Below are 72,089 nucleotides of genomic sequence, written 5' to 3'. Positions count from 1 at the left end.
TCCCTGTGTGCAGCCTGGGATCAGTCTGGGGTGACTGTGTGCACTGCAGGATTCCTGTGTGCCCTCTGGGGTGACTGCGTTCAATGTCGGATCACTGAGTGCAGTCTGGGATCAGTCTGGGGTGACTGCTTGCACAATCGGCTCCCTGGGTGTAGTCTGGGATCAGTCTGGTGTTAATGCGTGCACTGTTGGATTCCTGGGTGCAGTCTGGGATCAGTCTGGGATGACTGGGTGCAGTCTGGGATTAGTTAGGGGTGAATGCGTGCACATTGGGATACCTGGGTGCAGTCTGGGATCAGTCTGGGGTGACTGCGTGCACTGTACGATCCCTGGGTGCAGTCTGGGATCAGTATGGGGTGACTGCGTGCACTGCAGGATACCAGGGTGCTGTCTGCGAACAGTCCGGCGTGACTGGATGCATTCTGGGATCCCTGGGTGCAGTCTGGTATCAGCCTGGGGTGACTGGGTGCATTGTTGGATCCGTGGGTGCAGTCTGGGATCAGTCTGGGGTGACTGCATGCACTGTGGGATCCCTGGGTGCAGTCCGGGATCAGTCTGGGGTGACTGTGTGCACTGTAGATTCTCTTGGTGCAGTCTGGGATCAGTATGAGGTGACGAGGTGCACTTTAGGATTGCTGGGTGCAGTCTGGGTTCAGTCTGGGGTGACTGCGTGCACTGTAGGATCCCTGGGTGCAGTCTGGGATCAGTCTGGGGTGACTGCGTGCACTGTAGATTTCCTGGGTGCAGTCTGGGATCAGTCTGGGGTGATTGCGTGCACCGTTTAATCCATGGGTGCAGTCTGGGTTCAGTCTGGGGTGACTGCGTGCAATGTGGGATCCCTGGGTGCAGTCCGGGATCAGTCTGGGGTGACTGTGTGCACTGTAGATTCTCTTGGTGCAGTCTGGGATCAGTCTGAGGTGACGAGGTGCACTTTAGGATTGCTGGGTGCAGTCTGGGTTCAGTCTGGGGTGACTGCGTGCACTGTAGGATTCATGGGTGTAGTCTGGGATCAGTCTGGGATGATTGCGTGCACCGTTTAATCCATGGGTGCAGTCTGGGTTCAGTCTGGGGTGACTGCGTGCAATGTCGGATTCCTGGGTGCAGTCTGTGACCAGTCTGGGGTGACTGGGTGCATTTTAGGATCCCTGGGTGCAGTCTGGGATCAGTCTGGGGTTACTGGATGCATTTTAGGATCCCTGGGTGCGTTCTGGGATCAGTTTGGGGTGACTGCGTGCACTGTAGAATTCCTGGGTGCAGTCTGGGATCAGTCTGGCGTGACTGGGAGCACTCTGGGATCCCTGGGTGCAGTCTGGGATCAGTCTGGGTTGTCTGCGTGCACTGCAGGATCTCTGGGTGCAGTCTGGGATCACTCAGAGGTGACTGCGTGCTCTGTAGGATTCCTGGGTGCCGTCTGAGATCAGTCTGGGATGACTGCGTGCTCTGTAGGATTCCTGGGTGCAGTCTGGGATCAGTCGGGGATGACTCCGTGCACTGTAGGATCCCTCGGTGCAGTATGGGATCAGTCGGGGAAGACTGCGTGCACTGTGGGATCACTAGGTGCAGTCCAGGATCAGTCTGGGGTTACTGCGTGCACTGCAGGATTCCTGGGTGCAGTCTGGGGTGACTGCGTGCAATGTCGGATCTCTGGGTGCAGTCTGGGATCAGTCTGGGGTAACTGCGTGCACTGCAGGATTCCTGTGTGCAGTCTGGGATCAGTCTGGGGTGACTGGGTGCATGTCGGATTGCTGGGTGCAGTCTGGGATCAGTCTGGGGTGACTGGGTGCACTGTCGGATCCCTGGGTGCAGTCTGGGATCAGTCTGGGGTGACTGCGTGCAATGCAGGATTCCTTGTTGCAGTCTGGGATCAGTCTGGGGTGACTGCGTGCATTGTAGGCTCACAGGGTGCAGTCTGGGATCAGTCTGGGGTGACTGTGTGCAATTTAGATTTCCTGGGTGCAGTCTGGGATCAGTCTGGGGTGACTGCCTGCACTGCATGATATCTGGGTGCAGTCTGGGATCTGTCTGGGGTGACTGCGTGCACTGTAGGAAAGATGGGTGCAGTCTAGGATCAGTCTGGGTTGACTGCGTGCACTGTAGATTTCCTGGGTGCAGTCTGGGATCAGTCGGGGGTGACTGCGTTCAATGTAGGATCACTGGGTGCAGTCTGGGATCAGTCTGGGGTGACTGCGTTCACTGTCGGCTCCCTGGGTGTCGTCTGGGATCAGTCTGGGGTGACTGCGTGCACTGTAGGATCCCTGGGTGCAGTCTAGGATCAGTCTGGGTTGACTGCGTGCACTGTAGATTTCCTGGGTGCAGTCTGGTATCAGTCGGGGGTGACTGCGTGCACTGAAGAATAATGGGTGCAGTCTGGGATCAGTCTGGGGTGACTGCATGCACTGTCGGATTCCTGGGTGCAGTCTGGGACCAGACTGGGGTGACTGCAATCACTGTCGGATCCCTGGGCGCAGTCTGGGATCTGTCTGGGGTGACTGCATGCACTGTCGGATTCCTGGGTGCAGTCTGCGATCAGTCTGGGGTGACTGCATGCAATTTAGGATCCCTGGGTGCAGTCTGGGATCTGTCTCGGGTGACGGCGTGCACTGTGGGATCCCTGGGTACAGTCTGGGATCAGTCTGGGGTGACTGCGTGCAATGTCGGACTCCTGGCTGCAGTCTGGGATCAGTCTGGGGTGACTGCTTGCACTGTAGGATCCCTGGGTGCAGTCTAGGATCAGTCTGGGTTGACTGCGTGCACTGTAGATTTCCTGGGTGCAGTCTGGAATCAGTCGGGGGTGACTGCGTTCAATGTCAGATCACTGGGTGCAGTCTGGGATCAGTCTGCGGTGACTGCGTGCACTGTCGGCTCCCTGGGTGTCGTCTGGGATCAGTCTTGGGTGACTGCATGCACTGTCGGATTCCTGGGTGCAGTCTGGAACCAGACTATGGTGACTGCATGCACTGTAGGATCCCTGGGTGCTGTCTGGGATCAGTCTGGGGTGACTGCATGCACTGTTAGATTCCTGGGTGCAGTTTGGGATCAGTCTGGGGTGACTGCGTGCAATGGAAGATCCCTAGGTGCAGTCTGGGATCAGTCTGGGGTGACTGCGTGCACTGTCGGATCCCTGGGTGCAGTCTGGGATCAGTCTGGGGTAACTGCGTGCACTGTAGGATCCCTGGGTTGAGTCTGGGATCAGTCTGGGGCGACTGCGTGCACTGTCGGATCCCTGGGTGCAGCCTGGGATCAGTCTGGGGTGATGCGTGCACTGTAGGATCCCTGGGTGCAGCCTGGGATCAGTCTGGGGTGACTGCGTGCACTGCAGGATTCCTGTGTGCAGTCTGGGGTGACTGCGTTCAATGTCGGATCACTGAGTGCAGTCTGGGATCAGTCTGGGGTGACTGCTTGCACTGTCTGCTCCCTGGGTGTAGTCTGGGATCAGTCTGGTATTAATGCGTGCACTGTTGGATTCCTGGGTGCAGTCTGGGATCAGTCTGGGATGACTGGGTGCAGTCTGGGATTAGTTAGGGGTGAATGCGTGCACATTGGGATACCTGGGTGCAGTCTGGGATCAGTCTGGGGTGACTGTGTGCACTGCAGGATCCCAGGGTGCAGTCTGGGATCAGTCTGGGTTGACTGGGTGCAGTCTGGGATTAGTTAGGGGTGAATGCGTGCACATTGGGATACCTGGGTGCAGTCTGGGATCAGTCTGGGGTGACTGTGTGCACTGCAGGATCCCAGGGTGCAGTCTGGGATCAGTCTGGGTTGACTGGGTGCAGTCTGGGATTAGTTAGGGGTGAATGCGTGCACATTGGGATACCTGGGTGCAGTCTGGGATCAGTCTGGGGTGACTGCTTGCACTGTACGATCCCTGGGTGCAGTCTGGGATCAGTCTGGGGTGACTGCGTGCACTGCAGGATGCCAGGGTGCAGTCTGCGAACAGTCCGGGGTGACTGGGTGCATTCTGGGATCCCTGGGTGCAGTCTGGGATCAGTCTGTGGTGACTGCGTGCACTGCAGGATCCCTGGGTGCAGTCTGGGGTCAGTCTGTGGTGATTGCGTGCACTGCAGGATCCCTGGGTGCAGTCTGGGATCAGTCTGGGGTGACTGCGTGCACTGTAAGATTCCTGGTTGCAGTCTGGGATCAGTCTGGGGTGACTGCGTGCACTGTCCAATCCCTGGGTGCAGTCTGGGATCAGTCTGGGGTGACTGCGAGCACTGTCGGATCGTTGGCTGCAATCTGGGATCAGTCTGCGTTGACTGCGCGCACTGCAGGATTCCTGGGTGCAGTCTGGGATCAGTCTGGGGTGACTGCGTGCACTGCAGCCTCCCTGGGTGCAGTGTGGGATCAGTCTGGTGTGACTGTGTGCACTGTAGATTTCCTGGGTGCAGTCTGGAATCAGTCTAGTGTGACTGGCTGCATTGTTGGATACGTGGGTGCAGTCTGGGATCAGTCTGGGGTGACTGGGTGCACTGTATGATTCCTGGGTGCAGTCTGGGATCAGTCTGTGGTGACTGCGTGCAATGTCGGATTCCTGGGTGCAGGCTGGGATCAGTCTGGGGTGACTGCGTGCACTGAAGAATCCTGGGTGCAGTCTGGGATCAGTCTGGGGTGACTGCATGCACTGTCGGATTCCTGGGTGCAGTCTGGGACCAGACTGGGGTGACTGAAATCACTGTCGGATCCCTGGGTGCAGTCTGGGATCTATCTGGGGTGACTGCGTGCCCTGTTGGATTCCTGGGTGCAGTCTGCGATCAGTCTGGGGTGACTGCATGCAATTTCGGATCCCTGGGTGCAGTCTGGGATCTGTCTCGGGTGACGGCGTGCCCCGTTGGATTCCTGGGTGCAGTCTGGGATCAGTGTGGGGTGATTGCGTGCACTGTAGGATCCCTCGCTTCAGTCTGGGATCAGTCTGGGGTGACTGCGTGCACTGTAGATTTCCTGGGTGCAGTCTGGGATCAGTCGGGGGTGACTGCGTTCAATGTAGGATCACTGGGTGCAGTCTGGGATCAGTCTGGGGTGACTGCGTTCACTGTCGGCTCCCTGGGTGTCGTCTGGGATCAGTCTGGGGTGACTGCGTGCACTGTAGGATCCCTGGGTGCAGTCTAGGATCAGTCTGGGTTGACTGCGTGCACTGTAGATTTCCTGGGTGCAGTCTGGTATCAGTCGGGGGTGACTGCGTTCAATGTAGGATCACTGGGTGCAGTCTGGGATCAGTCTGGGTTGACTGCGTTCACTGTCGGCTCCCTGGGTGTCGTCTGGGATCAGTGTGGGGTGACTGCATGCACTGTTAGATTCCTGGGTGCCGTCTGGAATCTGTCAGGGGTGACTGCGTGCACTGTACGATCCCTGGGTGCAGTCTGGGATCAGTCTGGTGTGACTGGGTGCACTCTGGGATCCCTGCGTGCAGTCAGCGATCAGTCTGGGGTGACTGGGTACACTGTAGTATCCCTGGGTGTAGTCTGGGATCAGTCTGGGGTGACTGAGTGAACTGTCGGATCGCTGGGTGCAGTCTGGGATCAGTCTGGGTTGACTGGGTGCACTCTGGGATCCCTGGGTGCAGTCTGCGATCAGTCTGGGGTGACTGCATGCACTGTTAGATTCCTGGGTGCAGTCTGGGATCAGTCTGGGGTGACTGGGTGCACTCTGGGATCCCTTGGTGCAGTCTGCGATCAGTCTGTGATGAATGGGTGCAATGTAGGTTCCCTGGGTGCAGTCTGGGATCAGTCTGGGGTGACTGCTTGCACTGTTGGATTCCTGGGTGCAGTCTGGGATCAGTCTGGGGTGACTGGGTGCATTTTAGGATCCCTGGGTGAAGTCTGGGATCAGTTTGGGGTGACTGCGTGCACTGTACGATCCCTGGGTGCAGTCTGGGATCAGTCTGGGGTGACTGCCTGCACTGTAGAATTCCTGGGTGCAGTCTGGGATCAGTCTGGGGTGACTGCGTGCACTGTAGAATTCCAGGGTGCAATCTGGGATCAGTCTGGCGTGACTGGGAGCACTCTGGGATCCCTGGATCCAGTCTGGGATCAGTCTGGGGTGACTGCGTGCTCTGTAGGATTCCTGGGTGCAGTCTGGGATCAGTCGGGGATGACTGGGTGCAGTCTGGGATTAGTTAGGGGTGAATGCGTGCACATTGGGATACCTGGGTGCAGTCTGGGAACAGTCTGGGGTTACTGCGTGCACTGCAGGATTCCTGGGTGCAGCCTGGGCTGACTGCGTGCTCTGTAGGATCTCTGGGTGCAGTCTGGGATCAGTCTGGGGTGACTGCGTGCACTGTAGGGTTCCTGTGTGCAGTCTGGGATCAGACTGGGGTGACTGGGTGCATGTCGGTTTGCTGGGTGCAGTCTGGGATCAGTCTGAGGTGACTGGGTGCACTGTCGGATCCCTGGGTGCAGTCTGGGATCAGTCTGGGGTGACTGCGTGCACTGCAGGATTCCTTGTTGCAGTCTAGAATCTGTCTGGGGTGACTGCGTGCACTGTAGGCTCACTGGCTGCAGTCTGGGATCAGTCTGGGGTGACTGTGTGGACCAGAGATTACCTGGGTGCAGTCTGGGATCAGTCTGGGGTGACTGCGTGCACTGCAGGATATCTGGGTGCAGTCTGGGATCTGTCTGGGGTTACTGCGTGCACTGTAGGATCCCTGTGTGCAGTCTGGGCTCAGTCTGGGGTGACTGGGTGCACTGTCGTAACCCAGGGTGCAGTCTGGGATCAGTCTGGGGTGACTGCGTGCACTGTGGGATCCCTGGGTACAGTCTGGGATCAGTCTGGGGTGACTGCGTGCAATGTCGGACTCCTGGCTGCAGTCTGGGATCAGTCTGGGGTGACTGCTTGCACTGTAGGATCCCTGGGTGCAGTCTAGGATCAGTCTGGGTTGACTGCGTGCACTGTAGATTTCCTGGGTGCAGTCTGGAATCAGTCGGGGGTGACTGCGTTCAATGTCAGATCACTGGGTGCAGTCTGGGATCAGTCTGCGGTGACTGTGTGCACTGTCGGCTCCCTGGGTGTCGTCTGGGATCAGTCTTGGGTGACTGCATGCACTGTCGGATTCCTGGGTGCAGTCTGGAACCAGACTATGGTGACTGCATGCACTGTAGGATCCCTGGGTGCTGTCTGGGATCAGTCTGAGGTGACTGCATGCACTGTTAGATTCCTGGGTGCAGTTTGGGATCAGTCTGGGGTGACTGCGTGCAATGGAAGATCCCTAGGTGCAGTCTGGGATCAGTCTGGGGTGACTGCGTGCACTGTCGGATCCCTGGGTGCAGTCTGGGATCAGTCTGAGGTAACTGCGTGCACTGTAGGATCCCTGGGTTTAGTCTGGGATCAGTCTGGGGCGACTGCGTGCACTGTCGGATCCCTGGGTGCAGCCTGGGATCAGTCTGGGGTGATGCGTGCACTGTAGGATCCCTGGGTGCAGCCTGGGATCAGTCTGGGGTGACTGCGTGCACTGCAGGATTCCTGTGTGCAGTCTGGGGTGACTGCGTTCAATGTCGGATCACTGAGTGCAGTCTGGGATCAGTCTGGGGTGACTGCTTGCACTGTCTGCTCCCTGGGTGTAGTCTGGGATCAGTCTGGTATTAATGCGTGCACTGTTGGATTCCTGGGTGCAGTCTGGGATCAGTCTGGGATGACTGGGTGCAGTCTGGGATTAGTTAGGGGTGAATGCGTGCACATTGGGATACCTGGGTGCAGTCTGGGATCAGTCTGGGGTGACTGTGTGCACTGCAGGATCCCAGGGTGCAGTCTGGGATCAGTCTGGGTTGACTGGGTGCAGTCTGGGATTAGTTAGGGGTGAATGCGTGCACATTGGGATACCTGGGTGCAGTCTGGGATCAGTCTGGGGTGACTGTGTGCACTGCAGGATCCCAGGGTGCAGTCTGGGATCAGTCTGGGTTGACTGGGTGCAGTCTGGGATTAGTTAGGGGTGAATGCGTGCACATTGGGATACCTGGGTGCAGTCTGGGATCAGTCTGGGGTGACTGCTTGCACTGTACGATCCCTGGGTGCAGTCTGGGATCAGTCTGGGGTGACTGCGTGCACTGCAGGATGCCAGGGTGCAGTCTGCGAACAGTCCGGGGTGACTGGGTGCATTCTGGGATCCCTGGGTGCAGTCTGGGATCAGTCTGTGGTGACTGCGTGCACTGCAGGATCCCTGGGTGCAGTCTGGGGTCAGTCTGTGGTGATTGCGTGCACTGCAGGATCCCTGGGTGCAGTCTGGGATCAGTCTGGGGTGACTGCGTGCACTGTAAGATTCCTGGTTGCAGTCTGGGATCAGTCTGGGGTGACTGCGTGCACTGTCCAATCCCTGGGTGCAGTCTGGGATCAGTCTGGGGTGACTGCGAGCACTGTCGGATCGTTGGCTGCAATCTGGGATCAGTCTGCGTTGACTGCGCGCACTGCAGGATTCCTGGGTGCAGTCTGGGATCAGTCTGGGGTGACTGCGTGCACTGCAGCCTCCCTGGGTGCAGTGTGGGATCAGTCTGGTGTGACTGTGTGCACTGTAGATTTCCTGGGTGCAGTCTGGAATCAGTCTAGTGTGACTGGCTGCATTGTTGGATACGTGGGTGCAGTCTGGGATCAGTCTGGGGTGACTGGGTGCACTGTATGATTCCTGGGTGCAGTCTGGGATCAGTCTGTGGTGACTGCGTGCAATGTCGGATTCCTGGGTGCAGGCTGGGATCAGTCTGGGGTGACTGCGTGCACTGAAGAATCCTGGGTGCAGTCTGGGATCAGTCTGGGGTGACTGCATGCACTGTCGGATTCCTGGGTGCAGTCTGGGACCAGACTGGGGTGACTGAAATCACTGTCGGATCCCTGGGTGCAGTCTGGGATCTATCTGGGGTGACTGCGTGCCCTGTTGGATTCCTGGGTGCAGTCTGCGATCAGTCTGGGGTGACTGCATGCAATTTCGGATCCCTGGGTGCAGTCTGGGATCTGTCTCGGGTGACGGCGTGCCCCGTTGGATTCCTGGGTGCAGTCTGGGATCAGTGTGGGGTGATTGCGTGCACTGTAGGATCCCTCGCTTCAGTCTGGGATCAGTCTGGGGTGACTGCGTGCACTGTAGATTTCCTGGGTGCAGTCTGGGATCAGTCGGGGGTGACTGCGTTCAATGTAGGATCACTGGGTGCAGTCTGGGATCAGTCTGGGGTGACTGCGTTCACTGTCGGCTCCCTGGGTGTCGTCTGGGATCAGTCTGGGGTGACTGCGTGCACTGTAGGATCCCTGGGTGCAGTCTAGGATCAGTCTGGGTTGACTGCGTGCACTGTAGATTTCCTGGGTGCAGTCTGGTATCAGTCGGGGGTGACTGCGTTCAATGTAGGATCACTGGGTGCAGTCTGGGATCAGTCTGGGTTGACTGCGTTCACTGTCGGCTCCCTGGGTGTCGTCTGGGATCAGTGTGGGGTGACTGCATGCACTGTTAGATTCCTGGGTGCCGTCTGGAATCTGTCAGGGGTGACTGCGTGCACTGTACGATCCCTGGGTGCAGTCTGGGATCAGTCTGGTGTGACTGGGTGCACTCTGGGATCCCTGCGTGCAGTCAGCGATCAGTCTGGGGTGACTGGGTACACTGTAGTATCCCTGGGTGTAGTCTGGGATCAGTCTGGGGTGACTGAGTGAACTGTCGGATCGCTGGGTGCAGTCTGGGATCAGTCTGGGTTGACTGGGTGCACTCTGGGATCCCTGGGTGCAGTCTGCGATCAGTCTGGGGTGACTGCATGCACTGTTAGATTCCTGGGTGCAGTCTGGGATCAGTCTGGGGTGACTGGGTGCACTCTGGGATCCCTTGGTGCAGTCTGCGATCAGTCTGTGATGAATGGGTGCAATGTAGGTTCCCTGGGTGCAGTCTGGGATCAGTCTGGGGTGACTGCTTGCACTGTTGGATTCCTGGGTGCAGTCTGGGATCAGTCTGGGGTGACTGGGTGCATTTTAGGATCCCTGGGTGAAGTCTGGGATCAGTTTGGGGTGACTGCGTGCACTGTACGATCCCTGGGTGCAGTCTGGGATCAGTCTGGGGTGACTGCCTGCACTGTAGAATTCCTGGGTGCAGTCTGGGATCAGTCTGGGGTGACTGCGTGCACTGTAGAATTCCAGGGTGCAATCTGGGATCAGTCTGGCGTGACTGGGAGCACTCTGGGATCCCTGGATCCAGTCTGGGATCAGTCTGGGGTGACTGCGTGCTCTGTAGGATTCCTGGGTGCAGTCTGGGATCAGTCGGGGATGACTGGGTGCAGTCTGGGATTAGTTAGGGGTGAATGCGTGCACATTGGGATACCTGGGTGCAGTCTGGGAACAGTCTGGGGTTACTGCGTGCACTGCAGGATTCCTGGGTGCAGCCTGGGCTGACTGCGTGCTCTGTAGGATCTCTGGGTGCAGTCTGGGATCAGTCTGGGGTGACTGCGTGCACTGTAGGGTTCCTGTGTGCAGTCTGGGATCAGACTGGGGTGACTGGGTGCATGTCGGTTTGCTGGGTGCAGTCTGGGATCAGTCTGAGGTGACTGGGTGCACTGTCGGATCCCTGGGTGCAGTCTGGGATCAGTCTGGGGTGACTGCGTGCACTGCAGGATTCCTTGTTGCAGTCTAGAATCTGTCTGGGGTGACTGCGTGCACTGTAGGCTCACTGGCTGCAGTCTGGGATCAGTCTGGGGTGACTGTGTGGACCAGAGATTACCTGGGTGCAGTCTGGGATCAGTCTGGGGTGACTGCGTGCACTGCAGGATATCTGGGTGCAGTCTGGGATCTGTCTGGGGTTACTGCGTGCACTGTAGGATCCCTGTGTGCAGTCTGGGCTCAGTCTGGGGTGACTGGGTGCACTGTCGTAACCCAGGGTGCAGTCTGGGATCAGTCTGGGGTGACTGCGTGCACTGTGGGATCCCTGGGTACAGTCTGGGATCAGTCTGGGGTGACTGCGTGCAATGTCGGACTCCTGGCTGCAGTCTGGGATCAGTCTGGGGTGACTGCTTGCACTGTAGGATCCCTGGGTGCAGTCTAGGATCAGTCTGGGTTGACTGCGTGCACTGTAGATTTCCTGGGTGCAGTCTGGAATCAGTCGGGGGTGACTGCGTTCAATGTCAGATCACTGGGTGCAGTCTGGGATCAGTCTGCGGTGACTGTGTGCACTGTCGGCTCCCTGGGTGTCGTCTGGGATCAGTCTTGGGTGACTGCATGCACTGTCGGATTCCTGGGTGCAGTCTGGAACCAGACTATGGTGACTGCATGCACTGTAGGATCCCTGGGTGCTGTCTGGGATCAGTCTGAGGTGACTGCATGCACTGTTAGATTCCTGGGTGCAGTTTGGGATCAGTCTGGGGTGACTGCGTGCAATGGAAGATCCCTAGGTGCAGTCTGGGATCAGTCTGGGGTGACTGCGTGCACTGTCGGATCCCTGGGTGCAGTCTGGGATCAGTCTGAGGTAACTGCGTGCACTGTAGGATCCCTGGGTTTAGTCTGGGATCAGTCTGGGGCGACTGCGTGCACTGTCGGATCCCTGGGTGCAGCCTGGGATCAGTCTGGGGTGATGCGTGCACTGTAGGATCCCTGGGTGCAGCCTGGGATCAGTCTGGGGTGACTGCGTGCACTGCAGGATTCCTGTGTGCAGTCTGGGGTGACTGCGTTCAATGTCGGATCACTGAGTGCAGTCTGGGATCAGTCTGGGGTGACTGCTTGCACTGTCTGCTCCCTGGGTGTAGTCTGGGATCAGTCTGGTATTAATGCGTGCACTGTTGGATTCCTGGGTGCAGTCTGGGATCAGTCTGGGATGACTGGGTGCAGTCTGGGATTAGTTAGGGGTGAATGCGTGCACATTGGGATACCTGGGTGCAGTCTGGGAACAGTCTGGGGTTACTGCGTGCACTGCAGGATGCCAGGGTGCAGTCTGCGAACAGTCCGGGGTGACTGGGTGCACTGCAGGATCCCTGGGTGCAGTCTGGGGTCAGTCTGTGGTGATTGCATGCACTGCAGGATCCCTGGGTGCAGTCTGGGATCAGTCTGGGGTGACTGCGTGCACTGTAAGATTCCTGGTTGCAGTCTGGGATCAGTCTGGGGTGACTGCGTGCACTGTCCAATCCCTGGGTGCAGTCTGGGATCAGTCTGGGGTGACTGCGAGCACTGTCGGATCGTTGGCTGCAGTCTGGGATCAGTCTGCGTTGACTGCGCGCACTGCAGGATTCCTGGGTGCAGTCTGGGATCAGTCTGGGGTGACTGCGTGCACTGTCGCCTCCCTGGGTGCAGTGTGGGATCAGTCTGGTGTGACTGTGTGCACTGTAGATTTCCTGGGTGCAGTCTGGAATCAGTCTAGTGTGACTGGCTGCATTGTTGGATACGTGGGTGCAGTCTGGGATCAGTCTGGGGTGACTGGGTTCACTGTATGATTCCTGGGTGCAGTCTGGGATCAGTCTGTGGTGACTGCGTGCAATGTCGGATTCCTGGGTGCAGTCTGGGATCAGTCTGGGGTGACTGCGTGCACTGAAGAATCCTGGGTGCAGTCTGGGATCAGTCTGGGGTGACTGCATGCACTGTCGGATTCCTGGGTGCAGTCTGGGACCAGACTGGGGTGACTGCAATCACTGTCGGATCCCTTGGCGCAGTCTGGGATCTGTCTGGGGTGACTGCGTGCCCTGTTGGATTCCTGGGTGCAGTCTGCGATCAGTCTGGGGTGACTGCATGCAATTTCGGATCCCTGGGTGCAGTCTGGGATCTGTCTCGGGTGACGGCGTGCCCCGTTGGATTCCTGGGTGCAGTCTGGGATCAGTGTGGGGTGATTGCGTGCACTGTAGGATCCCTCGCTTCAGTCTGGGATCAGTCTGGGGTGACTGCGTGCACTGTCGGATCCCTGGGTGCAGTCTGGGATCAATCTCGGGTGACTGCGTACACTGTAGGATCCATGGGTTCAGTCTGGGATCAGTCTGGGTTGACTGCGTGCACTGTAGGATCCCTGGGTGCAGTCTGGGATCAGTCTGGGGTGACTGCGTGCACTGTAGCATTCCTGGGTGCAGTCTGGGATCAGTCTGGGATGACTGCGTGCACTGCAGGTTTCCTGTCTGCAGTCTGGGGTGACTGCGTTCAATGTAGGATCACTGGGTGCAGTCTGGGATCAGTCTGGGGTGACTGCGTGCACTGTCGGCTCCCTGGGTGCAGTCTGGGATCAGTCTGGGGTTAATGCGTGCACTGTCGGCTCCATGGGTGTCGTCTGGGATCAGTCTGGGGTGACTGCGTGCACTGTAGGATCCCTGGGTGCAGTCTAGGATCAGTCTGGGTTGACTGCGTGCACTGTAGATTTCCTGGGTGCAGTCTGGTATCAGTCGGGGGTGACTGCGTTCAATGTAGGATCACTGGGTGCAGTCTGGGATCAGTCTGGGTTGACTGCGTTCACTGTCGGCTCCCTGGGTGTCGTCTGGGATCAGTCTGGGGTGACTGCGTGCACTGTAGGATCCCTGGGTGCAGTCTGGGATCAGTGTGGGGTGACTGCATGCACTGTTAGATTCCTGGGTGCCGTCTGGAATCTGTCTGGTGTGACTGGGTGCAATCTGGGATCCCTGCGTGCAGTCTGCGATCAGTCTGAGGTGACTGGGTACACTGTAGGATCCCTGGGTGCAGTCTGGGATCAGTCTGGGGTGACTGAGTGCACTGTAGGATCGCTGGGTGCAGTCTGGGATCAGTCTGGGTTGACTGGGTGCACTCTGGGATCCCTGGGTGCAGTTTGCGATCAGTCTGGGGTGACTGCATGCACTGTTACATTCCTGGGTGCAGTCTCGAATGTGCCTGGGGTGACTGCGTGCACTGTACGATCCCTGGGTGCAGTCTGGGATCAGTCCGGTGTGACTGGGTGCACTCTGGGATCCCTGGGTGCAGTCAGCGATCAGTCTGGGGTGACTGCGTACACTGTAGTATCCCTGGGTGTAGTCTGGGGTCAGTCTGGGGTGACTGAGTGAACTGTCGGATCGCTGGGTGCAGTCTGGGATCAGTCTGGGTTGACTGGGTGCACTCTGGGATCCCTGGGTGCAGTCTGCGATCAGTCTGGGGTGACTGCATGCACTGTTAGATTCCTGGGTGCAGTCTGGAATCTGTCTGGGGTGACTGCGTGCAATGTACGATCCCTGGGTGCAGTCTGGGATCAGTCTGGTGTGACTGGGTGCAATCTGGGATCCCTGGGTGCACTCTGGGATCCCTGGGTGCAGCCTGGGATCAGTCTGGGGTGACTGAGTGCACTGTAGGATCGCTGGCTGCAGACTGGGATCAGTCTGGGGTGACTGCTTGCACTGCAGGATTCCTGTGTGCAGTCTGGGATCAGTCTGGGGTGACTGAGTGCACTGTAGGATCGCTGGGTGAAGTCTGGGATCAGTTTGGGGTGACTGCGTGCACTGTACGATCCCTGGGTGCAGTCTGGGATCAGTCTGGGGTGACTGCCTGCACTGTAGAATTCCTGGGTGCAGTCTGGGATCAGTCTGGGGTGACTGCTTGCACTGTTGGATTCCTGGGTGCAGTCTGGGATCAGTCTGGGGTGACTGGGTGCATTTTAGGATCCCTGGGTGAAGTCTGGGATCAGTTTGGGGTGACTGCGTGCACTGTACGATCCCTGGGTGCAGTCTGGGATCAGTCTGGGGTGACTGCCTGCACTGTAGAATTCCTGGGTGCAGTCTGGGATCAGTCTGGGGTGACTGCGTGCACTGTAGAATTCCAGGGTGCAGTCTGGGATCAGTCTGGCGTGACTGGGAGCACTCTGGGATCCCTGGATCCAGTCTGGGATCAGTCTGGGGTGACTGCGTGCTCTGTAGGATTCCTGGGTGCAGTCTGGGATCAGTCGGGGATGACTGGGTGCAATCTGGGATTAGTTAGGGGTGAATGCGTGCACATTGGGATACCTGGGTGCAGTCTGGGAACAGTCTGGGGTTACTGCGTGCACTGCAGGATTCCTGGGTGCAGCCTGGGCTGACTGCGTGCTCTGTAGGATCTCTGGGTGCAGTCTGGGATCAGTCTGGGGTGACTGCGTGCACTGTAGGATTCCTGTGTGCAGTCTGTGATCAGACTGGGGTGACTGGGTGCATGTCGGTTTGCTGGGTGCAGTCTGGGATCAGTCTGAGGTGACTGGGTGCACTGTCGGATCCCTGGGTGCAGTCTGGGATCAGTCTGGGGTGACTGCGTGCACTGCAGGATTCCTTGTTGCAGTCTAGAATCTGTCTGGGGTGACTGCGTGCACTGTAGGCTCACTGGCTGCAGTCTGGGATCAGTCTGGGGTGACTGTGTGGACCAGAGATTACCTGGGTGCAGTCTGGGATCAGTCTGGGGTGACTGCGTGCACTGCAGGATATCTGGGTGCAGTCTGGGATCTGTCTGGGGTTACTGCGTGCACTGTAGGATCCCTGTGTGCAGTCTGGGCTCAGTCTGGGGTGACTGGGTGCACTGTCGTAACCCAGGGTGCAGTCTGGGATCAGTCTGGGGTGACTGCGTGCACTGTGGGATCCCTGGGTGCAGTCTGGGATCAGTCTGGGGTGACTGCGTGCAATGTCGGACTCCTGGCTGCAGTCTGGGATCAGTCTGGGGTGACTGCTTGCACTGTAGGATCCCTGGGTGCAGTCTAGGATCAGTCTGGGTTGACTGCGTGCACTGTAGATTTCCTGGGTGCAGTCTGGAATCAGTCGGGGGTGACTGCGTTCAATGTCAGATCACTGGGTGCAGTCTGGGATCAGTCTGCGGTGACTGCGTGCACTGTCGGCTCCCTGGGTGTCGTCTGGGATCAGTCTTGGGTGACTGCATGCACTGTCGGATTCCTGGGTGCAGTCTGGAACCAGACTATGGTGACTGCATGCACTGTAGGATCCCTGGGTGCTGTCTGGGATCAGTCTGGGGTGACTGCATGCACTGTTAGATTCCTGGGTGCAGTTTGGGATCAGTCTGGGGTGACTGCGTGCAATGGAAGATCCCAAGGTGCAGTCTGGGATCAGTCTGGGGTGACTGCGTGCACTGTCGGATCCCTGGGTGCAGTCTGGGATCAGTCTGGGGTAACTGCGTGCACTGTAGGATCCCTGGGTTGAGTCTGGGATCAGTCTGGGGCGACTGCGTGCACTGTCGGATCCCTGGGTGCAGCCTGGGATCAGTCTGGGGTGATGCGTGCACTGTAGGATCCCTGGGTGCAGCCTGGGATCAGTCTGGGGTGACTGCGTGCACTGCAGGATTCCTGTGTGCAGTCTGGGGTGACTGCGTTCAATGTCGGATCACTGAGTGCAGTCTGGGATCAGTCTGGGGTGACTGCTTGCACTATCTGCTCCCTGGGTGTAGTCTGGGATCAGTCTGGTATTAATGCGTGCACTGTTGGATTCCTGGGTGCAGTCTGGGATCAGTCTGGGATACCTGGGTGCAGTCTGGGATCAGTCTGGGGTGACTGCTTGCACTGTACGATCCCTGGGTGCAGTCTGGGATCAGTCTGGGGTGACTGCGTGCACTGCAGGATGCCAGGGTGCAGTCTGCGAACAGTCCGGGGTGACTGGGTGCATTCTGGGATCCCTGGGTGCAGTCTGGGATCAGTCTGTGGTGACTGCGTGCACTGCAGGATCCCTGGGTGCAGTCTGGGGTCAGTCTGTGGTGATTGCGTGCACTGCAGGATCCCTGGGTGCAGTCTGGGATCAGTCTGGGGTGACTGCGTGCACTGTAAGATTCCTGGTTGCAGTCTGGGATCAGTCTGGGGTGACTGCGTGCACTGTCCAATCCCTGGGTGCAGTCTGGGATCAGTCTGGGGTGACTGCGAGCACTGTCGGATCGTTGGCTGCAGTCTGGGATCAGTCTGCGTTGACTGCGCGCACTGCAGGATTCCTGGGTGCAGTCTGGGATCAGTCTGGGGTGACTGCGTGCACTGTAGCCTCCCTGGGTGCAGTGTGGGATCAGTCTGGTGTGACTGTGTGCACTGTAGATTTCCTGGGTGCAGTCTGGAATCAGTCTAGTGTGGCTGGCTGCATTGTTGGATACGTGGGTGCAGTCTGGGATCAGTCTGGGGTGACTGGGTGCACTGTATGAATCCTGGGTGCAGTCTGGGATCAGTCTGTGGTGACTGCGTGCAATGTCGGATTCCTGGGTGCAGTCTGGGATCAGTCTGGGGTGACTGCGTGCACTGAAGAATCCTGGGTGCAGTCTGGGATCAGTCTGGGGTGACTGCATGCACTGTCGGATTCCTGGGTGCAGTCTGGGACCAGACTGGGGTGACTGCAATCACTGTCGGATCCCTGGGTGCAGTCTGGGATCTGTCTGGGGTGACTGCGTGCCCTGTTGGATTCCTGGGTGCAGTCTGCGATCAGTCTGGGGTGACTGCATGCAATTTCGGATCCCTGGGTGCAGTCTGGGATCTGTCTCGGGTGACGGCGTGCCCCGTTGGATTCCTAGGTGCAGTCTGGGATCAGTGTGGGGTGATTGCGTGCACTGTAGGATCCCTCGCTTCAGTCTGGGATCAGTCTGGGGTGACTGCGTGCACTGTCGGATCCCTGGGTGCAGTCTGGGATCAATCTCGGGTGACTGCGTACACTGTAGGATCCATGGGTTCAGTCTGGGATCAGTCTGGGTTGACTGCGTGCACTGTAGGATCCCTGGGTGCAGTCTGGGATCAGTCTGGGGTGACTGCGTGCACTGTAGCATTCCTGGGTGCAGTCTGGGATCAGTCTGGGATGACTGCGTGCACTGCAGGTTTCCTGTCTGCAGTCTGGGGTGACTGCGTTCAATGCAGGATCACTGGGTGCAGTCTGGGATCAGTCTGGGGTGACTGCGTGCACTGTCGGCTCCCTGGGTGCAGTCTGGGATCAGTCTGGGGTTAATGCGTGCACTGTTGGATTCCTGGGTGCAGTCTGGGATCAGTCTGTGAAGACTGGGTGCATGTAGGATTACTGGGTGCAGTCTGGGATCAGTCTGGGGTGACTGTGTGCACTGCAGGATCCCTGAGTGCAGTCTGGGATCAGTCTGGGTTGACTCGGTGCTGTCTGTGATCAGTTAGTGGTTAATGCGTGCACATTTGGATCCCTGGGTGCAGTCTAGGATTCTTCTTGGGTGACTGCGTGCACTGTACGATCCCTGGGTGCAGTCTGGGATCAATCTGGGGTGACTTCGTGCACTGCAGGATCCCTGGGTGCAGTCTGTGAACAGTCTGGGGTGACTGGGTGCATTCTGGGATCCCTGGGTGCAGTGTGGGATCAGTCTGGGGTGACTGCGTGCACTGTAGGATCCCTGGGTGCAGTCTGGGATCAGTCTGGGTGTACTGCGTGCACTGTATGAATCCTGGGTGCAGTCTGGGATCAGGCCGGGTTGACTGCGTGCACTGTAGATTTCCTGGTTGCAGTCAGGGATCAGTCTGGGTTCACCGCGTGCACTGTAGATTTCCTGGCTGCAGTCTGGGATCAGTCTGGGATGACTTGGTGCACTCCGGGATCCGTGGGTGCAGTCTGGGATCAGTCTGTGGTGACTGCGTGCACTGCAGGATCCCTGGGTGCAGTCTGGGATCAGTCTGGAGTGACTGCGTGCACTATAGGTTTCCTGTTTGCAGACTGGGATCAGTCTGGGGTCACCGCGTGCACTGTAGATTTCCTGGCTGCAGTCTGGGATCAGTCTGGGATGACTTGGTGCACTCCGGGATCCGTGGGTGCAGTCTGGGATCAGTCTGTGGTGACTGCGTGCAATGCAGGATCCCTGGGTGCAGTCTGGGATCTGTCTCGGGTGACTGCGTGCCCCGTTGGATTCCTGGGTGCAGTCTGGGATCAGTGTGGGGTGATTGCGTGCACTGTAGGATCCCTCGCTTCAGTCTGGGATCAGTCTGGGGTGACTGCGTGCACTGTCGGATCCCTGGGTGCAGTCTGGGGTCAATCTCGGGTGACTGCGTGCACTGTAGGATCCATGGGTTCAGTCTGGGATCAGTCTGGGTTGACTGCGTGCACTGTAGGATCCCTGGGTGCAGTCTGGGATCAGTCTGGGGTGACTGCGTGCACTGTAGCATTCCTGGGTGCAGTCTGGGATCAGTCTGGGATGACTGCGTGCACTGCAGTTTTCCTGTCTGCAGTCTGGGATGACTGCGTTCAATGTAGGATCACTGGGTGCAGTCTGGGATCAGTCTGGGGTGACTGCGTGCACTGTCGGCTCCCTGGGTGCAGTCTGGGATCAGTCTGGGGTTAATGCGTGCACTGTTGGATTCCTGGGTGCAGTCTGGGATCAGTCTGTGATGACTGGGTGCATGTAGGTTTACTGGGTGCAGTCTGGGATCAGTCTGGGGTGACTGTGTGCACTGCAGGATCCCTGAGTGCAGTCTGGCATCAGTCTGGGTTGACTGGGTGCTGTCTGTGATCAGTTAGTGGTTAATGCGTGCACATTTGGATCCCTGGATGCAGTCTAGGTTTCGTCTTGGGTGACTGCGTGCACTGTACGTTCCCTGGTTGCAGTCTGGGATCAATCTGGGGTGACTTCGTGCACTGCAGGATCCCTGGGTGCAGTCTGTGAACAGTCTGGGGTGACTGGGTGCATTCTGGGATCCCTGGGTGCAGTGTGGGATCAGTCTGGGGTGACTGTGTGCACTCTGGGATCCCTGGGTTCCGTCTGGGATAAGTCTGGGGTGACTGCGTGCAATGTAGATTTCCTGGTTGCAGTCTGGGATCAGTCTGGGTTCACCGCGTGCACTGCAGATTTCCTGGCTGCAGTCTGGGATCAGTCTGGGATGACTTGGTGCACTCCGGGATCCGTGGGTGCAGTCTGGGATCAGTCTGTGATGACTGCGTGCACTGCAGGATCCCTGGGTGCAGTCTGGTGTCAGTCTGTGGTGATTGCGTGCACTGCAGGATCCCTGGGTGCAGTCTGGGATCAGTCTGGGGTGACTGCGTGCACTGTAGGATTCCTGGTTGCAGTCTGGGATCAGTCTGGGGTGACTGCGTGCACTGTCCAATCCCTGGGTGCAGTCTGGGATCAGTCTCGGGTGACTGCGAGCACTGTCGGATCGTTGGCTGCAGTCTGGGTTCAGTCTGCGTTGACTGCGCGCACTGCAGGATTCCTGGGTGCAGTCTGGGATCAGTCTGGGGTGACTGCGTGCACTGTAGCCTCCCTGGGTGCAGTGTGGGATCAGTCTGGTGTGACTGTGTGCACTGTAGATTTCCTGGGTGCAGTCTGGATTCAGTCTATTGTGACTGGCTGCATTGTTGGATACGTGGGTGCAGTGTGGGATCAGTCTGGGGTGACTGGATGCACTGTATGATTCCTGGGTGCAGTCTGGGATCAGTCTGTGGTGACTGCGTGCAATGTCGGATTCCTGGGTGCAGTCTGGGATCAGTCTGGGGTGACTGCGTGCACTGCAGTATCCTGGGTGCAGTCTTGGATCAGTCTTGGGTGAATGCTTGCACTGTCGGATTCCTGTTTGCAGTCTGGGACCAGACTGGGGTGACTGCATGCACTGTCGGATCCCTGGGTGCAGTCTGGGATCTGTCTGGGGTGACTGCGTGCCCTGTTGGATTCTGGGTGCAGTCTGCGATCAGTCTGGGGTGACTGCATGCAATGTCGGATCCCTGGGTGCAGTCTGGGATCTGTCTGGGGTGACTGCGTGCCCCGTTGGATTCCTGGGTGCAGTCTGGGATCAGTCTGGGGTGACTGCGTGCACTGTAGGATCCCTGGGTGCCGTCTGGGTTCTGTCTTGGGTGACTGCGTACTCTGGTGGATTCCTGGGTGCAGTCTGGCATCAGTGTGGGGTGATTGCGTGCACTGTAGGATCCCTCGCCTCAGTCTGGGATCAGTCTGGGGTGACTGCGTGCACTGTCGGGTCGCTGGGTGCAGTCTGGGATCAATCTCGGGTGACTGCGTGCACTGCAGCATTCCTGGGTGCTGTCTGGGATCAGTCTGGGATGACTGCGTGCACTGCAGGATTCCTGTCTGCAGTCTGGGGTGACTGCGTTCAATGTAGGATCACTGGGTGCAGTCTGGGATCAGTCTGGGGTGACTGCGTGCATTGTCGGCTCCCTGAGTGCAGTCTGTGATCAGTCTGGGGTTAATGCGTGCACTGTTGGATTCCTGGGTGCAGTCTGGGATCAGTCTGGGATGACTGGGTGCATGTAGGATTACTGGGTGCAGTCTGGTATCAGTCTGTGGTGACTGTGTGCACTGCAGGATCTCTGAGTGCAGACTGGGATCAGTCTGGGTTGACTGGGTGCTGTCTGGGATCAGTTTGGGGTTAATGCTTGCACATTTGGATCCCTGGATGCAGTCTATGATTCGTCTGGGGTGACTGCGTGCACTGTACGATCCCTGGGTGCAGTCTGGGATCAATCTGGGGTGACTTCGTGCACTGCAGGATCCCTGGGTGCAGTCTCTGAACAGTCTGGGGTGACTGGGTGCATTCTGGGATCCCTAGGTGCATTCTGGAATCAGTCTGGGGTGTCTGGGTGCACTCTGGGATCCCTGGGTGCAGTCTGGGATAAGTCTGGGGTGACTGCGTGCACTGTAGGATCCCTGGGTGCAGTCTGGGATCAGTCTGGGGTGACTGCGTGCACTGCAGGAATCCTGGGTGCAGTCTGGGATCAGGCTGGGTTGACTGCGTGCACTGTAGATTTCCTGGTTGCAGTCTGGGATCAGTCTGGGATGTCTTGGTGCACTCCGGGATCGGTGGCTGCAGTCTGGGATCAGTCTGTGGTGACTGCGTGCACGGCAGGATCCCTGGGTGCAGTCTGGGGTCAGTCGGTGGTGATTGCGTGCACTGCAGGATCCCTGGGTGCAGTCTGGGATCAGTCTGCGGTGACTGCGTGCACTGTAGGATTTCTGGTTGCAGTCTGGGGTCAGTCGGTGGTGACTGCGTGCACTGTCCAATCCCTGGGTGCTGTCTGGGATCAGTCTGGGGTGACTGCGAGCACTGTCGGATCCTTGGCTGCAGTCTGGGATCAGTCTGGGGTGACTGCATGCACTGTTAGATTCCTGGGTGCAGTCTGGGATCTGTCTGGGGTGACTGAATGCAATGTCGGATCCCTGGGTGCAGTCTGGGATCTGTCTGGGGTGACTGCGTGCCCCGTTGGATTCCTGGATGCAGTCTGGGATCAGTCTGGGGTGACTGCGTGCACTGTAGTATCCATGGGTGCCGTCTGGGTTCTGTCTTGGGTGACTGCGTGACCTGGTGGATTCCTGGGTGCAGTCTGGGATCAGTGTGGGGTGATTGCGTGCATTGTAGGATTCCTCGGTTCAGTCTGGGATCAGTCTGGGGTTTCTGCGTGCACTGTCGGATCCCTGGGTGCAGTCTGGGGTGACTGCGTGCACTGTAGGATCCCTGGGTTCAGTCTGGGATCAGTCTGGGTTGACTGCGTGCACTGTAGGATCCCTGGGTGCAGTCTGGGATCAGTCTGGGGTGACTGCGTGCACTGTAGCATTCCTGGCTGCAGTCTGGGATCAGTCTGGGATGACTGCGTGCACTGCAGGATTACTGTCTGCAGTCTGGGGTGACTGCGTTCAATGTAGGATCACTGGGTGCAGTCTGGGATCAGTCTGGGGTGACTGCGTGCACTGTCGGCTCCCTGGGTGTAGTCTGGGATCAGTCTGGGTTTAATGCGTGCACTGTTGGATTCCTGGGTGCAGTCTGGGATCAGTCTGAGATGACTTGGTGCATGTAGGATTACTGGGTGCAGTCTGGGATCAGTCTGGGGTGACTGTGTGCACTGCAGGATCCCTGAGTGCAGTCTGGGATCAGTCTGGGTTGACTGGGTGCTGTCTGGGATCAGTTAGGGGTTAATGCGTGCACATTTGGATCCCTGGATGCAGTCTAGGATTCGTCTGGGGTGACTGCTTGCACTGTACGATCCCTGGGTGCAGTCTGGGATCAATCTGGGATGACTTCGTGCACTGCAGGATCCCTGGGTGCAGTCTGTGAACAGTCTGGGGTGACTGGGTGCATTCTGGGATCCCTGGGTGCAGTGTGGGATCAGTCTGGGGTGACTGGGTGCACTCTGGGATACCTGGGTGCAGTCTGGGATATGTCTGGGGTGACTGCGTGCAATGTAGCATTCCTGGATGCAGTCTGGGATCAGTCTGGGATGACTGTGTGCACTGCAGGTATCCTGTCTGCAGTCTGGGGTGACTGCGTTCAATGTAGGATCACTGGGTGCAGTCTGGGATCAGTCTGGGGTGACTGCTTGCACTGTAGGAATCCTGGGTGCAGTCTGGGATCAGGCTGGGTTGACTGCGTGCACTGTAGATTTCCTGGTTGCAGTCTGGGATCAGTCTGGGATGACTTGGTGCACTCCGGGATCCGTGGCTGCAGTCTGGGATCAGTCTGTTTTGACTGCGTGCACTGCAGGATCCCTGGGTGCAGTCTGGGGTCAGTCTGTGGTGATTGCGTGCACTGCAGGATCCCTGGGTGCAGTCTGGGATCAGTCTGGGGTGACTGCGTGCACTTTAGGATTCCTGGGTGCAGTCTGGGATCAGTCGGGGATGACTGCGTGCACTGCAGGATTCCTGTCTGCAGTCTGGCGTGACTGCGTTCAATGTAGGATCACTGGGTGCAGTCCGGGATCAGTCTGGGGTGACTGCGTGCACTGTCGGCTCCCTGCGTGTAGTCTGTGATCAGTCTGGGGTTAATGCGTGCACTGTTGGATCCCTGGGTGCAGTCTGGGATCAGTCTGGGATGACTGGGTGCATGTAGGATTACTGGGTGCAGTCTGGGATCAGTCTGGGGTGACTGTGTGCACTGCAGGATCCCTGAGTGCAGTCCGGGATCAGTCTGGGGTGACTGGGTGCTGTCTGGGATCAGTTAGGGGTTAATGCGTGCACTGTATTATTCCTGGGTGCCGTCTGGGATCAGTCTTGGGTGACTGCGTGCACTGTATTATTCCTGGGTGCAGTCTGGGATCAGTCTGGGGTGACTGCGTGCACTGTAGGTTTCCTGGGTGCAGACTGGGATCAGTCTGGGGTCACCGCGTGCACTGTAGATTTTCTGGCTGCAGTCTGGGATCAGTCTGGGATGACTTGGTGCACTCTGGGATCCCTGGGTGCAGTCTGGGGTCAGTCTGGGGTGATTGCGTGCACTCTGGGATCCCTGGGTGCAGTCTGGGTTCAGTCTGGGGTGGCTGCCTGCACTGTAGGATTCATGGGTGCAGTCTGGGATCAGTCTGTGGTGACTGCGTGCACTGTGGGATCACTGGGTGCAGTCTGGGATCAGTCTGGGATGACTGCGTGCACTGTCCGATCCCTGGGTGCAGTCTGGGATCAGTCTGTGGTTACTGAGTGCACTGTCGGATCCCTGGGTGCAGTCTGGGATCAGTCTGGGGAGACTGCGTGCATTGTACGATCCCTGGGTGCAGTCTGGGTTCAGTCAGGAGTGACTGTGTGAACTGTTGAATTCCAGGGTGCTGTCTGGGATCAGTCTGGCGTGACTGGGTGCACTCTGGAATCCCTGGGTGCAGTCTTGGATCAGTCTGGGGTGACTGGGTGCATTTTCGGATCCCTGTGTGCAGTCTGTGATCAGTCTGGGTAGACTGCGTGCACTCTGGGATCCCTGGGTGCAGTCTGGGATCAGTCTGGGTTGACTGCGTGCACTGTATTATTCCTGGGTGCAGTCTGGGATCAGTCTTGGGTGACTGCGTGCACTGTAGGATCCATGTTCCTAGCTTTTTGCCATTTAGAAAATACACTGATCTATCGTTTTATGGTCCAAAGGGATGACCTCACACTTCCCCACGTTGAATTCCATCTGCCACAGTTTCACCCACTCACTTAATCTATCAATATCCCTTTGCAACTTCCTGCTCCCATCTCCAATGTTTACTGTGCTACCTAAATTACTGTCGCCAGCACACTTGGAAATAAAGTTCTCCACATAAGAACATAAGAAATAGATGCAGAATAGGCCATATGGCCCATCGAGCCTGGTCGGCCATTCAAGAAGATCATGGCTGATCTTCGATCTCATCTCCACTTTCCCGCCCGATCCACATATCCCTTGATTCCCCTCGAGTCCAAAAATCTATCGATCTCAGCTTTGAATATAACGCAACGACTGAGCATCCACAGCCCTCTGGGGTGCCGAGAATTCCAAAGATTCACAATCCTTTGAGTGAAGAAATGTTTCCTCATGTCGGTCCGAAATGGCCGACCCCTTATCTTGAGACTATGAGCTCAAGTTCTTGAATCTCCAGCCAGGGGAATCAGACTCTCAGCATCTACCCTGTCAAGCCGTCTAAGAATTTTATACATTTCAATGCGATCGACTCTCATTCTTCTAAACTCCACCGAATATTGGCCAATTTTACACAATATTTCCTCATACTACAATTGCAGCAAGACCTCCTTACTCTTATATTCCAACACCCTAACAATAAAGGCTAACACATCATTTCCCTTCCTCACTCTCATTCGACCCTTGGTGAATCAGTATTTCCAGCATGTTTTTCCTCTTTTGCTTCTTTCGGGAAAAGAAATGAAGGTTGAAAATATTTTATTATAATTGCACCCGATTATGTTTTGGAAACATGATCCAACCGAACTGCATCAAATTCGATTGTAAACTTAACCGTTTCTGATGGAAATAAACGAATAAGAACATTTAATTGCGATGGCCTGGAATCGAGCCCGGGTCAACTGCTTGGAAGGCAGCTATGCTCACCACTATACCACCATCGCTGAAAATAATCAACAATAAAAAAGTTCCCAAACATCAGACCCTGAACAGACTGCAGACTGTTGGATTTTGTTCTTCATTTTCACTGGTTTCTGACGGATCCTTTCTCGCTCTGTTGCAGTTCCTGTTTCCGCCCAGTCGATTTCACCAACCCCCAATCAATGGAAATTCCACACCAGCCAGTAATTCTTCACCTGATATCGGACTGAAGAGACAGTCGATACCTGCAATACTTGACCAGCTGGAAATACATTTTACCACAGCTCACATCAGCCATTGAGTAAAGTTAATAATTCCATGAAATCATTACAGAGACCTGACCACCAACTGGACAGGAATGGCAGCTTAATATTCAAGTCTATAAGATCTTTAGAAAGGACAGGGAAATAGGGAAAGGAGGAGGAGCAGCAATATTACTAAAGGACAATATTACAGCAGTTCAAAGATAGAATATCAGTGAGGGTGAGCGGGCAGTGTAAACACTCTGAGAGAGACCCATCACAAGTGCCCCCACTGTACTCCTCCAGAAGGTATAAGAAGGGCGAGTGCGGGAGGATTTCTTCATTCTTTGTGAAAGTGTTTGTGAGATTGTGGAAATGTCTGGAAGAGGAAAAACCGGCGGTGAAGCTCTGTCCAAGGCCAAGTCTCGCTCATCCCGGGCCGGACTGCAGTTCCCTGTTACCCGTGTTCACAGGCTCCTGCGAAAGGGGAACGATGCTGAACGTGTGGGTGCCGGAGCCCCGGTCTATCTGGCTGCTGTGAATCGAGTATCTGACGGCTGAAATCCTCGAGCTGCCCGGCAACGCGGCCCGGGACAAACAAGAAGACCCGCATCATCCCCAGACACCTGCAGCTGGCCATCCGCAACGACGAGGAGCTCAACAAGCTGCTGGGACGGGTGACCATCGCTCAGGGTGTTGACTGATATCCAGGCCGTGCTGCTGCCGAAGAAAACCAGCATTGTGAGCTCCAAGAGCAAGTAAACCGGCCAAGGCTTAATCTGATAACCCAAAGGACAGGACCAACCTGATTGAAATCTTTGAAGAAGGAACAGAAAGTGTAGACAAGTTTAATGCAGTAGATGTGATATATTTGGATTTTCCGAAGGCCTTCTATAATGTAGCACATTGTAGACTCATGGCTAAGTTCAGAGCACGTGGAGTCAGGATCAGTTGGCAGAATGGATAGCAAGTTGGCTACAAAACTGAAAGCCGAGAATAGAGGTGAAGAGTCGCTACTCAGACTGGCAAAAGGTGGGAAGTGGAGTTCCAGTTGCTGGGACCACTGTTCTTCACAATTTACATTAACGATTTGGATTCGGGAATCGGAAGTACAATTCCAAAATTTGTGGACGACACTAACTTGGGGGATTTCGTTAATACAAAGGAAGAAAGCATCAAAATGCAAGAGGACATAAATAAACTTGCAGAATGAACAATCAGGAGGTCACACACTGCTTGGATAATAAGAGTCTAAACGGGATAGACGAGCAAAGGGATCTAGTGGTACAGATACACAAATTACTAAAAGTAGCGACCCAGGTTAATCAGGTCATAAAAAGACAAATCAAACACTAGGATTCATTTCTAGAGGGATAGAGTTGAAAAGCAAAGGAGTTATGTTAAACTTGTATAGAACCTTGTTTAGACCAGACTTGGAATACTGCGAACAGGTCTCGCCTCCATATGATAGACATAGGGGCATTGGAGAAGGTGCAAACAAGATTCACAAGGATGATACCAGAAATGAGAAGATATTCTTATCAGGAAAGACTGAACAGACTGGGTCTCGTTTCACTAGAAAAGAGAAGGCTGAGGGTTGATCTGATCGAGGTTTTTAAAGAAAATGATAGGGTTTGTTAGGATAGATGTAGAGAAAATGTTTCCTCTTGTGGGGAGTCCAAAACTTCAGGTAATAAACATAAAATAGTCGCTAATAAATCAAATAGGGAATTCAGGAGAAATTGCTTTACCCAGAGAGTGGTTAGAATGTGGAACTTGCAACGACGAGGAGCAGCTGAGGCAAATAACAGAGGGGCATTTAAGGGGAAGATAGATCAGCACATGAGGGAGAAAGGAACAGAAGGATATGCAGATCGGGTGAGATGAAGTAAGGAAGGAGGAGGCTCATGAGCAGCATAAACGCCGGCATAGACTAGTTGGGCCGAATGGCCTGTTTCTGTGCTGTAGTTTCAATGTAACTCGATGTAAAGGCTCTTTTCAGAGCCACCCTCTGTATCTGTGAAAGGGCTGGTTGCTGTCTGAAAGGAGACCCTGATATCATGCTCCCAGTGTGGCTTTGAGCTGCTTTTGTCTCGTTGTGGACGAGATGAGGTATTAATGGGACTGGAGTCGCGGCAGTGACCTCAGTCCGGTACTTTAAACGGTGACTTATAGAACCCAGCCCACACATCACCAGATTTCTTGTATTTATTTAAACTACTTGCCATGCTGGGCTCGTAAAGAATCACCAGAACTGCTCGACTAACCTTTCTGCATCTGTGGAATTCAGCGCTTCGCTCCGTTTCTGTTCTATTTTGTTGGATTATTTACAAACTCACTGGGGAATCACTGAAATGTAACTCTGTACAGAAACAAATAACAGTGAATTGCCTGGTGCCCAGGAGATCAGGAACATTACTCGCCTTTCGTCCTGTTAACGAGTAAACCGTGTTTAGAGTCCAACGACCCGCTTTGGTTCCATATGGGGGATTAAACAGAGAAATCGGGAGGGGAGGAGACAGTCAGAGTGACAGAGTGGAGAGCGGCCTCTGATCTTCCAGCTCCACCTCCAGTTCTCTCCATCCGACAGTTTCAAACCGTTTATCGATAATAGAACCGAACCTCAGCGCTCCGCACAAACCCTGACAGACCCGGGCTTCATATTCAAGGATTCCCAAAACCCGAAGCTTTCAAATAAGCCCCGTTACAATGAGAAATCGTTAATATTCCTGCCTAAATACAGTCCATTCAATAACAATTCAACTCGGCTCCTCCATTTCAGTCTGTTTCCTTGTTCTATCTCCACACACATCCCCTCCCAGACGGGTTCAGCGTTTTACAAACACCTTACTCCAGTTTATTTGGAGAATCTCATGTGTTGGGGTTTGAGTTATGACGCGGAGTTTCTCCGCCAGTGTTACCGTCTCACAGAGACTCTCGCCTTGAATCTGTGAAAAGATTATGACGATGAACTGGGACTGGAGCCAAACACATCCCCAGTTACAGTGAGGCCCGGCCCGGACATCTCATTCTCTCTATTTTATATCAGACGGTATCCCACTTTCATGTCCAGCAATAGAGAGAGAGAGAGACAGTATCAGTCTTACACTCCCTATCTGTGTCCAAATCACGCTCAATAGCAGTATCCACCTTCATATACAGCACCAGAGAGAGAGAGAGGGAGGCAGACACGGTGAGAGAGACAGAGAGAGCGGTGAGACACAGTGACAGACAGACGTTAACAGTATTAGTTCCGGACTGACCGGTAAAGTGCCGATTTATCCAGAAAGATCGCGTTGGAAAGACAGAAGATGCAATCCCATCTCTCACAGATATTGTACAAGGGTCAGAAACACTATTAATCCCACACTCAGGGACAGTACAGAGAGGGACAGAAACAATGGGCCACATTTAACCCTCTAATGCCTGTTGTACTATCTGCAGTTTTACAGCTCAGGGCTGTTCGATATTACTCTCAGTGACCGACAGTTTCACTCCGGTTAAATTAATCTGCGACTGTTGCTGCCTGATATTAACCCTACACGGTCCCAGCAAATACACCGAATCCCACTTTCCTCCCATGTTTCTCCAGGATTGGTTTGAGAAATCCTCTCTCAGTCACACATTATAGGGGCCATGAATGAAGAGAATCCATTGGCTGATTTCACAGCCGCTCACTTTATCTCTGAAAGGCATTTCCCATGAAAAGACTCCGAGAGAAACAGCAGGGATGGAAACATCTAGTTTAATAGTTGGAGATTGTAAAGTCAGTCTGGATTCCAGCGTTAGGCACTGGTGGAATCCCATCTGTTTCCCATTCTGGTGCCTGTTCCTGCACTGCCTGTGGACCCCATTCCCTCTGACCTTTCCCCCAGACCCAATTCCTTTGCTCAGACTCGGAAAAATTCCAATTGGGGAAAGTTTCCATCGATTTTTGGATTGGGAATTGTGGGCGCCATTCCCTCAGTGAGCGGAAGAAGATGGTTTAAAACAGCCGGGAATGGAGAGATCACGGCCCCCGGGGGAAGGGAGCAAAGAGCAGCCTCGTTACAGCAGATCATCGCTTCGGGACCGTGTCCGCAGATGGGCTCAGAGATCGGCATTGAGTCCGGGGGAAGTTCAGGGGCAGTCCGGGGGCTGTTTGTAAGAGGCGGAGTGGATCAGGAACTGGTCCCGGAACATGGAGTGAGAGGGGGGAAGGGAGAGGTCATTCTCGGGCTGTGTGTGTACAGGGTGTGTCCAGGGTAAGGGAGAGAGAATGGGAAGAACCTGCTATTAAAATCGTTGCTGCTTTCTCTCCCCAAACCAGTAGTGAATATAACTCAACGACTGAGCATCCACAGCCCTCTGGGGTGCAGAGAATTCCAAAGATTCACAATCCTTTGAGTGATGAAATGTTTCCTCATGTCGGTCCTAAATGGCCGACCCCTTATCTTGAGACGATGAGCTCAAGTTCTTGACTCTCCAGCCAGGGGAATCAGACTCTCAGCATCTACCCTGTCAAGCCGTCTAAGAATTTTATACATTTCAATGCGATCACCTCTCATTCTTCTAAACTCCACCGAATATTGGCCAATTTCACACAATATTTCCTCATACTACAATTGCAGCAAGACCTCCTTACTCTTATATTCCAACACCCTTACAATAAAGGCGAACATATCATTTCCCTTCCTCACTCTCATTAAACCCTTGGTAACTCAGTATTTCCAGCATGTTTTTCCTCTTTTCCTTCTGTGGGGAAAAGAAATGAAGGTTGAAAACATTTTACTATAATTGCACCCGCTTATGTTTTGGAAACAATATCCAACTGAACTGCATCAAATGCGATTGTAAACTTAAGAGTTTCTGATGGAAATAAACTGATAAGAACACTTAATAACGATGGCTGGGAACCGAACCCGAGTCAACTGCTTGGAAGGCAGCTATGCTCACCACTATACCACCATCGCTGAAAATAACCAACAATAAAATAGTTCCCAAACATCAGACCCTGAACAGACACTGCAGGCTGTTGGATTTTGTTCTTCATTTTCACTGGTTTCTGACGGATCCTTTCTCGCTCTGTTGCAGTTCCTGTTTCCGCCCAGTAGATTTCACCAACCCCCAATCAATGGAAATTCCACACCAGCCAGTAATTCTTCACCTGATATCGGACTGAAGAGACAGTCGATACCTGCAATACTTGACCAGCTGGAAATACATTTTACACAGCTCACATCAGCCATTGAGTAAAGTTAAATAATTCCATTAAATCATTACAGAGACCTGACTATCAACTGGGCAGGAATGGCAGCTTAATATTCAAGTCTATAAGATCTTTAGAAAGGACAGGGAAATAGGGAAAGGAGGCTGTTCTTTGCTCCCTTCCCCGGGGGAAGGGAGCAAAGAACAGCCTCGTTGCAGCAGATCATCGCTTCGGGACCGTGTCCGCAGATGGGCTCTGAGATCGGCATTGAGTCCGGGGGAAGGTCAGGGGGAGTCCGGGAGGCTGTTTGTAAGAGGCGGAGTGGATCAGGAACTGGTTCCCGAACATGGAGTGAGAGGGGGGAAGGGAGAGGTCATTCTCGGTTTGTGTGTGTACAGGGTGTGTCCAGGGGAAGGAGAGAGAATGGGAAGAACCTGCTATTAAAATCATTGCTGCTTTCTCTCCCCAAACCAGTAGTGAATGGTCCTGGTTTAGTTCCAGCCTCACCCTGTTTATTGTTATTGGAGAGTGAAGAGTGGAAACAGAGCCGGACAGTAAGGATGTGGGGAGTTATACAAAGAGCATCTATTGCAGGCATCAGGTGAGAAGTGTGAAGGACACATTTTAAACAGCGGCTGTTTGGTTTCGGTTGAACGGTTAGTCCCATGGGAGAGGGGATTAGAAACCTGACCTGTTTCCCATCGGGTTGTCACATTCATGCATCCGTGCAGGGGTTGGGCCGTGTCTGGATGTCATTAAATTGTTGTAAAGCAGCCCAACACACCTGGTATGCAGAAGCTGAGTGCTGCAATACTGCAGTGGAGTCAGACACTGACACTGTTTGTATCACTGGATTTCATTTGTGGATATTCAAAATGATCATTAACAGAGATATTAAACTGATCACATCTGTATTTTCTACCTCACATCTTCCTGAGTAACAAGAGATAATTTTCTTTCTCCAGGCAAACCCTTGAACGATCCAGAATAAATGTGATGCTTCCTCCACCCGAGGCAGAAGGAACAGTACAGCCAGCTCCTTCTCACACACAGTAAGTATATTATCACTCACAGAGCACAGAGACACAGACAGGTCATCAGTTCCACAGTCACAGACAGCAGAAGTAGTCAGTCCCACACTGATCACAATTTCCAGAGACACATTTTCAATCCAACAGTGAGGCAGACACTGTTCCATTTCCCCCTAACTCAGTCCCGCTGACAGGTAGATACAAAAATCCCAGTCCAAAACCACACTTTCAGAGTGAAAGGCACTGTGTCAATCTCACAATAGAGCAACATTAGCTACGAATTAAATACCAGATAGAAATCACACATGGTACCCGATTCAAAGGTACAGAATGAATCCCAATAATGTACCCCGAGATTCAAATTGAATACTGGGCCAGAACTCTCACACACATGACTTTAATACATGCAATATCCATTCGAAATGTGTATCATATGATACAAATTGCATACAAGTCCAAAACTCAGGTGGAGTACCAGAGTGAGAAATATTGAAAGATAGTAAACCTGAGAAACAAATTAGATACCTGTTCAGAATGCACTCGTAGAATGAGATTTAAAGATAGAGTATCTCATGCACAAAAAGCAGGACAAATCCAATCCGGCCAATTACCGCCCTATCAGTCTACTCTCAATCATCAGCAAAGTAATGGAAGGTGTCGTCGACAGTGCTATCAAGCGGCACTTACTCACCAATAACCTGCTCACCGATGCTCAGTTTGGGTTCCGCCAGGACCACTCGGCTCCAGACCTCATGACAGCCTTGGTCCAAACATGGACAAAAGAGCTGAATTCCAGAGGTGAGGTGAGAGTGACTGCCCTTGACATCAAGGCAGCATTTGACCGAGTTTGGCACCAAGGAGCCCTAGTAAAATTGAAGTCAATGGGAGTCAGGGGGAAAACTCTCCAGTGGCTGGAGTCATAACTAGCACAAAGGAAGATGGTAGTTGTTGTTGGAGGCCAATAATCTCAGCCCCAGGGCATTGCTGCAGGAGTTCCTCAGGGCAGTGTCCTCGGCCCAACCATCTTCAGCTGCTTCATCAATGACCTTCCCTCCATCATAAGGTCAGAAATGGGGATGTTAGCTGATGACTGCACAGTGTTCAGTTCCATTCGCAACCCCTCAAATAATGAAGCAGTCCAAGCCCGCATGCAGCAAGACCTGGACAACATCCAGGCTTGGGCTCATAAGTGGAAAGTAACATTCGCGCTAGACAAGTGCCAGGCAATGACCATCTCCAACAAGAGAGAGTCTAACCAACTCCCCTTGACATTCAACGGCATTACCATCGCCGAATCCCCGACCATCAACATCCTGGGGGTCACCATTGACCAGAAACTTAACTGGACCAGCCACATAAATACTGTGGCTACGAGAGCAGGTCAGAGGCTGGGTATTCTGCGGCGAGTGACTCACCTCCTGACTCCCCAAAGCCTTTCCACCATCGACAAGGCACAAGTCAGGAGTGTGATGGAATACTCTCCACTTGCTTGGATGAGTGCAGCTCCAAAACACAGAAGAAGCTCGACACCATCCAAGATAAAGCAGCCCTCTTGATTGGCACCCCATCCACCACCCTAAACATTCACTCCCTTCACCATCGGCGCACAGAGGCTGCAGTGTGCACCATCCACAGGATGCACTGCAGCAACTCGCCAAGGCTTCTTCGACAGCACCTCCCAAACCCACGACCTCTACCACCACCTAGAAGGACAAGAGCAGCAGGCACTTGGGAAAAACACCACCTGCACATTCCCCTCCAAGTCACACACCATCCTGACTTGGAAATATATCGCCGTTCCTTCATCGTCGCTGGGTCAAAATCCTGGAACTCCCTTCCTAACAGCACAGTGGGTGAACCGTCACCACACGGACTGCAGCGGTTCAAGAAGCCAGGTCAGCACCAACTAGTGATGGACAATGAATGCCGGGCTCGCCAACGACACCCACATCCGATGAACGAATAAAAAGAAACAGTTATTAAACATAACAACGAGATCTGCACCTGTGTTTTATCTGTGCAATTTCTGATCTCCATTCAGACCTGTATCTGTGTTTCACTTTATATTTCCTGTCCTCTGTACAGTGTGTTTCTTTCCCAGTGAGGAGAGGTACTCTGTAATAAATGTCCCATTGCTGTGTTGACACAAAATGGTGGCCCTGAATAAACACAAAATTGAGACATACACCTGTAAAAAAATCAGTGCCTTTACATTTAAACAAAATGCCTCTCTCAGTGTGTCTCTCCTTCTCTGTACTTTACGGCCCATGTATGGAACAGTGACAGCTCCTGGACATGTACAGCACACATTGGGTAACAGGGAGCCATTCACTCCCACCCTGAACTGAAAACAAAATTTCTGCCAGCAAGGCTTACTGAGGGGCAAGGCGGCCATCCTACTGTGGGGCAAGCTGGCTATCTTACTGAGGGGCAAGCTGGCTATCATACTGAGGGGCAAGCTGGCTATCTTACTGAGGGGCAAGGCGGCCATCATACTGTGGGGCAAGCTGGCTATCTTACTGAGGGGCAAGGCGGCCATCATACTGTGGGGCAAGCTGGCTATCTTACTGAGGGGCAAGCTGGCTATCTTACTGAGGGGCAAGGCGGCCATCATACTGTCGGGCAAGCTGGCTATCTTGCTGAGGGGCGAAGGCCATAAAAATGCAAACATTTCTCGAGGAATAGAATTGAAAAGCAGAGATATTATGTTGAACTTGTACAGGAGCTTGGTTAGACCAGTCTATGCAAACTGTAATTAAATCAGATAATGCTGGATACACACAACAGGTCAGGCAGCATCTGTGGAGAGAGAAACAGTGTTAACATTTCAGGTCTGTGAACAGTTCTGTTCTCCATATTATAAAAACGATACACGGTCACTGGAGAAGGTGCAAAAAATGATTCACTGGAATGATACCAGAACTGAGAGGTTATAAATATCAGGAAAGACTGAACAGGCTGGGTATTTTTATTCTCGAGAAGAGAAGGCTGAGGAGTGCCCTAATAGAGGTCTTTACAATTAGGAAGGGGTTTGATATGTTAGAGGGAGGGAAGATGTTTCCACTTGTGGGGCGCCCAAAACTTGGGGTCATCAATATAAAATAGTCACGAATAAACCCAATAAGGAATTCTGGAGAAACTTTTTAACCATGAGAGTGGATGGAATTTTGGAACTTGCTCCGACCTGGAGTAGTTGAGGCGAATAGTAGAGATGTATTTAAGGGGAAGCTGGATAAGTACACGAGGGAGAGAGGAACAGAAGGATATTCTGAAAGAGTTCGATGAAGTAAGGAGGAGGCTCGTGTGGAGCATATACACCGGAATGGAACAGTTGGGCCGAATGGACTGTTTTTTTAAGATTTAAGTCTCGTCCTTTCTATTCCCATGGAAATAATCCTGTTTTTTCAAGTCTTTCCAAATAAGTTTCCCTTCCCTGGCCTCATTCGAATGAATCGACACGATGGTCTCCCTATGGCTTAATGTTGTTTCTGTAATGGGACACCGAAACTGCTCTGGAACTATGTGGTTTAACCGAATAGAATAACTAATAAATCTTCATCATAGTCATCAGTCCCAGGGAGCAGTAAAACGGGTTATAATCAGAGAGTAAAAAGGCAAATAACTAATAAATCTTCATCCTAGTCAGTGTTGCTTGTCTCCTATTAGATCAAGGATCCCCTAAAGGATCCCTCACGGTTGTACAAACCGATTTCAAGGCGATGACTGAACATAAACCAAGTTATTTTGTTCGAACAAAACGGTGTCCACGAGCAGTTTCCAATGTTTATTTATGTGAGCAAGTCTGTCTCTGATATAAATCTCTTTCTGATACAAGAATATGATCCCAGAAACTACTTTTGCTCATACAGTGGACAACTAATGAACACATTCCAATGAAAGTTAACAACAACTTGCATTCCCCGACCGCCTTTAATGGAATAAACATTCCCAAGCGGATTCACGGAGATGTAAAAGGAATAAGAAGATTTCAGGAGGACTGGCGAAAACCTTGGTCGAAGAGTGGGTTTAGGGAGGATGTTAAAGGAGGAGAAGTAAATGGAGAATCGGAGGGGATATGATTGTTTTTCAAGAGTAGAATTTCGACGACCCCTGACCAAGGAAGGAAATGGTTGGTAGGACGGCAAAAGCTTGGAGCAAGAGCTGGGTTTCTTGGAAAGTCTGAAAGAAGGAAATAACTTGCTTTAAAATAGCGCCGTTCTTGACATCGGGACGTCCCTAAACAGTCAATGAAGGACATTGTTAAGAGTAGTCGCTGTGTCAATGAAGGAAACGTGGCAGCCAATTTGCGCACATCAAGCTCCCACACACTGCAATGAGATAAATGGCCAGAAAGTCGGTTTTATAAACATTGGTTGAAGGGTAAATATTGGCCAGGACACTGGAAGGAACTCCCCTGCTCTTTTTCGAATATTGCTGTAGGATCTTTTACATCGAACTGAGAGGGCAGATGGGCCCTCGGCTTAAAGTATCCTCCCGTCGGCACCTTCGACAGTACAGCGCTCCCAGAGTACTGCCCGTCCGACAGTACTGCGCTCATTTAGCACTGACCATCCAGCAGTGCGCCAGTCCCTCAGTACCGACTCTCCGACAGTGCAGCACTCCCTCACTGCTGATCCTCAGACAGTACTGTGCTGCCTCAATATTGACCCTCCGACAATACAGCACTCCCTCAGTATTGACCCTCCGAGAGTACTGTGCTCCCTTAGTAGTGACCCTCCGATAGTCGAGTGCTCCCTCAGGACTGCACTGCATTGTCAGCCGGGATTATATGTTCAATTCTCTGGAATTAGACTTCAATGCACAGACTTCTATCTCACAGGTGAGACTGCTACCACTGAGCCACGTCTGACACGTGAAAGGAGGAATGGAGATGGAGGGGCTCAGGGAGGGCATTCAGGAGCGTGGATATGGCTGAAGGCACGACTGTCAGAAGTAGGACAAATGGACTGCAGATGCACAAGCGGCCAGAGGTGGAGGAGCAGAGTGTTTGGGAGGGGCTGTCGGAACTGGTAGTTTATAGAGATAGGGAAGGGTGCAGCCCTGATGGATTCAAGTGTGAGAAAGAATAAAAATAAACTAAAGGCTGAGGAGGTTGGAATCCAAAGCAAGTCAGTAAGGGCTTGAGTGATTGGTGAATGACTCACCAATCAAAAAACCAGGGGTGAGGATGGAATCCGTGGCAAGGATGTGGAGATTGTGGGGCCAAAGATCATGACTTCCCAATTTTTAACTGGAGGAACTGGTGGCTCATCTAAAACAGAATGTGGACCTCACAACACAAAGATATTGGAAGGGTCAAGAGAGGCGGTGGTTTTGTCAGCGTCCATCTGAAAGCTGGTCCGTGTCTGTGGACTGTGTCACCAAAGGGCAGCATGTCGATGAGGAAGAGGAGGGAGCCAAGGATTGAACCTTTAGAAACATCAGAGATAACGGTGATAGGGTGGGAAGAGAAGCTTCTCCTGGCTCTGATCAGATAGGTGAGTGGAACCAAGTGAGGGGAGTCCCAGCAAAAGAGACCAGTGTCCGATGAATGAGATGGTGACCGGTGGGTTATCTGTTGGTATGGAAATGGGGAGGGTTTTAAACCCAAGGGTGAGAATTTTAAATTTAATGAATATGTAACTGGGAGCCAGTGAGGGTCAGTGAGTCCGAGCAGTGCCTGGTGCTGGTTGGACACGGACAAGAGTTTTGGACGAGCTCACGTTTATGGAAGGTGGAGGTTGGGTGGCCGGTCAGGAGTGCCTTTGAGGAATGAAGACTGGAGGGGACAGAGACTTGATGAGGGTTTCAATGGCAATGGGCTGAGGAAGGAATGGAGGCGGGTGAGGGAATCACCGGGCCTTTGTGATGGAGGTCAAATCCGGTCATGAGCTCAGCTCGGTGTTGCAAGGGGCCAATTTTACTGGAGCTGTTAACCAATGTAGAATACACGGGTAAACATCTGCAGTAAAATAGCGGAGAGAGGAATGTCAATGGGACACGTTCAGTGTCCGTCCCCTCATATCACCCACAGTCATTTCTAGGCTGCAATCCTCAACCTGCCCTTTAACTGTCCTCGTGTGAGAGACTCACAATTCATATTTTAACTGGGAAACTGCAGGAACAGAGTGAAAAGGGTCTGCTTCTGTCCCTGGGTTCAGTGCACACTGCGGAGACATCTGTCTAAATTATAAATGAAACACCAGGAGTGAACATGGTCAATATAGTTATATAAAAGCTGTAAATGAAGCCGTTTATTATTATTGGATCAGTCCTGTATGAGAACAGATTTAAACTTTATTCCTGAGAGAGGTCTGATTAAGTAATATCGTGGACTTTGAGATGTTTTTGTTTTATTCACCACATTATTTACATCGGAGTCAAAGCTGCTGATATAATGTGTTTGTTAAACTGACTGTAACTAATAGCAATGGTCAGGAGTATAACCGTGTCAGTGGAGACTTATCCCCTGTATAAATCAGGGCTTGTTGGAATGGATCAGCTCAGAGTGCCTGCTGGAGCTGTGGTTTCCAGGGTACCAGAAGTCAGTGCTTCTCACAGAAATGGGATATCCAGTAATATTTCGGGTACAAGACATTTATTATCCTGTTCTTGCAGCGGTTGCTGTTCCAGGTAAGCCGTTATCCCAGCTGTTCATGACGTAAATCAGAGTTGACTCTGCTGCTGTACTTGGGATATGATTTTTTTCTCCTACCGCGTTTAAGACAGTCACCTGTTCTTCTCTATTGGTTGAATGGTGGAATATGTTAAGCCTCTGCCCTTTCGGTCTTGTCTGAGCTGCATTATATCCATAATGACCCTTTTATATCCAACCCTGGCATTGTTACTGGATTATTCTCTGTACTGAATGTTGTGTTGAATAATGGTATGTCCTTAGCTTCCAAATGTTCGATCTTTTAGGAATCACATTACATCTGTAATGACTTTTTATATACAAAGCTGGCAATGTTACTGGATTATTCTCTGTACTGAATGTATTGGAATCAGGTGTTTGGGCTAAGAGTTGGTATCAGACCATCAGGAGATGATAACAGTTTCTTGTTGTGGAACTAACCTGTCCTGGAATATGTTTTCATCAATGTGTTTTCAGTGATTGATAATGAGGCAGCTCACGGTCTCAGTGTTAAAAGGAGGCAGTGCAGTGTCCTCCCTCCCCAATAACATGCTTCAATTCAACTGAGATTTCAATGTATTTATTTGTGATCACTGTTATGAAACATTATTTCATTATGTGTGTATCTTACGCCGCTTCAGATGTCTGGTTACTGAACTGAGTTTGCTGCTGACTCTTTCACATCTCCTTCTCTGCTTCACTGTGGATGAATTCACTGACTGTCACTGGGCTTCACTGTAAAATGAAAAGTTTGGTTGTTATGTTATCTCAATTTGCACCGTATCTGTTGGAATCTGGAGCCCATCTTTGTATCTGTAGAAGATAAGTGTGATTTTGGCGTTTTGTTAATTGAACAATCCCGCCATCTATCCCTTTACTTCATAATTATAGGAAAATGAATCTCAATTATTGTGAGGTCTCCCTGGGAGAGGCATTTGATTCTCTTTATTCCATGATTTGCAGATGAAGTGAACAGTGTAGGTGAACAGGTGGAGACTCGGATGATCTGTTGAAATATTAAACTATTCCACAGAGGCTTCACCATTCAACAAGCCGACACTGAAAATAGGATCGGTGAAACACGGGGATGGTGAACAGAATGCAGGCACAGGATGATAGGATTTAATCGGATATGAAAATGGACTTGAGAAAGAGAGTAGAGTGAGTGACAGAGAGGGTGAGTGAGAGGGAAAGCGAGAGGCTGTGGTGTGAATAATTCATCAGAATGAACTGCTGAAACTTCCAGTGCAATTAAACATAGAAAATGTGATTTGAATGTGTTATTATGATGTGGTCAGATTGGGTGAGTTTTTATTGTGGGACTCGCTCCTCATGTTTATATCCCTGTCAGGTCCTCAGTCTGTTTTTGTGAATGTTCCTTGTTTTCCAACTTAGCACTAAATATAATTGAAATTTACTTCAAGAGTAGAATTAGCAATTTATTGATCTTGATGAATTATGAAGATGCTGTGTTTTCAAAGCTCGGCTGAATTCAATAAATAACAAGGTTGATATAATTAATACCCAACAAAGGTTCCCTGACATCAATAACCACAGAAATTAACTGTTGAAAGCATTAGTTGGATTGTGTTATTGGGACCTATAGATTAGATTTCCTCTAACACTCTGCTGCTTTCTCTCCCTGTGAATCCCAGCCTCTCCTCTCACTGCATTGAATCCTCTGTCTCCTCATCCCTTACTTCAGTTCGTGCAAGTTCCCAAATTATCTGCTCCGGACTCCCCTCCAGCTCTGACATGTCCTTTTCCTTGTCTACCTCCCAATCTGTCTCACTGGGACGGTCCTCAGCCGCCTTTCCCGTTTAGTGCCAGCCCCTGTCGGCTCTATTAAACCAGAGCAACAAACTCGATGTGTCTCTCTTTGTCTCCTCACCTTCCTGACCCTTCACTCTATTTCCCGTCAGTCTGGAGCCCAAATCCGGCTTTAATCCGCTCGATTCCCGGTGTGTAAAACCCCTTCTCCCTTCCCCACCGGCACTGCGCCCTCACGCAGCCATTCCACTGGATCCAGTGCTCACTTAATGCACTTTCTGTATCCATCTCCCAATTAATTATTGATCATTGTGTTTAAAAACATCTCTCTGCCCGAAAGCTCTGCCCTGGTCAATCAATCACTTTCCACCCTTCGATGCAGCAACAAAGCTGGAAATTTCACCCCAGATCCTCTCAAACTGCTGCTTTGGCTCCAGGTCTGATCAGTAAATTCTCTGCTTCCTTTTCTCTCTCTTACAGTTAACTTGGTGGCGATTGTGATCCTGTCCCGAGGAAAGTGCGGTCTCTCCAAATGTATCAGTGTCTACCTGGTGGGAATGGCAGTGGCTGATCTCCTGGTCGTTATCATTGTTGTGATATTGAATTGGATTTGTATGGTTTATTTCAGTGATTCATTCCTGCTCATTACTCCCGTGTGTAGTTTTATTACGTCCTTGGGTAATGCAGTCACTGTGGTTTCTGTCTGGTTCACAGTCGCTTTCACCTTTGATCGATTTGTGGCCATTTGTTGCGAGAAGCTGAAAACTAAATATTGCACCGAGAAAACAGCGGCTGTGGTTTTGGGAACAGTGAGTGTGCTGGGCTGTTTGGTGAATGTCCCCTGGTACTTTACATTTGAACCTCAACATATATTTGATAATGTTCCTTGGGGTTGTGAGACTATACTGAGCTTCCATACTTCCCCCGCATGGGCCGCATTTGACATGTTTCACCTCATTTTAACCCCTTGTGTCCCGTTCTGTCTGATTTTACTGTTCAATGTTCTGACGGTCAGGCGTATTTTAGTGTCCAGTCGAGTCCGCAGGGGACTCCGGGGCCGCAGCAATGGAGAGAATCAGAGTGATCCAGAGATGGAGAACCGAAAGAAATCCATCATTTTACTCTTCAGTATATCGGGCAGTTTTATACTGTTGTGGCTGACACAAGTTGTATTTTACATTTATCTGCGAATTGCAGACATTGGGTATTATTATTCCCACTCCGACCCTAATTATATCACAAAACAGACAGCAGGACTTCTACAGCTTCTCAGTTCCTGCACAAACACGTGTATTTATGTCCTGACCCAGACTAAATTCAGAGAGGAGCTGAAGAACGCGGTGAAATACCCACTCAATTTAATTGTTAAATTAGCGAAATCATAGAAAGAGCTGAAGGGTTTCAAGCACTAGAACTAAATCCCATTTCATACTCCATCCCCTACACTTCCCGGGGCGACGGAAAGTACATTTTATATTAGCAACACAGAGCCCTGAAATGATCTTAAATATGCTTCTGATATTATATTTTATTGATAATTTGACCCAATGAGGCAGGATTTATTCTGCCGACGACACAGGCATTTTTGCTCCAAATGACGGCACGGAAGAGCTCAGCTGGACTTCAACTAAATGGCCATCCAGCAATATTTGCACAGTTGGGAATGAAAGTAGCTGCTGTGGGCCTGGTCAGAATGAGTGCCCTCCACATAAATGAAGAGGAAGAGAGAGAGGGATAGAGAGAGGGGGAGAGAGGGAGGAGAGGGGGAGCAAGAGAGAGAAAGGCAGAGAGAAGGAGAAAGAGGGAGAGGGAAAGAGACTGAGACAGGGAGAGATACAGAGAGGGAGAGAGGGGGGGAGAGAGAGTGACAGGCAGACAGAGATAGTGTTATAGAGAGTGAGAGAGAGACGCAAAGAGTGAGAGCGAGAAAGAGAGAGAGAGAGGCAGCAAGCGACACAGGGAGAGGGAGAGAGAGCGAGAAAGAGAGAGAAAAACAGAGCGAAGGAGAGGGAGATAGTGGGACAGAGACAGAGAGAGAGAGAAAGACAGAGAGAGACAGAGAGAGACAGAGGCGGAGAGAGACAGAGAGAGAGAGAGAGGAGGGGACAGAGACAGATAGAGAGAGATAGTGGGAGAGAGAGACGGAGAGAGGAGGGGACAGACAGAGAGAACACAGAGCAAAAGAAATATAATGATTCAAAAAGTGCAGAAAATTAAGGCAGATTCACATAAAAGGGAGAGGGTCTATGAGATAGGGAGATAGAAAAAAAGAGGGGCATAGTCAGAATTACACAGAGAAGGAGAGAAATAAAGAGAGTTTGTAAGACAGGAGAGAAAAAATCAATAGAGAAAGAAAGAACGAAACAAAGCATAAATATATATGTAACATGAGAGAGAGCAAGCAGACATGGATGGAACGAGATAGAGAGACTGACGAAGAATTACAAGGTGATGGAAGTAAAAGTGGAATTAACAAGATAGAAAAACACACAGAAAATTAATAGAGATAAGCGATATAAACAGAGAACAGACACAATGAAAGGCGGACAAACATATAAAGTGATAGGACGGTTGAGACAGGAGTGAGAATAGAACACAGAAAGCATTAAATTACCAAACAAACTGTGTAATCAGCCTGGAGTGTGTGAGAGTGCTGACCAGCAGAACAGCAGCAGATGAAGCAGGTCAGACAGTTCATGTTTGTTCTGGTCTAACACTCTTGTGGATTTAATAGGACATTTCTTTAGGTGATGCTTGGAGGCTGCACAATAAAGTCGCTCACTCTTCGTTTCATGACCCTGAACATTACTTACTGCAGGAGTTTTCCAGCTGCTCTGTGTAATAAACATTCATCTGATAAACGAAAGTCTGAGACTCAATCAGCTTCAGCATGTCTGAAAGAAACGGCCTCTTAAAAGGAGGAAGGACCGTTAAACGGATTGTTAATGACACATTGTAAAACATCACGCAGCAGAGGATAGATCACCATAGCAACAAGAACGATTCCAGAAGGGCTAGAGGTCGTTTGAACACCTGCCGACTTGACTTGGTTACGCCGTGGACACTGAGAGAAAACAAGTGAAGTGTCAATCAATCGTGGGTTGTATTTGTAGGAACCTGTTGTTGACAAGCCAGCATCCCCAGAGGTGCGATTCTGTGTAGAAACGGTGTTTCAAACCTGGGCAGAAGTTGAGTGGGGAGAGACACAGATCCACCACGACTGCTCCAACCTTGCCTTTCGCTTCCTGGCAGCACCACCTCAACTGGAATCTTCATGACTGCTCGCTAACTCCCAGATTGGTGCCTCGCTGCTGGTTTACAGATTGCCTGTGAAGCAGATGACCTGGATACAAGAGAAAGCCAACCATGCACTGCAACATTATCCATCAAAATACCTGGAATCTTCCCGGCACGCTTGAGCCAACTATAAGGATATAACTGCTGTTATTGGCTTAGTCTAAGATGGACATTTGATTTCTAAACGGTTATGCATTTTAGGAATTCAGAATGTGTTGCTTCATTGGTGTTAAAGCAATTCTAAATCGGGCATAAACCTAAGATGTTGTTCAAATTGTAACTTTTCTTGTGTATTGATGAGAACTGAATGTTTTCTTTATGAAGCCATGGTGTGTTCCTGAAGTTTCTTTAGGAAAAAGAACCCTTTCAGTTAAATACAAAATTAAACCTTGTGGAGATAAAAAAGTCATTGCCCCAATTTAAAGTGTAAAATGACTTTGCACATTTTTGCTCCTCCATCTGGACCATGTGTAACTTTCCCAGTGAGCTGCTGGATTCTGTAATAAATCACAATGTACTCTTACCCCTTCTGCTGTGTTACTAAACTGGACAGGGTCCCGCAGCACTCTCCTGCTCTGTTACTGTTACAAATACTGTTATTGTTTGAGATTAAATAAAAATATGAATAAGGAGAAACAAACAAAATCCCAGATCAGAACTTCATTCAGATTGAGTCCAATTTTGCTCTGATTTACTTAATACAATTAGAATTGCATTTTCGACACTAAATGGCTAATTTGACTTTTCCTCCGAATTTCTGGTCTCTCCTTATCGGTAACTATTTTGTCCGAATAATCAAATGTTATTCCATTTTTTTTGCAGAAGTTCACATTTTGGTGTTTAATTCCCTCACTGCACCGCCACCCTTGTGTTAAACACCAGCTAGTGCCAGTCTCACGTAGTTTGTATCTTTAACTATAGTGCAACAGTGATTTAACAGGACCAGCAAACGAACCCTCCGTGTCACTCACCATAAAAAGCTCCATCTTGCCCCTCAGTCAGATGGCTGCCTTACTGGTGGTCACTTTGTTGCAGGATCAGGGTGGCCATTTTGTTTAAGATTCATGGCGGCCAATTTGTTTGACATTGCCCCCTTGCCCGCCGAAAAGTTGGTTGCCTTGCCCCTCAGTCAGATGACCGCCTTGCACCTCAGTAAGATGTTCAGCTTGCCCCTCAGTCCTTTTATCAATCTCTTGGTCAATTAATTCAACTTCAACTAATACTAATACTCAGTATGTCGGTCTGCGAAGACGCCACCGAGCCCTCTTCCTCCTTCAGGCTGCTGATCACCAGAGGTCTCTCTGAGCAGCTGCTGGAAGAAGAAACGCGAACACTTCTCGCCATGCCCCACAGGGCGGGATCTGGACCGAAAGGTGATCCTCGAGGCCTCGGAGGCGAAGAGTGAGACGTTTTGGCCCTTCAACACCCGGAGTTCCTCCCCAACATCGATCCCCATCGATTGCAGCTGGAGCAGATCCTGCATGCTTTTCTGGAGCTGGAAAATTTCCTCTGTCTCTCTCTCTCGTCCCTTTAACTGGACGGGTCAAACCGTGAGATCACAGGGTGAGGCTCCTTTAACTGGACAGTTCAAACCGTGAGATCAGAGGGTGAGGCCCCTTTAAGTGGACGGGTCACACCGTGAGATCACAGGGTGAGGCCCCTTTAAGTGGACGGGTCACACCGTGAGAGCTCAGGGTGAGACACCTTTAACTGGACGGGTCAAACCGTGAGATCTCAGGGTGAGACCCCTTTAACTGGATGGGTCACACCGTGAGATCTCAGGGTGAGGCCACTTTAACTGGACGGGTCACACCGTGAGATCTCAGGGTGAGACCCCTTTAACTGGACGGGTCACGCCGTGCGATCTCAGGCTGAGGCCGCTTTAATTGGACGGGTCACATCGTGAGATCTCAGCGTGAGACTGCTTGAACTGGACGGGTCATACCGTGAGATCTCAGCGTGAGACTGCTTGAACTGGACGGGTCATACCGTGAGATCTCAGCGTGAGACTGCTTGAACTGGACGGGTCATACCGTGAGATCTCAGGGTTTGATCCCTTTAACTGGACGGGTCACACCGTGAGATCTCAGTGCGAGGACCCTTCAACTGGACGGTTCAAACCGTGAGATCTCAGGGTGAGACTGCTGTAACTGGACGGGTCAAACCGTGAGAACTCAGGATGAGGCCTCTTTAACTGGATGGGTCACACCGTGAGATCTCAGGGTGAGACTGCTTTAACTGGACGGGTCACATCGTGAGATCTCAGGGTGAGGCCCCTTTAACTGGACGGGTCACACCGTGAAATCTCAGGGTGAGGCCCCTTTAACTGGACGGGTCACACCGTGAGATCTCAGGGTGAGGCCCCTTTAACTGGACGGGTCACACCGTGAAATCTCAGGGTGAGGCCCCTTTAACTGGACGGGTCACACCGTGAGATCTCAGGGTGAGACTGCTTTAACTGGACGGGTCACATCGTGAGATCACAGGGCGAGGCCTCTTTACACTGGACGGGTCACACCGTGAGATCACAGAGTAAGGCTCTGTGATTCCAGGTGGTATTTCCTCGCTCGGCTAATTTAGATATGTGAGGTGGCGAGAGTGTTGGAGAAATGAAGGCTTGAGATGGCAGAAGCACAGGGTCTCAGCAGCAATGGGACCAGGACTGTACTTTGGAACTGGTGCAGGGAAGCAGCAGTGGAACAGAAATCACAAAATCACAAAAGACTTCGAGATCCATGGATACAGATCATTAAAATATCATGGACAGGTACAGAACATTATCATAAAATGCTCATGGAATGCTGGCCTTTATATTTAGAGGACCAGAATACAATGGGGTAGAAGTTATGCTACAACTATACAAAGCCCTGGTTGGACCACACTGAGAGTACAGTGTTCAGTTGTGGTTGCCACACCTTCGGAAGGACATATTGGCCTTGGGAGTGCAGCGCAGATTTACTAGAGTGTGACACTGAGGGGGGAAATTGGATCGGACCTGTTTTTGGGCGGGAGAAGCACGATCCGCTATTAACTCACGCCCAATGGTCTCTGCACAGGCAGGACGAGATTTGCGTCAGGCCTGAGGACTCACCTGCAATCTGCGTTGGAAATCAGCGTAGAGCGAGGATTCCATGCAATTCGCACTTTCCACCAGTAGGGGTAGCTCCAATCTCTTAAAGGCAGGCTGTCTATTAGAAATCTCTTAAAGGTAGCTGTTACCTGTTATTTGCTGAATATAACAGCCTGCTGTCTGCACGGAGATCAGACATCGCGCACGCAAAGCACAGATGCAGGTTCCATCCCTATTTTTATATACTGATGAGTTAGTTTAAAACATTGAATAAAGGTTGTGCACCACTAAATCCCACATCCTTCAATCTGCAGGCCAGACCTCACCAATCTGCCGGTCTGAGACTCCGTGCACCAAGGTTCTCTGCTGATGCACCAGAGACCTTGGTGCAAGAGGTGGACTAAAGGAGGGACATCCTATATCCGCGCTGAGGTGGGGGGGGGGGGAGCAAGAGGCCCTCCAGACATACAACCAACAGGTAGTGGCAGGCAGTAGGAGATGAGGTCAATGCCAGGCGCACAGCATCATGAACATGGATGCAGAACAGGAAGAAGTTCAATGCTTTGACATGAGTGGTCAAAATGAGTGAGATCAACTGTCAAGTGGCGCCTCCTACCAACTACACCACGAGCCGCAACCATTGCTTCACGCACTACACCCCCCATCACCCACATACCAACATACACTTTCGATCAGTACTCAACCCTCTCACCCTTCCACATTATCACCGTTGCAAGCCGCCCAACCACAACTCACAGGCCACACACACTGGCAGCTTTTCAACCATGATAGGAACATCACGCAGGCACACATCCTGCTTTCTTGGAGGAGACGCTGGCACATATCAGGAGGCAGCAAGTGGCGGTGGCATTTTGCCCCTCGAGCCTTTTCCACCATTCGATCAGATCAGGGTGGACCTGTGACCTAACTCCATATACCCGCCTTAGCCCCATATCCCTTACAACCCTTGGTTCACAGAAATCTATCAATCACAGATTTAGAATTCTGGATTGAGCTCGCATCAACTGCCGTTTGCAGAACAGCGTTCCAAACTTCTCCCACCCGTTGTGCGTTGAAGCATTTCCTAACTTCACTCCTGCAAGTCCTGGCTCTAAATGTTAGGTCATGTCCCCGCGTCCCAGCTGAGTTACTAAATGAGTTATTTGCATCTGTCGTTACGAAGGAAGAAGATGCTGCCAAGTCACAGAAAAAAAGGAGGTAGTTGAGATACTGGATAGGCAAAAATTGAGAGAGGAACTACTAGAAAGGCTGGCTGTACTTAAATAAATAAGTCACCCGGTCCGGCTGGGATGCATCCAAGATTGCTGAGGGAAGTAAGGGTGGAAATTGCAGAGGTTCTGACCATAATCTTCCAATCATCCTTAGATAGGGGGGTGGTGCCCGAGCACCGGAGAATTGCAAATGTTACACCCTTATTCTAAAAAGGGTGTGAGGATAAACCCGGCAACTACAGCCCAGTCAGTTTAATATCGGTGTTGGGGAAGCTTTTAGAAACGATAATCCGGGAAAACATTAATCGACACTTGGACAAGTGTTGATTAATAAAGGAAAGCCTGCATGAATTTGTAAAGGCAAATCGTGTTTAACTAACTTGACTGAGTTTTTTGATGAGGTAACAGAGGGTTGATGAGGGCAATGCAGTTGATGGGAATATGGACTTTCAAAAGTTGTTTGATAATGTTCCACATAACAGGTTTGTCAGCAGAATTGAAGCCCAAGGAATTAAAAGTGCAGTGGGAGCATGGATTCGAAATTGGCTAAGTGACAGTAAACAGAGAGTAGCAGTGAACGATTGTTTTTCTGATTGGAGGAATTGTTCCCCATAGGTCAGTGCTGGGACGACTGCTTATCTTGATATATATTAATGACTTGGAATTGGGTGCACAGGGCACAATTTCAAAATTTGCTGATGGCTCAAAAATTTGATGTGTAGTGAACAGTGAGGAGGATAGTGATAGATTTCAAGAGGACACAGACAGGCTGGTGGAATGTGCGGACACGTGGCAGATGAAATTAAAGCAGAGAAGTGCGAAGTGATACATTTTGGCTGGAAGAAAGAGGAGAAGCAATACAAACTAAATGGTACAATTCTAAAGGGTGGGAGAAGTTTGGAACGCTCTTTTACAAACGGCAGTTGATGATAGCTCAGATGTAATTTTAAATCTGATATTAAAAGATTAGTGTTAACCAAAGATATTAAGGGATATGGGGCTAAGGCCGATATGTGGAGTTAGGTCACGTATCAACCATGATCCCATTGAAAGGCAGAACAGGCTCGAGGGGCTAAATGGCCTATTCCTGTTCCGATCTTCCAATGTACCTGTGTTTCAGTTTTCTGTGTTTACAAACACTTCACTGTATTTCACTCCGTCTCCAACACTGTGAGGCCTCCCCTGGTGTATCAGCTTTCAGTGTTTATAAACACTGCACTGTATTTCTCCCGTGTCCAACACTGTGAGGCCTCCCCTGGTGTATCAGCTTTCAGTGTTTATAAACACTTCACTCTATTTCTCCCGTGTCCTACACTGTGAGGCCTCCCCTGGTGTATCAGCTTTCAGTGTTTATAAACACTGCACTGTATTTCTCCCGTGTCCAACACTGTGAGGCCTCCCCTGGTGTATCAGCTTTCAGTGTTTATAAACACTTCACTGTATTTCTCCCGTGTCCAACACTGTGAGGCCTCCCACGATGTGTCAGCTCACTGGGCTATACATTGGGCCGTGTAACGCCAGTTGTTTCGGCGCTACGCGGCCTCCTAATGTGCCCAGATGGCGTCCGGTATCCGCGCGCATATATCTAGCGTGACGTACTCCGTAGGCCACCTTGGAGGTGATGCTCCCACTGACACTATGGGATAACATGTTGAAAGTAGTCGCTTATTAATAGCAGGGAGAAACAGTCCAATGACACAATTAGGGCCCATAGAGGCTGACATTAATTACAGTCACTGAACAAACATTCAGTTAACAACTTTAAATCCAACAATATTTATATCACAACATATATTTAACCAAATATTACACAGATGGAATGCCCAAAGCCCAATATATAATTTTCATAACTATTTGGAAGAAGAGAATCTATGAGACCCACAGTCTGACAGCACTGATGTGAAGGGAGAGCAGCTTCATTTACAGATTGCAGATTATTTCTGAGTGAAATCCATTAATTTCAGAAAGTTTCTATTCACTTCACAAGGGTTGGGTTTAAACTCAGAGATGGGAACTGAACCATTCTACTGGTCAGTTTTGAGACCATTATTCGAATATTGGTACAATCTCTGGATACCCCATCAATATTAGCAAGTCTATGGATCCTCTTGTAATTATTGGGGCAATCTCTGGATCTACCTGTAAATAATGGCACAGTCTTTGGGTTCCACTGTAAATATTCGCGCAGTCTATGGATTTCCCTGCAATTATTCATACAGACTATGAGGAAGGCTCTAGATACTTTAAAATATTGATTCGCAACTGGATTTACTGACACAATCTGTGGACTGTCTAAATGTGAACACTGCCTAGTAACACTGTAAATATTGAATCAGTCCCACATTCCCCTGTAAATATTGACTGAGACTGGTTATAGCTGCAACCCTACAGACAAGGTACCCTGTTAGCCCTTTAAATGTTGATTCACTCCCACAGACCCAAGTAAATATCGACTCACTCCCACAGCCTCCTGTAAATAATGTAAATAATGACACAATCTGAAAATTCTCTGAATATCTACTGTCCTTCGTACCGCTTTATACATTGACACACTCTCACAGAACCTTATAAATAATGATACAGTCTGGAGACTCCCTGAATATCTCCAGACGTTGGTCGCACTGTAAATATCAACTCACTCTCACAGACCCCTGTAAATACGGACACAATATCGGGACCGTCTGAATATCTGCAGTCCTTGGTACCCATTTATATATTGACTCACTCTCACAGAACGTTGTAAATAATGACACAGTCTGGTGACTTTCTGAATGTCTACAGTCCTTGGTACCGCTGTAAATGTTGACTCACTCTCACAGACCCCTTTAAATGCTGGCACAGTCTGGGGACTTCTGAATGTCTACAGTTCTTGGTACCCTTTTACATACTGACACAAGAACAACAACAGCTGGCATTGATACAGCTCCTTTATCGGAGTAAAACGTCCCATGGCACTTTACAGGAGCGATTATGAAACAAAATTTGACACTGAACCACATAAAGAGATATTAGGACAGGGGTCAAAAAGGTAGGTTTTAAGGAACGTCTTAAAGGAGGAAGAGAGGTAGACAGGCGGAAAGGTTTAGGGACGGAATTCCAGAGCTTAAGGACTAAGCAGCAGAAGGCACAGCCGCCAATTATCACGCGATTAAAATCGGTGATGTGCAAAAGGCCAGAATTGCAGAGATCGCAGAGGGTTGTAGGGACAGAGGAGGTTACAGAGATAGGGAATGGCGAGGGTATGAAGGGATTTGAAATCAAGGATGAGAATTTGAAAATCGAGGCGTTCCCGAATCTGCCGCCAATTTTGGTCGGCGAGCACAGGGATGATGGGAGAAAGGGACGTGGTCCGAGTTGGATGCGGGCCGTGGTGATGGGAGAAAGGGACTTGGTCCGAGTTAGGATGCGGGCCATGGTGATGGGAGAAAGGGACTTGGTCCGAGTTAGGATGCGGGCCGTGGTGATGGGAGAAAGGGACTTGGTCTGAGTTAGGATGCGGGCCGTGGTGATGGGAGAAAGGGACTTGGTCCGAGTTAGGATGCGGGCCGTGGTGATGGGAGAAAGGGACTTGGTCCGAGTTAGGATGCGGGCCGTGGTGATGGGAGAAAGGGACTTGGTCTGAGTTAGGATGCGGGCCGTGGTGATGGGAGAAAGGGACTGGGTCTGAGTTAGGATGCGGGCCGTGGTGATGGGAGAAAGGGACTTGGTCCGAGTTAGGATGCGGGCCGTGGTGATGGGAGAAAGGGACTTGGTCCGAGTTAGGATGCGGGCCGTGGTGATGGGAGAAAGGGACTTGGTCCGAGTTAGGATGCGGGCCGTGGTGATGGGAGAAAGGGACTTGGTGCGAGTTAGGATGCGGGCCGTGGTGATGGGAGAAAGGGACTTGGTCCGAGTTAGGATGCGGGCCGTGGTGATGGGAGAGAGGGACTTGGTCTGAGTTAGGATGCGGGCCGTGGTGATGGGAGAAAGGGACTTGGTCCGAGTTAGGATGCGGGCCGTGGTGATGGGAGAAAGGGACTTGGTCTGAGTTAGGATGCGGGCCGTGGTGATGGGAGAAAGGGACTTGGTCCGAGTTAGGATGCGGGCCGTGGTGATGGGAGAAAGGGACTTGGTCCGAGTTAGGATGCGGGCCGTGATGATGGGAGAAAGGGACTTGGTCTGAGTTAGGATGCGGGCCGTGGTGATGGGAGAAAGGGACTTGGTCTGAGTTAGGATGCGGGCCGTGGTGATGGGAGAAAGGGACTTGGTGCGAGTTAGGATGCGGGCCGTGGTGATGGGAGAAAGGGACTGGGTCCGAGTTAGAATGCAGACAGCAGAGTTTTGGATCATCTCTAGTTTATGGAGAGTGGAAGATAAGATGCCGGCCGTGAGACCATTGGAATCGTCCAGACTGGAGGTAACAAAGGCGTGGATGAGGTTTTCAGCAGCAGATGAACTGAGGCAGTGGCTGATGTTGGGGAGGTGAAAGACGCGGTCTTAGTGATGGAGCGAATTGTGGTCAAAAGCTTATCTCATGGTCAAGTAGGACGCCAGTGTTGCGAACGGCAAGGGAGTAGGATGGAGTCGGTGGCTAGGGAACGGGGTTTGTGGCAGGGACCAAACGCAATGCCTTTGCTCTTCCCAATATTGAGTCGCAGGAAATTTTTGCTGATCCAGTACTGAATGTCGGTCAAGCAATGTGACAAATGAGAGACAGTGGAGGGATCGAGGGAGGTGGTTGTGAGGTAGAGCTGGGTGTCGTCAGTGTACATGTGGAATCTGACGTTGTGTTTTCGGATGATGTCGCCGAGTGGCAGCGTGTAGATGAGAAAAAGGAGGGGGTCAAGGATAGATCCTTCGGGGACTCCAGAGGTAATGGTGCGGGAGTGGAAAGAGAAGCCATTGCAGGTTATTTTCTGTCCATGACTGGATAGATAAGAATGGAATCAGGCGAGCAGAGTCCCACCCAGCTGGACGATGGAGGAGAGGTGTTGGAGGAGGATCGTGTGGTCAACCGTGTCAAAGGCTGGAGACAGGTCGAGAAGGATGAGGAGGGAGAGTTTACCATCGTCCCCGTCACATAGGATGTCATTTGTGACTTTGATAAGGGCCGTTTCAGTACTGTGGCAGGGGCAGAAACCTGATGGGAGGGATTCACACACGGAGTTGAGAGAAAGATGGGCACGGATTTGAGAGGTGACAATACGTTGAAGGACTTTGGAGAGGAATGGGAGGTTGGAGATGGGGCGTTAATTTGCAAGGACAGAGGTTCAAGGTTGTTTTTTTTAGGAAGGGGGTGATGACGGCGGATTTGAAGGGGAGGGGGACAATACCTGAGGAGAGGGAACCGTTAATAATATCAGCTAACATGGGGGCCAGGAAGGGAAGATGGGTGGTCAGCAGTTTAGTGGGAATATGGTCGAGGGAGCAGGAAGTGGGTTTTATGGTCAAGATGAGCTCGGACAGGGTATGAGGGGACACACGAGAGAAACAAGAGAAATATGTGATTTCAGGGCTAGGGCAGGGGGGAGCCGGAGGGGAAGTTTGGATTGGTGGGCTAGGGGAAGGGAGGCAGCTGAACGGATGGTCTCAATTTAGTGACAAAGAATTCCATGAGTTCCTCGCACTTTTCGTTGCAGGCGAGTGTGGAGAGGGCAGGGGAGAGGGGTTTAAGGAGGTGGTTTGTAGTGGAGAAGAGAAGCCGGGGTTATCTTTACATTCCAGGATGATCCTTGAATTGTGAGCAGTTTTGGCAGAGGAGAGCAGGACCCAGTAGTGCCCGAAAGAAGGCCCAAAAGAAAGAGATATTAGGAGGCATGACAAAAGCTTGGAGCAAGTTTTAGGTTTCATGAAAGGCCTGAAAGAAGGACGTCACAAAACAGTCAATGAAAGATACTGTGAAGTGTAGTCACTGTGGTAATGTAGGAAATGCGAAAGCCAACTTGCACACAACAAGATCCCACACACTTCACTGAGTTAAATGATCAGAAAATCAGTTTTAGTAATGTTGGTTGAGGGAAAGTTATTGGCCAGGTCACCGGGGAGAACTCCCCTGGACTATTTTGAATATTGCCAGGGGATCTTTTGCACCCACCGAAGAGGACAGATGAGCCCTCGCTTTAATGTGTCCGACAAAAGTCCGCGCCTCCGACATTGCTGTGCTGCCTCAATACTGAACCTCCGAGAGTACTGTGTTTTCTCAGTACTGATCCTCCGACAGCACTGCGCTCCCTCAGTATTGACCCTCCGACAGTAGTGCGCTCCCTCAGTAGTTATCCTTCGACAGTACTGTGCTGCCTCAGTACTGACACTTCAGCAACACTGCGCTCCCTCCGTACTGCACTGCAGTGTCAGGGAGGGGTGAAAGGAAGAAATGAAATACTGGGTTTTGAGACTGGAATCCAATGCAGTTCAGTAAGGGATTGGGTGATTTGTGAACGACTCACCAATCAAAAAAAAACAGGGGTGGATTGTGTCACCAAAGGGCAGCATGTAGATGAGGAAGAGGAGGGAGCCAAGGATTGAACCTTTAGAAACATCAGAGATAACGGTGATAGGTTGGGAAGAGAAGCTTCTCCTGGCTATGATCAGATAGGTGACTCGAACCAAGTGATGGTAATTCCACCAAAAGAGGCCTGTGTCTGATGAATGATGAGGTGACTGGTGGGTTGTCTGTAGGTATGGAGACGGGGAAAGGTGGGCTATGGAGGGATTTAAATCCAAGAATGAGAATTTTAAATTTAAGTGATATGGAACTGGGAGCCAGTGAGGGTCAGTGAGGCCGAGCAGGACCTGGTTCTGGTTGGACACGGGTTACAGAGTTTTGGACGAGTTCACGTTGATAGAAGGTGGAGGTTGAGTGGCCGGCCAGGAGCGCATTGGACGAATGGAGTCTGGAGGGGACAGAGGCATTGATGAGGGTTTCAATGGTCAATGGGCTGAGGAAGGAATTGAGGCGGGTGAGGGAATCACGGGGCCTTTGTGATGGAGGTCAAATCGGGTCATGAGCTCAGCTCGGTGTTACACGGGGCTAATTTTACTGGAGCCGTTAACCAATGTAGAATAAACGGGTGAACACCTGCAGTCAAATAGCGGAGAGAGGAATGTCAATGGGGCACGTTCAGTGTCCGTCCCCTAATATCACCCACAGTCATTTCAAGGCTGCAATCCTCAACCTACCCTTTAACTGTCCTGGTGTCAGAGACTCACAATTCATATTTTAACTGGTAAACTGCAGGAACAGAGTGAAACGGGTTTGCTTGTGTCCCTGGATTCAGTCTACACTGCGGAGAAATCGGTAACATTTAAAAATGAATCACCAGGAGTGAACATGGCCAATTCAATTATATAAAAAATTGTAAATGGACCCGCTCATTATTATTGGTTCAGTCCTGTATGAGAATAGATTTAAACTTGATTCCTGAGAGAGGTCTGATTAAGATAATGTCGTAGACTTTTAATTATTTACATCTGAGTCAAAGCTGCTGATATAATGTGTTTGTTAAACTGACTGTAACGAATAGCAATGGTCAGGGGTAAAACCGTGTCAGTGGAGACTTATCCCCTGTATAAATCAGGGCTTGTTGGAATGGATCAGCTCAGAGTGCCTGCCGGAGCTGTGGTTCCCAGGCCAACAGAAGTAGCTGCTTCTCACTGAAATGGGATCTCCAGCAATAATTCAGATACAACGCATGTATTATCCTGTTCTTGCAGCCGTTGGAATTCCAGGTAAGACATTATCCCAGCTGTTAATGGTGTAAATCGATGTTAACTCTGCTGTTGTACTTGTCAAATTGTTTTTTCACGCTGCATATTTTACACAGTGACCTGTTCTGTTCTATTGGTTGAATGATGGAATGTGTTAAGTCTCTGCTCTTTCGGTCTTGTAGGAGCTGCATTATACCTGTAATGAACTTTGCATATCCAACCCTGGCATTGTTACTGGATTATTCTCTGAACTTCATGTATTGTTGAATAATGCTATCTCCTTAACTTCTAAACGCTCGGACTTGTAGGAGTTTTATTATATCTGTAGTGACCTTTGTATATCCAAACCTGGCATTATTACTGGATTATTCCCTGTACTGAATGGATTCGAATCAGACGCTGTCAGGACTAAGAGCTGGTATCAGACCATCAGGAGCTGTTAATATTTCCATCGTGTGGAACTAACCTGTTCTGGAATATGTTTTCATCAATGTGTTTTCAGTGATTGATAATGAGACAGCTCACGGTCTCAGTGTTACAAGGAGGCAGTGCAGTGTCCTCCCTCCTTAATAACATGCTTCAGTTTAACTGGGATTTCAATGTATTTATTGGTGATCACTGTTATGAAATATTATTTCATTATGTGTGTATCTGACGCCGCTTCAGATGTCTGGTTACTGAACTGAGTTTGCTGCTGACTCTTTCACATCTCCTTCTCTGCTTCACTCTGGATGAATTCACTGTCCATCACTGGACTTCATTGCAAAATGAAATGTTTTGATGTTATGTTGTCTCAGTTCGCACTGTCCCTGTTGGAATCAGGAGCCCTTCTATGTATCTGTAGATTATAAGTATGATTTTGGCGTTTTGGTAATTGAACATTCCCGCCATCTATCCCTTTACTTTATAATTACAGGAGAAGGAATCTCAATTATTGTGAGATCTGTCTGGGAGAGGGATTCGATTCTGTTTATTCCTTGATTGGTAGATGAAGTGAACAGTGTAGTTGAACAGGTGGAGAATTGGATGATCTGTAGAAACATTAAACTATTCCACAGAGGCTTCACTATTTAACAAACTAACACTGAGAATAGGATCGGTGGAACACGGGGCTGGTGAACAGAATGCAGGCACAGGATGATAGGATTTAATCGGATATGAAAATGGACTTGAGAAAGAGAGTAGAGTGAGTGAGAGAGAGGGCGACTGAGAGGGAAAGCGAGAGGCCGTGGTGTGAATAATTCATCCAAATGAACTGCTGAAACTTCCAGTACAATTAAACATAGAAAATGTGATTTGAAGGTGTTATTATGATGTGGTCAGATTGGGTGAGTTTTTATTGTGGGACTCGCTCCACATGTTTCTATCCCTGTCAGGTCCTCATGAATGTTTTTAAGAATGTTCCTTGTTTTCTAAATTAACACTGCATATAATTAAAATTTACTTTTAAAATTTACTTCAAGAATACAATCAGAAATTCCTTGATCGTGATGAATTATTCGGATATTGTATTTTTAAAGCTCGGCTGAATTCAACAAACAATGAGATTGAATTAATTCATAATTTTAAATTATATTTTAATTGAATGTACAAAGTAAATTTATTGACCACATTTTATACCCAACACAGGTTCACTGACAACAATAACCACTGAAATGAACTGTTGAATGTATTAGTTGGATTGTGTTAGTGGGACCTATAGATTAGATTTCCTCTAACACTCTGCTGCAGTCTCTCCCTGTGAATTCCAGCCTCTCATCAAGCCCTGTCTAATCTAATCCCATATTCCAGCATTTGGTCCGTAGCCTTGTATGCTATGGCATTTCAAGTGCTCATCCAAATGCTTCTTGAATGTTGTGAGGGTTCCTGCCTCCACAACCCTTTCAGGCAGTGAGTTCCAGACTCCAACCACCCTCTGGGTGAAAAAGTTCTTTCTCAAATCCCCTCTAAACCTCCCGCCTTTTACCTTGAATCTATGCCCCCTTGTTATAGAACCCTCAACGAAGGGAAAAAGCTCCTTAGTATCCATCCTATCTATGCCCCTCATAATTTTGTACACCTCAATCATGTCCCCCCTCAGCCTCCTCTGCTCCAAGGAAAACAAACCCAATCTTCCCAGTCTCTCTTCATAGCTGAAGCGCTCCAGCCCCGGTAACATCCTGGTGAATCTCCTCTGCACCCTCTTCAAAGCGATCACATCCTTCCTGTCGTGTGGCGACCAGAACTGCAAACAGTACTCCAGCTGTGGCCTAACCAGTGTTTTATACAGCTCCATCATAACCTCCTTGCTCTTATATTCTATGCCTCGTCTAATAAAGGCAAGTATCCCATATGCCTTCTTTACCACCTTATCTACCTGTTCCGCCGCCTTCAGGGATCTGTGAACTTGCACACCAAGATCCCTCTGACCCTCTGTCTTGCCTAGTGTCTTCCCATTCATTGTGTATTCCCTTGCCTTGTTAGTCCCCCCAAAGTGCATCACCTCGCACTTTTCCGGGTTAAATTCCATTTGCCACTGTTTCGCCCATCTGACCAACCCATCTATATCGTCCTGCAGACTGAGACTATCCTCCTCGTTATTTACCACCCTACCAATTTTTGTATCCTCAGCGAACTTACTGATCATACCTTTTACATTCATATCCAAGTCGTTAATGTAGACCACAAACAGCAAGGGACCCAGCACCGATCCCTGTGGTACCCCACTGGCCACAGGCTTCCAGTCACAAAAACAACCTTCGACCATCACCCTCTGCCTTCTGCCACTAAGCCAGTTTTGTATCCAAAGTGCCAAGGCACCCTGGATTCCATGGGCTCGTAACTTCTTGACCAGTCTCCTGTGCGGGACTTTATCGAAGGCCTTACTGAAATCCATGGATACCACATACACTGCGTTACCCTCATCCACACGCCTAGTCACCTCCTCAAAAAATTCAATCAAATTAGTCAGACATGATCTTCCCTTGACAAAGCCATGTTGACTATCCCTGATTAATCCTTGCTTCTGCAAGTGGAGACTAATTTTGTCCTTCAGAATTTTTTCCAATAATTTTCCTACCACTGATGTTAGGCTCACTGGCCTGTAGTTCCCCGGTTTTTCCCTACTCCCCTTCTTGAATAATGGTACTACAGTAGCGGTTCTCCAGTCCTCTGGCACATCCCCTGTGGCCAGAGAGGTTCAGATCATTTGCTTTCCAAAACCATCTGTTCCTGACTCCCCTCCAGCTCCAACATGTTCTTTTCCTTTTCTCCCTCCCAATCTCACTCATTGGCTCGGTTTCCAGCTTCCTTCCGCTTTTAGTGCCAGCCCCTGTCGGCTTACTTAATCTAAACCAACAAACTAGCTGCACCTCCCCCTGTCCCCTCACCTTCCCGACTCTTCACTCCCTTTCCCGTCAATCTGGAGCCCAGTTCAATGAATCACATTCAACCTTTGGATGCAGCAACAAAGCTGGAAAATTTCACCCCAGATCCTCTCAAATTGCTGCTTTGGCTCCAGGTCTGAGCAGTAATTTATCTGCTTCCTTTTCTCTCTCTTACAGTTAACTTGGTGGCGATTGTGATCCTGTCCCGAGGAAAGTGCGGCCTCTCCAAATGTATCAGTGTCTACCTGGTGGGAATGGCAGTGGCCGATCTCCTGGTCGTTATCACTGATCCGATATTGAACAAAATTAATGCGATGTATCTCCCATGGTCATTCCTGGACATTACTCCCTTGTGCAGTTTCATTGTCTTTATGACTGAAGCAGCCACAGTTGTTTCTGTCTGGCTCACAGTGGCTTTCACCTTTGATCGATTTGTGGCCATTTGTTGCGAGAAGCTGAAAAATAAATATCGCACCGAGAGAACGGCGGCTGTGGTTCTGGGAACAGTGAGTGTGCTGGGCTGTTTAGAGAGTGTTCCCTGGTACTTTATATATGAACCTAGATTTATAATTGATAATGTTCCCTGGGGTTGTGAGATTAAACAGAGCTTCGTTAATTCACCCGCATGGGCCGGATTTGACATGTTTCACCTCATTTTAACCCCTTGTGTCCCGTTCTGTCTGATTTTGCTTCTCAATGTTCTGACGGCCAGGCGTATTTTAATGTCCAGTCGAGTCCGCAGGGGACTCCGGGGCCGCAGCAATGGAGCGAATCAGAGTGATCCAGAGATGGAGAACCGAATGAAATCCATCATTTTACTCTTCAGTATATCGGGCAGTTTTATATTATTATGGATGACACAGGTTGTACTTTACATTTATATGCGAATTGCAGACATTCGGTATTTTTACTCCTGCACTGACCCTGGTTATATCACAGAGCAGACATCAAAGATGCTGCAGCTTCTCAGTTCCTGCACAAACACGTGTATTTATGTCCTGACCCAGCCTAAATTCAGAGAGGAGCTGAAGAACGCGGTGAGATGCCCACTCAATCTAATTATTAAATTAGTCAAATCATAGAAAGAGCTGAAGGGTTTCAAGCACAAGAACTAAATCCCATTTCATACTCCACCCACTCCACTTCCCAGGGGATGGAAAGTACATTTTTTATTAGCAGCACGGAGCCATTAAAATATCTGGAATATGCTTCTGATGTTATATTTTATTGAAAGTCTGACCTATTAAGGCAGGATTTACTCTGCAGGCGAGACATGCATTTTTGCTCGAAATGTCGGCACTAAAGAGCTCAACTGGACTTCAACTGAATCGCCATCCAGTAAAATTTGCAAAGCTGGGAATCAAAGTAGCTGCTGTGGGCCTGATCTGAATGGGTGCACCCCACATAAATGGAGAGGGGGAGAGTGAGAGAGAGAGAGAGAAAGGGAGAGAGAGGGGGAGAGCGGGAAAGAGAGAGGGAGCGATAGAGAGAAAGACAGAGAAAAGGAGAAAGAGGGAGAGAGACTGAGACAGGGGAGGTACAGAGAGGGAAAGAGAGAGGTGGAAAGAGATTGACAAAGAGACAGATAGAAACACACAGAGAAAGAGAGTGAGAGAGAAAGAGATAGTGATATGGAGAACGAGAGAGAAACAGAGAGTGAGAGCGAGAAAGAGATAGAGAGAGGCAGAGAACAAAAGAGAGAAAGACAGGGAGAGAGTGGGGCAGAGACAGGGAGAAAGAGGGAAAGACAGAGAGAGAGACAGAGAGAGCGACACAGAGAGAGACAGTGAGAGGAGGGGACAGACAGAGACAGCGGGAGACAGAAACGGAGAGAGGAGGATGCAGAGAGAGAAAACACAGGGCCAATAGAAATATAATGATTCAAAAAGCGCAGAAAATTGAGACTGATCCACATAAAAGGGAGAGGATTTGTGAGAGAGGGAGATAGAAAAAAATAGGGGCAGAGACAGAGTTACACAGAGAAAGTGAGAAATAAAGAGAGTTTTTAAGACAGGAGAGAAAAATAAAGAGAGAGAAAGAGCGAAAGAGAGTATATATGTATATATTCTCTTTCGCCCTTTCTCTCTCTCTCTCTCTCTCTCTATATATATATATATATATATATATATATATATAGGACATGGATGGAACGACAGAGAGACTGACAAAGAATTACAAAGTGATGGAAGTAGAAGTGGAAATAACAAGATAGAAAAACGCACAGAAAATAAATAGAGACAAACGAAATAAACACTGAACAGACACAATGAAAGACGAACAAACATATAAAGTGACAGGAGGGTAGAGACAGGAGTGAGAACAGAACACAGAAAGCATTAAATAACCAAACAAACTGTGTAATCAGCCTGGAGTGTGTGAGAGTGCTGACCAGCAGAACAGCAGCAGATGAAGCAGGCCAGACAGTTCATATTTGTTCTGGGGTAACATTCTTGTGGATTCAATTTTGACTCCTCTAAAGATGATGCCTGTAGGCTGAACAATAAAGTCACTCAGTCTTTTGTACCTGGCCCTGACCATTACTTACTGCAGGAGTTTCCCAGCTGCTCTCTGTCGTTAACGTTAATCTGATAAACTAAAGCCTGAGACTAAATCGGCTTCAGCATATCTGAAGGAAAAGGACGATTAAAATTATTGTTAATGACACAATGTAAAAGATCACACAGCGGAGGATAGATCACCATTGCAACAAGAACGATTCCAGGAGGGCTAGAGGTGGTTTGAACACCCGCCGACTTAATTTGATTACGTTGCCGATGCTGAGAGAAAAAATGTGAAGTGTCAATCAATCGTGGGTTGTATTTGCAGGAACCTGTTGTTAAGAAGCCCCCGTCCCCAGAGGTGTGATTCTGTGTAGAAACGGTATTTAAAAGCTGGGCAGAAGTTGAGTGGCGAGAGATACAGATCCACCACGACTGCTCCCACCTTTCGCTTCTTGACAGCACCACCTCAACTGGAAACTTCATGACTGCTCGCTACATCATAGCTTGATGCCTCGATGCAGGTTTACAGATTGCCTGTGAAGCAAATAACCTGGGTACAAGAGAAAGTCACACTACACTACAACAGTATCCGTCGAAATACCTGGGAACTTCCCAGCAAGCTTGAGCCAACCATCGGTGTACAACATTCATTATGGGCTTAGTCTAAGATAGACATTGGATTTCCAAACCGTTAAGCATTTTGGGAATTCAGAGTGTGTTGTTTTATTCTTGTTGAAGCAGTTCTAAATCGGGCATAAACCCAAGGTGTTGTTTAAATTCAAATCTCAATTTTTCTAATGTATTAATAACAAATTATTGCTTTCTTTATCAGGCCATGGTTTGTGTCTGAAGTTTCTTTCGAAAAAAAAACTCATCAAGTTAAATGTAAAATTAAACCTCGTGGAGATAAAAAGTCATTGCCGCAAATTAAAGTGTAAAATCACTTTGCACTTTTTTGCTCCTCCATCTGGACCATGTGTAACTTTCCCAGTGAGCTGCTGGATTCTGTAATAAATCATAATGTACTCTTACCCCTTCTGCTGCGTTACTAAACTGGACAGGGTCCTGCAGCACTCGCCTGCTCTGTTACTGTTACAAATACTCTTATTGTTTCAGATTAAAGAAAAAAATGAATAACGGTGAAATGAAGAAAAGCCCAGATCAGGACAACATTCGGATTGAGTCCAATTTTACTCTGATTTATTTGATAGAAGCTAGAATTGGTCTTTGATTCCCTCACTGCACCGCTGTCTTTATGTTAAAAACCAGTTGGTGCCAGTCTCACTCAGTTTGCATCTTTAACGATCGTGCAACAGTCATTTAACAGGACCAGCAAATGAACCCTCTCCATGTCTCTCAACATAATCAGCTCCACCTTGCCTCTCAGTAAGATGGATGCCTTACTGGTGGCCATTTTGTTTCAGGATCAGGGCAGCCATTTTGTTTAATTTTCATGGCGGCCAATTTGTTTGACATTGCCCCCTTGCCCGCCGGTAATTTGGCTGACTTGCCCCTCAGTAAGATGGCCGCCTTGCAAATCAGTAAGATGTCCAGCTTGCCCCTCGGTAAGATTGCTACCATACTGGCTGCCATTTTCTTTATGGTTTATGGCGTTGAAGTTGTTTTGATCATAGTTTCATATTTTCATAGTAGGTACGGCACAAGAGGAGGCCATTCAGCCCAGTGTGCCTGTGCCAGCTCTTTGAAAGGGCTATCCAATTAGTCCCTTTATTAATCCACACTTGTCCAAGTGGCTATTAATTTTGTCCCTGATTATTGTTTCTAAAAGCTTCCCCACCACCGAGGTTAAACTGACCAGCCTGTAGTTGATGGGTTTATCCTGACACCTTTTTTTGAACAAGGGTGTAACATTTGCAGTTCTCCAGTCGTCTGGCACCACCTCCGTATCATCTAAGGATGATTGGAAGTTTATGGCCATTAACTCAGCAATTGCCATCCTTACTTCCCTCAGTAAACTCGGATGTATCGCATCTGGATCTGGTGACTTACCTACTTTAAGCAGAGCCATCCTTGTTAGTACCCCCTCTTCATCATTTTTTAGCCCATCCATTATCTCAACTACCTCCCCTTCGACTATGACATTAGCAGCATCTTCTTCCTTGTTAAAGACAAATGCAAAGTACTCAATTAGTGCGTCAGCCATGCGTGGATCTCCTTTTTGGTCCCTAATCGGCCACACCCTCTTCTTACTACCCGTTTACTATTATATGCCTGCAGAAAACTTTTGGATTCCCATTTGTGTTAGCCGCCAGTTTACTCTCATATTCTGTTTTCCCCACTTACTTCCTTTTTCACTTCTCCTCTGAACTTCTTTATTCAGCTTGGTTCCCACTTATATTATCAATCTGACATCTGCCCTACGCCCCCTTGCTCTGCTTCATCTTACTCTCTCTCTTTCGTCATCCAGGGAGATCTGGCTTCAGTTGACCTATCTTTCCCCCTCGTGGGAATGTACCTGGACTGCACCTGAAACATCTCCTCTTTAAAGGCCACCCATTGTTCGAATATAATATTGCCTGCCAATCTTTGAATACAATTTATCCGTTCTCAAACCACTGAAATTGTCACTCTTGCAATTAAAGTATTTTTACTCTGGATTGCTCCATTCCTTGTCCATAACTAATCGATACCTCATGATATTATGATTGCCGTTCCCAGCTGTTCCCCCACTGACACTTACTCCACTTGACCCACCTCATTCCCCAGAACAGCAGAACGGGAAGCCTCAGTAATCAGGAATGTTGCTGAGAAGAGGCCGAGCCTGTGGAAAAATCACTGCTCACTGAGTTTCTATGCTGACCGAGCAGATGCAGGAAGTACCGTCCAGCTGGACCGTACACCACCCCCACCCACCTGACCCAGGTGAAGAAATTCCTGAGGAGGAACCCCTTTGACAACAAAGCCCTCAGACAGTGGTCGGCAAGGAACTTTCTGGGGATCCTCCAGGGAAAGGAAAGGCTGGATACGAACGGGCAGGTCCTCGACCAGACGGCCGATGCCATTTGGCAGAAGGTATCATCGCCGGAACTGATGAACAGGTGCCAGAATATAGCCTGGATGGTGGTGAGAAGGGCCCTTCCACTGCGGTCCTTCCAACACGCACAGAATCTCAACACCACCACGAACTGCCCTCGAGACTGCAGCGGGGACGAGACCGTCGTCGATCTTCTGGTGCACTCTCCCTTTGCACAGAGGGTGTGGAGAGAGATGCGTTGGTATCTGTCCTGGTTCATCCCCAACACCTCGGTATCACAGGACGCTGTGCTCTACGGACTGATATCAGGACACACACCGAGACAGATATCAACTGCTGCTGGAAGACGATCAACTCGGTGAAGGAGGCCCTTTGGTCCGACCGAAACCTGCCGGCCTTCCAGCTGAACGAGCTGTCCACAACGGAGTGTTGCAGAGTTGCGGACTGACACACTCCAGGGTTCAGGATTCAGTGCTGCGGGATGTTCTGAAGCGAGGTGCGGCCTACGCAAAGACTCTATGGGGAAAAGGCACCGTGGAAGGCCATCCCACCTTGTACTGTACAGAATATATTATGAGACATGTACTGTGTTTTGATTTGAAGTAATGGGATCATAGTGTGTGCGATCTGTTTTGTATTGTTTTGAATTGAATTTGCGACTTTTACACTGAACTGTAGGTATCCTTAAATTTTATGAAATAAAGTATATTTTGAAATTTTAAAAAGTTGATGCTCAAAGGCGCTCCCTGCTGGTGAGCAGAGACACAGAAAGCTTTCCGGTTTGAGGAAGGAAAAGAGGTATCCTGTTCCTGAGCACCAACATGTTAAGCTGTCGGTTGCCTGTAAAGTTAAAAGGGCGACCTTGAGGTAATTGCTGCTTACTCCAAAAGCCAACTCGTTCTTTCCAGCAGCCTAAGGATTACGTTGCTTTATTTTCCACTTTTGTCCTCTGCTCTATCAGCTGAATGATAGAAAGGATGCAGCAAAGGTACTTGTTCACCCTGCGGTTTTTGACACTCCCGGACTCATGGAATCGCGTGGGCATGACCGAGACTGACTCTGTACCTGCTCACACCACAGCGCTGTGGGAGTGTGAGCTCCTACTTGCACTCCACAACCTGGGCCAGTGGAGCAGTGGAGTATATGTCTGACCAGACTTCAGAAGATTGTTGGTTCGAGTTCTACCTCGTTGGATGGTTTTTGCAGACGGCCCCTTACTTTATGCCGTTACACTTTGTAAACAGTCCTACTTGGTAGTGCTGCCTGCTTGTTAGCATGTCAAGTGTCTTCTTAGCGCAGCAGGCAATGCGTCATCCAAATAATCCACTAAGTCCCGAATTCAATCCTCATGGAAAGCATTGGGGCTTGTGAAGCTTTATTTTTCCGTCTTTGCTCAATAACAAAATCAAGATTGTTTGCTTACTGCAGCACACCAAAAGATTCGCTGCTCCTTGATCTCTCTGTACCGTAGCACTTGGTGAAAGTTAGGATTTAACGTGGGTTGTGGGCTCACTGATAACTGAAGCATTTTCTGTTGTTTGGATAATTGCCTCCAGCTGGAAGGTGAGTAGAAAACGCAGGCATCGATCCCGCTAAGTTTCATATAACTAAGTAATTCCCTGTTTTTTGCTCATGTCTTGCCCTTCGCAATATCTGTTTCACACTCGCCTCCAAGCAGCTCCACGACCAGCAGAGAAATCTTGCCTTGGGCTGGCCCCCTCCCTGAATATATTCAATACTTTGCTCAAATCGGTTTTATCTAACATCAGCAAGTGAGCAACAGCAGAACGGGAAGCCACAGTGAGCGGCCTTGATCTAACTGCTGCTTATTCCAAAATCACATTCGCTACTGGAAGCCGGAATTAAACCAGCAACCTGAGGGTGACTCTGCTTTGTTTTCCACTGTAGTCCTCTATTCTACCAGCTGAGCGATCGAAGGGAAGCAGCAAAGATCCTTCTGTTTGGTGACTGTTCACCGTTTTAAATTCCCAGACTTGTGCAATCGCGTGGGCCTGAACGAGACTGATTCGATACCTGCTCATACAGCAACGCTGTCGGAGTGCATGCTGCTGCTTACTTTTCACAACGGGTGCCAGTGGACCGTTGGATACCCTGTTCTGGTGTTATACATCAGAAGATTAGAAAGTTCGCATCCTACCGAGCGCAAAGGTTGCTGCAAACTTTAACTTTATTGCAAAATATACTTTATTTCATCAAATTTAAAAATACACAGAGATCAAATTAAATATCACAATTTCAAAGCGATAAATTTCACATCGTACATAATATGATCCTAATATTACAATTTAACCAAGGTACGTGTTTTTTAATACATTCTATACAATACCACGTGGGACAGCCTTACACAGTAGCCATTCCCCACAGAGCCTTTGCGACGCCGCACCTCGCTTCAGTGAGTCCTGCAGCATGCACTCCTGCACCTTGGAGTGTGCCAGTCGGCAACACTCGGTCGTGGACAGCTCTCTCAGGTGGAAGATTCGACCCTGCATTCTCGCACATGCCCAGCGAGCACTCGACCAGAATCATAGAAAGGTTACCGCATGGAAGGAGTCCATTCAGCCCATCGAGTCCGCGCTAGCTGTATACAAGACCAATCCAGCTAGTCCCACTCCCCAGACCCATCCCCGTAGCCCGGCAAATGTTTTCCTTTCCATGATTGAACCACCGCCTCGGGCAATGCATTCCAGATCCTAACCACTCGCTGTGTAAAAAAGTTTTTCCTCATGTCACCTTTGGCTCTTTTGTCAATCAACTTTAATCTATGTCCTCTGGTCCTTGACACTTCCGCCAACGGGAAGCGTTTCTCTCTATCTGCTCTATCTCGACACTTCATGATTTTGAATACCTCGAACAAACGTCATCACAACCGTCTCCGTTCCAAAGAGAACAACTCCAGCTTCTCCAGTCTATCCACGTAACTGAAGCCCCTCATCCCTGGAATCATTCCAGTAAATCTCTTCTGCACCCTTTCTGAGGCTTTCACATCTTTCCTAAAGTGCGGTGCCCAGAAGTGGACGCAATGCTCCAGTTGTGGCCGAACCACATGACTTCCATAGTTTTGTACTCTATGCCTCTATTTATCAAGCCCAAGTTCCTGTATGCTTTTTTAACCGGTTCCTCAACTTGCCCTGCCGCCTTCAATGATTTGTACATACTTACCCCTAAATCCCTCTGTTCCTGTACCCCTTTTCGAATTGTGCCCTCTAGTTTATATTGTGTCTCCTCGTTAATCCTACTGAAATGATTCACTTCGCATTTGTCTGTGTTAAATTACATTTGCCATGTGTCCACCCATGCCATCAGCCTGTCTATATCCTCCTGAGGTTCATCACTATCCTCCTCACTGTTCATTACCCTTCCAAGTTTTGTGTCATCTGCAAATTTTGAAATTGTGCCCCATACACCCAAGTCCAAGTCATTAATATATATCAAGAAAAGCAGTGGTCCCAGCACCGACCCCCTGGGGAACACCACTGTAAACCTCCCTCCAGTCCGAAAAACAACCGTTCACCACTAATCTATGTTTCCTGTCCCTTAGCCAATTCTGCGTCCATGTTGCTGCTCCCCACTTTATTCCATATTTGAGGCTGCTTCTTGTAAATTGCCCTTCACAGTCGCTGCTTTGCACTCGCCTCCAAGCAGCTCCACGACCAGCAGAGAAATCTTGCCTTCAGTTGGCCTCTCTCTGAATACAATCAATACTTTACTCTAATCCCGGGTATCGAACATCAGAAGTGAGCAACAGCAGAACGTGAAGCCACAGCAATCGTGAATAATGCTGAGAAGAGCTCAAGCCAACGGAAGACAGACGAGGTCACCGGAAAGGAACAGCCGCCCCCAGCTTGAGGGAACAGCGAGAGCCCCGTCAGTCTCACTGACTGATGGAAAACTTGTTTGCCTGAAAGTGAGTGCGGTTTGACGTGTTGTTACTCAAAGGCACTCCCTGCTGGTGAGCAGAGGCAAATTCTCGAGCAAAACTGCCGTGTTCGGACAGACACAGAAAGGTTTTGGGTTTGAGAAAGGAAAAGAGGTGTCGACATGTTGGGCTGTCGGCTGCCTGGAAAGTTAGAAGAGCGGCCTTGAGCTAATTGCTGCTTAATCCAAAAGCAGACACGTTCCTTCAAACCGGAATTGAAACAGTGATCTAAGGATGAGTTGGCTTTGAGTTTAATTAACTATTATCCTCAGCTCCTACAGCTGAGCTATCGAAGGGAAGCAGCAAATTGCTCTCTTTTTGGTGATTGTTCACCGTGCGCCTTTTGGCAAACCCTGACCCGTGGAGTCACGGGTGCATGACTGAGACTGACTCGGTACCTGCTCATACCGCAGAGCTGTGGGCGTGTGAGCGGCTACTTATTCTGCACACCCTGGGCCAGTGGAGCAGTGGATAACGTGTCTAATGACAAATCAGAAGATTGTCTGGTCAGCTCCTACCTGGCTGGATTGTTTTTGCAAACTGCCCATTACTTTATGACTTTAGATAGCTTGCAAACTGACCTAATTGTTAGTGCTGCCTGGCAGTCTCCACTGTAAGTGTGTTCTTAACACAACAGGGAATGCATTAGTTTTATTAACTTTGTAAATTCTGAGTTCAATCCACAGAAATGATATCAGGACCTGTGAAGCTTTTTTCCATGTCTCACCTCATCTTTGCTGAACACCAAAATCAATAATTTTTGCTTACTGCTGCACACCAAAAGCCTTGCTGCCTCTTGAACTCTCTTCATCGCATCTTCGAATTTACGTGGGTCACGGACTCGTTGACAACTGACACCATTTTAGTTTCGGGACATCTCCCAATGTGAAAAAGCGTGCATCGATCCCGCTACCTCACATGCGAAGCGAGCGCTTTACCATCTGAGCTAATTCCCCATTTATGCTCAAAACTTTCCCCTCACAGTGGTCGCTTCATACTCGCCTCCATGCAGCGCCACGAATTGCCCCTTCACTGAATATATTCAATACTTTGCTCCAATCGGCGGTATTGAGCATCAGCAAGTGAGCAACAGCAGAACGGGAAGCGACAGTAATCGCGAATGATGTCTGAGAAGAGCCCGAGCCCGCCGAAGTCAGACGAGGTCGCCGGAAAGGAACAGCGGCCCCCCACCCCCGCCACGAGCTTGAGGGAGCAGTGAGAGCCTTGACTGACTGCCAAAAGCCATTTTTGCCTGAAAATGAGTACGGTTTGACTTGTGTGTTGTTACTCAAAGGCACTCCCTGCTGGTGAGCAAAGGCAAATGCTCGAGCAAAACTGCCGTGTTTGGGCAAACACAGAAAGCTTTCAGGTTTGAGAAAGGAAAAGAGGTCTCCTGTGCCTCAGCAACAATATGTTAAGCTCTCGGCTGCCTGTAAAATTAAGAATTCGGCCTTGAGATAATTGCTACTTCCTTCAAAATCACACTGGCTTCTTCGAGCCTGAATTAAACCAGCAACCTAAGGATGACTTTGCTTTGTTTTCGACGACATTCCTCTGTTCGACCAGATGAGCGATCGAAGGGAAGCAGCAACGATTGTTCTCTTTGGTGATTGTTCACTGTGCGCCTTTTGACATTCCCGGACTCGTGGAATCACGTGTGCATGACCGAGACTGACTCGGTTCCTGCTCATACGGCAGCGCTGTGGGAGTGTGAGCTCATACTTACTCTTCACACCCTGGGCCAGTGAAGCAACGCGGAACGTGTCTAACTACAGGTCAGAAGATTGTAGGTTTTATTTCTAGATGGCTCGAAGGAATCTGCGCACTTTTTTTGTCACAAAATATGCTTTATTTCATAAAATTTAAGAATCCACAGAACTCAAACTAAACACCACAATTTCAAAGCAATATAATTCAAAACAGATCGTACACAACATGATCCCGATATTGCAATTCAACCACAGTACATGTTTTATAATATATGGTGACCAACACAAGTTGGGATGGCCTTACGCGGTTCCTTTTCCCCATAAAGCCGTTGCATAGTCTGCACCTCGCTTCAGTGCGTCCCACAGCACGTACTCCTGGAACTTGGAGTGTGCCAGTCGGCAACTCTCGGTTGTGTACAGCCCTTTCAGCTAGAAGGCCAGCAGATTGCCGGCGGACCAAACGGCCTCATTCACCGAGTTGATAGTCTTCCTGCAGCAGTTGATATCTGTCTCGGTGTACAATCCGCCGAACAGCCCGTCGAGCGTCCTGTTTTACCGAACTTTTTGGGATGAACCTGGACAGATGTTAACGCATCTCTCTCCACAAATTCTGCACGAAGGGGCAGCCCATCAGGAGGCTGAAGATGTTCCCGTCCTTGCCTCAAGGGCAGCTCGCGCTGGCATTGATATTCTGTGCGTGTTGGAAGGAGCGCACTGGGAGGGCCTTTCTCCCCACCATCAAGGTCGCATCTTGGTGGTTGTTGGTCAGTTCTGGCAAAGAGAGGTTCTGCCAAATGGCATCGACTATCTGGTCGCAGAACTGCCCGTTCTGTGCCGACCACTGTCTGAGGGCTTTGTGTTCCTCCTCCTGAAAACTCATCAACGACAGGCCAGTCAGTTAAACCTCGATGGTGGGGAAGCTTTTAGAAACAATAATCAGGGACAAAATTAATAGTCACTTGGACTGTGTGGATTAATAAAGGGACTAATTGTAAAGCCCTTTCAAAGAGCCAGCATGGGCACAGTGGACTGAATGGCCTCCTCTTGTGGCGTACCTACAATGAAATTATGAACAACAACTTCAATGCCATGAACCGGAAACAAAATAGCAGCCAGTAAGGCAGCCATCTTACTGAGGGGCAAGCTGGATATCCAACTGAGGGGCAAGGCGGCCATTTTACTGAGGGGCAAGGCGGCCAAGTTGCTGGCGGGCAAGGGGGCCAATGTCAAACAAAATGGTCGCCTTGAGGCTTAAACAAAATGATCGCCCTGATCCTGACAAAAATGGCCACCTAGAAGGCAGCCACTTGCTGAGGGGCAAGGTGGAGCTTGTTACGGTGAGAGACACGGAGAGGGTTCATTTGCTGTTCCTGTCAAATTAATGTTGAACTATAGTTAACGATACAAAAAGAGTGAGACTTGCACTAGTTGGTGTTTAACACAAAGGCAGCGGTGCAGTGAGGGAAATAAACACCAAAATCTGAACTTCTGCAAAAAAATGGATTAACATTTGATTATTTGGTCGTAACGCTTACGGAGAAGGAGAGACCAGACATTCGGAGGAAACGTCCAATGAGCCGTTTTGTGTAAAGAATGTAATTCTAGCTTATATTAAATAAATCAGAATAAAATTGGACTCAATCTGAATGTAGTTCTGATCTAGGATTTTCTTAATTTTTCCATTATTAATACTTTTCTTTAATCTGAAACAATAACAGTATTTGTAACAGTAACAGAGCAGGAGAGTGCTGCGGGACCCTGTCCAGTTTAGTAATAAGCAGAAGGGGTGAGAGTACATTGTGATTTATTACAGAATCCAGCAGCTCAATGGGAAAGTTACACATCGTACAGATGGAGGATCAAAA

Source organism: Heptranchias perlo, unplaced genomic scaffold (genome assembly GCF_035084215.1).
Source record: "Heptranchias perlo isolate sHepPer1 unplaced genomic scaffold, sHepPer1.hap1 HAP1_SCAFFOLD_50, whole genome shotgun sequence".
Classification (NCBI taxonomy): domain Eukaryota; kingdom Metazoa; phylum Chordata; class Chondrichthyes; order Hexanchiformes; family Hexanchidae; genus Heptranchias; species Heptranchias perlo.
Note: the sequence above shows the minus strand (reverse complement) of the source record.